Raw genomic sequence first — 70458 nt, 5'->3', positions numbered from 1 at the left:
TTGAAGTTGAGAGGAGAAGCGGGATGACAGGATGAGATGGTTGGATGGCATCACCGACTCAACGGACTTGAGTTTGAGTAAAGTCCAGGAGTTGGTGATGGACAGGGAGGTCTGATGTGCTGCAGTCCATGGGGTTGCAACGAGTCAGACACAACTGAGTGACTGAACTGAACTGAACACAAAACAAGAGATGTAAACTAGGATGTCAACGTTAAACATAGTAGAGGGAAAGTGAAACTGCAGGGGGTTTAGAATGCACTCAAAATTAAGAGATTATCAACTTAAAAATCACATATATGTGCATCCTCCTTAGTAATCGCCAGACAAAAATCTATAGTAGATATGCATACATAAAAAGAGAGAAAGACTCCAAACACTAAAGATAGTCACTACATCTTCAGGGGAGGGAAGAGAGTCAAAGAAGAAGAAAGGTACAAAAAAGAACTATAGAAACAAGAAAATGAGCAAGATGGTAGTAAGTATATAATTAATAATATCTTTAAACTTTATTAGTAATTACCTAATTAGTTTAAATGTAGATGGACTAAATGCGCCAATCAAAAGGCAGAGTGGCTAAATGAATGCAAAGGCAAGACCCACATATATGCTGCCTACAATAGACTCACTTCGTATCTCAAGATACACACACAGAGAGACTGAGAGTATGGGAAGAGGTGTCCCTGCAAATGGAAACAAAAAGAAAGCTGGTGTAGCAATACTTATATCAGACAACATAGACTTTAAGACAAAGACTGGGCAAGAGACCAAGAAAGACATTACATATTGATAAAAGGCTCAATTCAACAAGAAGATGTAATAATTTTAGGTGTATATGTATCCAACATAGGAGCACCTAAGTATATTTTTAAAAATCTCAAAAAAAGGAGAAATTGACAGCAGCGTAATAACACCCCACTTACATCAATGGAAATATCATCCAGACAGAAAATCAGTAAGGAAACACTGGTCTTAACTGACGCTTTAAACCAGGTGGGCTTAGCAGATGAACATAGGAATTACACCCAATAGCAGCAGCATACATTGTTCTCAAGTTCACATGGAACGTTCTCCAGGATAGATCACAAACTAGGCCAGCAAACAAGTTTCAGTAAATTTAAGAGGATGGAAATCATATCAAGCATCATTTCCAACCAAAACAGTAAGAAACTTGAAATTAACCACAAGGAAAAAATTGCATAAAACAAAAATAGATGGAGGCTAAACAGTATGCTACTAAACAACCAACGGATTGCTGAAAAAAACAATCAAGAAGGAAATTTAAAAATATCTGGAGACAAGTGAAAATATAAACACAATGATCCAAAATCTGTAAGACACAGCAGTAACAGTTCTAAAAGAGACTTACAGCTATACAAGCCTACCTCAGGAAACAAGAAAAATCCCAAATAAACAACTTAACCTCACAGCTAAAGGAACTAGAAAAAAGAACAAAGAACAACCAAAACCCAAGATTAGTAAAAAGGAAAGAAATTATAAAGATCAGAACATAAATAAATAAAACTGAAACTTTAAGAAAGATCAGTAAAACTAAGAGCTGGTTTTTTGAAAAGATAAATTGACAAACCTTTAGCTAGACTCATCAAGAAAAAAGAGGACCCAAGTAAATAAAAATAGAAATTAAAGAGAGTAAGTTACAAATGAGCTCCCAGAAATTAGAAGAATAACAGATTACTATGAACAAATATACATCCGTAAAGCAAATACTCTAGAAGAAATGGGCAAATTCCTAGAAATGTGTAATCTCCCAAGACTGAATCAGGAAGAAACAGAAAATATGAACAGACCAATTATGAGTAATAAAGCTGAATCAGTTATTTTAAAACTCCCAGCAAATAAAAGCCCAGGAAGAGACAACTTCACAGGTGAATTCTGTCAGACACCTTTAAAAGAGTTAACATCTATCTATTCTGTTCAAACCATTCCATAAAATTGAAGAGGATGGAACACTTCCAAACTCATTCTACAAAGCTTGAATACCCTGATACTGTAACAAGACCAAGACATAAAAAAAAAAAAAAAAAAAAAAACCAGAAAGAAAGAAAGAAAAGAAAATTGCAGGCCAATATTGCTGATGAACATGCATGCCAAATTTCTCAACAAAGTGTTAGCAACAGCAATATGAATTCAAGAGCACATTAAAAGGAGTATACGTGGTGATCAAGTGGGGTTTGTCCAGAAATGCAAGAATGTTCAGTATCCACTAATCAATCAATGTGATACACCATGTTAACAAACTGAAGACTAAAAATCATACGGTCATGTCAAAAGATGCATGAAATGTTTTGGACACATTTCAACATCCATTTAACAAAGTGGACAGATGGCCAGTTTCTTATAAAGTCAGACAAATAGTTACCATGTGACCAGGCAGCGCCACTCCTGTTTGTTTACACATGGGCGTTAAAATCATTTGTTCACACAAGGACCTGTCTGTACTCAGATGTTCAGACCAGTGTCCTCCCCTGGTGGCCCATCAGGGTTTTTTTTTAATCATTATGAACTCATTAATTTAAACGTATTTACTGCGTCTCAGATCACTGAAGTTCATATCTGCATTATTCTTAGGGAAGTTCGAATTCTGCATGTTTAGCCAGTGGTGGCCTCATCTCTTTGACTTGTGAGTCTTTTTCTAATGTCTTTTTTATTGGGTTGACTTATTTTGTGTGATAAAATAAACATAAAATTTACTACTTTATGATTTTTTATTGAAATGTGAATTGATTTACGCTGTTGTGTTAGTTTCAAGTGTACAGCAAAGTGATTCAGTTTTACATATATGTTGTTTTCAGATTCTTTTCCCTTATAGGTTACTGCAAAATACTGGGTATGGTTCTCTGTGCTATACAGGAGGTCCTTGTTGGATTTTGGCCATTTTAAGTGTACAGTTCAGCAGCATTAAGTACATTGACGTTGCACAATCTCATCACCATTCACATCCAGAACTTTTCCATCATCTTTTCCAAACAGGAATTCTGTCCTTGTTAAATACTGATGCCTCATCCCCTTCTCCCCCAACCCCCATACCCATCATTCTACTTTCTCTATAAATTTGCTCTCCTGTATACCTCACTGATGCTGAAACCGAAACTCCAATACCTTGGACACCTGATGCGAAAAACTGATTCATTGGAAAAGACTCTGTTGCTGGGAAGATTGAAGGCAAGAGGAGAAGGGGATGACAGAGGATGAGATGGTTGGATGGCATCACTGACTCAATGGACATGGGTTTGAGCAAGCTCCTGGGATTGGTGAAGGACAGGGAAGCCTGGCATGCTGCAGTCCATGAGGTGACAAAGAGTCAGACATGACTGAGTGACTCAACTAAACTGATACCTCACTTTGCCAACAAAGGTCCGTCTAGTCAAAGCTATGGTTTTTCTGGTAGCCATGCATGGATGTGAGAGGTGGACTATAAAGAAAGTTGAGCACCAAAGAATTGATGCTTTTGAACTGTGGTGTTGGAGAAGACTCTTGAGAGTCCCTTGGACAGCAAGGAGATCAAACCAGTCAATCCTAAAGGGAATTAGTGCTGAATATTCATTGGAAGGACTGATGCTAATGCCGAAGCTGAAGCTCCATAATTTGACCTCCTGATGTGAAGAACTGACTCACTGGAAAAGACCCTGATGCTGGAGAAGATTGAAGGTGGGAGGAGAAGGGGATGACAGAGGATGAGATGGTTGGGTGGAATCACTAACTCAATGGACATGAGTTTGAGAAAGCTCCAGGAGTTGGTGATGGACCAGGAAGCCTGGTGCACTGCAGTCCATGGGGTCACAGAGTCAGAAACAACTGAGCGACTGAGCTGAACTGATATACCTCACATACATGGGATTATATTACATTTGTCTTTTTGTGACTTCCTGTTTCACTTAGCATGTTATCCACAAGGTTCATCTATGAGGTAGCATGTGTCAGAATTTGGTTCCTTTTCATGGGTTGAATATTATTCAGTTATGTGAAGAGATCACACTTTGTTTACCCTTTCTTAGGCAGCCTCTGTGGGTGGAGCTTGCCTGGTGCACAGAAGGTGCCTAGCAAATATTTTGAGTGAAGGAATGACCAGGGTCAGGATACTGCCTCTGTCACTTCCTGTGTATCCCCTTGTTTACACACCTGCTTGTGTCTCCCATGTGACCCTGAGCCCCATGAAGGTGGGGACTAGTCTAATCTATTGTTTCTCAACTATATAACGTTGTGCCTGGCAACAGTGAGTGTTGGTGAGTGAGCGGACAGTGATGTAATGGTTACAAATGGGAGTTGGATGAGGCAACGGGTTTGGAAAAGCTGAAAGAACTGTGCTAGGATGGAAGTAGGGTAGACTTTTGGGAGGGGAGAGTCTGGTTAGCTGAGGAGCCTCACGCGCATGCAAGGGTATTTCAGCACCAGGGACAGCTCCTAACCCCGCACCATCCAGGACTCTCCCATCCGCCTCACCCACGGGTGGACGCCGTGGGCCCCAAAGGGCTGAGAGGGAAGACCCTCCTGGGGGTCCGTATGTCATGGTTTACTGGGTTTTCTGGATGTATCAGCAGTACACCCTTTCCTCGGAGGATGAGGAAGGGCAGTGCAGAGGGTGACGGTGAGGACACGTTCCTCACCTGATCACCAAGAATGGGTCAGCAGGACCAGACTCTCTCCTCCAGGCAGGGGCTCTGCCACCAGGAGAAGAACAGCAGTCTGGGGGCAGGACCCTAACCTGACCTTAGGAAGCCACATCATCACATCCGTGGAGCCAGAGCTTGGCTGGTGGATCTGGGAAATGGGCGCCCTCACACCCTCTCAACCTAGGGTATGTGTATGCATGCTCAGCCGCTTCAGTCATGTCTGATTCTTTGCGACCCCATGGACTGTAGCCGGCCAGGCTCCTCTCTCTGTCCGTGATTCTCCAGGCAAGGATACTGGAGTGGGTTGCCATTCCCTCCTCCAGGGAATCTTCCCGACCCAGGAATCGGACCCATATCTCCTGCGTCTCCTGCAATGCAGTCAGCTACTTTACCCACTGAGTCGCCTGGGAAGCCCCAGCTTAGGGAGCAGGGGCCTTGTTTTCTTCTGACAACCCAGCTCCAGAGGCAAACCAAGACTGAAGATGGGGGCCTTGACCCTTGACTCTGAGATGGTTTCCGGGAAACAAAACCTGTTTGGGGTGAGAAAAGAGAGCCTAAACTACAACAGGCTTGAGCAAGGAGGGAGATGGGATCAGGTCTCTCCTCTCACCAGCTCTGAGACTTCAGGATCGCTCAGTTACAAAAGGGCACGGTCGCACCCATGAGGGAGACACTGGTGGCCTCCATGCTTCACGCTCATGGGGCCACACTTTGGGGAGGACCCAGCAGAGAGCGCAGGGTCCTCTGCCCTTCCTTGACCTCCACGCTGGGGGCGGGACCCTGTCTGAGTGTCGGTGGGCAGAGGAGGTTGTGGCCTGGGCTATGTTCCCTTCCTCATCCCCTGACAGTCACAGGGTGCCTCTCTTCCAGAAAAGCTTCTAAATTTAGGCAAACATCTTTTCCTCTGATGAGAAAGGCGATGCCGGTAAGCAGACTAGCTCAGAGCAGGGCGGGAACTGCCCAGGTAGGCGCAGAACGGGGAAAGTCACCCTCAGATCAATCTCTGACAAGCTGTTCCTGGAACCATGCTTTAACACAAGGTCACCACCTCCCTTTCCTCTGAGTGTTGGCCACAGGCAGGGCGCATGTCTCTGCCCCTCCCCACACAGGAAGCACCCCTTCTTTTTTTTTTCTCTTTTGAATTTGGGTATAGTTGACTGTCTATAAAACCATCCCCAAGAAAAAGAAATGCAAAAAGGCAAAATGGGTGTCTGAGGAAATCTTATGAACAGCAGAGAAAAGAAGAGAAGCAAAAGGCAAAGGAGAAAAGGGAACATATAGCCGTCTGAATGCAAAGTTCCAAAGAATAGCAAGGAGAGATAAGAAAGCCTTCCTCAGTGATCAGTGCAAAGAAATAGAGGAAAACAATAGATTGGGTAAGACTAGAGATCTCTTAAGAAAATTAAAGATACCAAGGGAACATTTCATGCAAAGATGGGCACAATAAAGGACAGAAATGGTATGGACCTAACAGAAGCAGAAGATATTAAGAAGAGGTGGCAAGAATACACAGAAGAACTATCCCAAAAAGATTTTCATGACCCACGATGATAACCACGATGGTGTGATCACTCACCTAGAGCCAGACATCCTGAAATGCAAAGTCAAGTGGGCCTTACGAAGCATCACTATGAACAAAGCTAATGGAGGTGATGGAATTCCAGTTGAGCTATTTAAAATTCTAAAAGATGATGCTGTGAAAGTGCTGCACTCAATATGCCAGCAAATTTGGAAAACTCAGCAGTGGCCACAAGACTGGAAAAGGTCAGTTTTCATTCCAATCCCAAAGAAAGGCAATGCCAAAAAATATTCAAACTACTGCACAATTGAACTCATCTCGCACTCTAGTAAAGTAATGCTCAAAATTCTCCAAGCCAGGCTTCACCAGTATGTGAACCAAGAACTTCCAGATGTTCAAGCTGGATTTAGAAAAGCCAGAGGAAGCAGAGATCAAATTGCTAACATCCATTGGATCACTGCAAAAGCAAGAGAGTTCCAGAAAAGCATCTACTTCTGCTTTATTGACTACACTAAAGCCTTTGACTATGTGGATAAAAATACACTGTGGAAAATTCTTAAAGAGATAGGAATACCAGACCATCTTACCTGCCTCTTGAGAAATCTGTGTGCAGGTCAAGAAGCAGCAGTTAGAACTGGACATGGACCAACAGACTGGTTCCAAATCGGGAAATGAGTCCGTCAAGGCTGCATATTGTCACCCTGCTTATTTAACTTATATGCAGAGTACATCACGCAAGATGCCAGGCTGGATAAAGCACAAGCTGGAATCAAGATTGCCTGGAGAAATGTCAATAACCTCAGATACGCAGATGACACCACCCTTATGGTGTCACGGATGCAATGGACTTGAGTTTGAGTAGGCTCTGGGAGTTAGTGATGGACAAGGAGGCCTGTCGTGCTGCAGTCCATGGGGTCACAAAGAGTTGGACATGACTGAGTGACTGAACTGAATTGAACTTATGGCAGAAAATGAAGAACTAAAGAGCCTCTTGTTGAAAGTGAAAGAGGAGAGTCAAAAAGTTGGCTTACAGCTCAACATTCAGAAAACTAAGATCATAGCATCTGGTCCCATCACTTCATGGCAAATAGATGGGGAAACAATGGAAATGGTGACAGACGTTAATTTTCTGGGCTCCAAAATCACTGCAGATGGTGACCAAAGCCATGGAATTAAAAGACGCTTGCTCCTTGGAAGAAAAGTTATGACAAAAATAGACAGTGTATTCAAAAGCAGAGACGTTACTTTGCCCACAAAGGTCCTTATAGTCAAAACTATGGTTTTTCCAGTAGCCATGTATAGATGTGAGAGTTGGGTCATAACGAAGGCTGAGCACTGAGGAACTGATGCTTTTGAACTGTGGTGTTGGAGAAGACTCTTGAGAGTCCCTTGGACTGCAAGGAGATCCAACCAGTCCATCCTAAAGGTCAGTCCTGAGTGTTCATTGGAAGGACTGATGTTGATGCTAAAGCTCCAATACTTTACCTGTGTGATGCAATTAGAAAAGACCCTGATGCTGGGAAAGACTGAAGGTGGGAGGAGAAGGGGACGACAGAGGATGAGATGGTTGGATGTTATCACCGACTCAACAGACATGAGTTTGAGCAAGCTCCAGGAGATAGTGAAGGACAGAGGGGCCTGGCGTGCTGCAGTTCATGGGGTCCCAAGGAGTCAGGCACAACTGAGTGACTGAAGAGCAAGGATAGCTGATTAACAAACAATGCTGTGACGGTTTCAGGGGAACAGCGCAGGGACTCAGCCATACATATACATGCATCCAACCTCCCCCAAACCTCCCTCCCCTCCAGGCTGCCACATGACACTGAGCAGAGCTCCCTGCCCTGCACAGTAAGTCCCTGTTGGTCGCCCGACCTAAACGTGCAGTGTGTACACGGCCATCCCCAACTCTCCAACCGTCCCTTCCCCCATAACCATAAGCTCATTTTCTAAGTCTTGAGTCTCTTTCTGTTTTGTAAGCAAGTTCATTTGTATTATTTCTTTTAAGATTCCACATACAAGGGATGTCATATGATATTTGTCCTACCCTGCCTGGCTTGCTTCACTCAGGATGACGCCCGGTAGGTGCGTCCATATAGCTGCAAAGGGCATGGTTTCATTCTTCCTAATGGTTGAGTAATATTCCATCGCATCTACGCACCACATCTTTTATCTACTCCTCTGTCGATGGGGTTCTCAGGGCAAGAGTACTGAAGATATGACGGGGACGACAGAGGAGGAGATGGTTGGATGGCATCACCAACTCAAGGGACGTGAGTCTGAGTAAACTCCAGGAGTTGATGGTGGACAGGGAGGCCTGGCGTGCCGCAGTCCATGGGTTGCAGAGTTGAACACGACTGAGCGACTGAACTGGCTGTCAATGGACATTTAGGTGGCTTCCGTGTCTTGGCTACGTAAACAGTGCTGCCATGGACACTGCGGGGTGTGTATCTTTTCAGACCATGTTTTCCTCTGGATATATGCCCACGAGTGGGATTGCAGGGTCATATGATAGCTCTTTAACTGCTTATTTAACTTCTATGCAGAGAAACGCTGGGCTGGAAGAAACACAAGCTGGAATCAAGATTGCCGGGAGAAATATCAATAACCTCAGATATGCAGATGACACCACCCTTATGGCAGAAAGTGAAGAGGAGCTAAAAAGTCTCTTGATGAAAGTGAAAGAGGAGAGTGAAAAAGTTGGCTTAAAGTTCAACATTCAGAAAACGAAGATCATGGCATCTGGTCCCATCACTTCATGGGAAATAGATGAAGTGAAGTGAAGTCGCTCAGTCGTGTCCGACTCTTTGCAACCCCATGAACTGTAGCCCACCAGGCTCCTCTGCTCATGGAATTCTCCAGGCAAGAATACTGGAGTGGGGTGCCAGAAAGAGTGTCAGACTTTATTTTTGGGGGCTTCAAAATCACTGCAGATGGTGATTGCAGCCATGAAATTAAAAGACGCTTACTCCTTGGAAAGAAAGCTATGACAAACCTAGACAGCATATTAAAAAGCAGAGACATTACTTTCCCAACAAAGGTCCCTCTAGCCAAGGCTATGGTTTTTCCTGTGGTCATGTATGGGTGTGAGAGTTGGACTGTGAAGAAAGCTGAGCACCAAAGAATTGATGCTTTTGAACTGTGATGTTGGAGAAGACTCTTCAGAGTCCCTTGGACTGCAAGGAGATCCAAGCAGTCCATTCTGAAGGATGTCTGCCCTGGGATTTCTTTGGAAGGAATGATGCTAAAGCTGAAGCTCCAGTACTTTGGCCACCTCATATGAAGAGTTGACTCACTGGAAAAGACTCTGATGCTGGGAGGGATTGGTGGCAGGAGGAGAAGGGGACGACTGAGGATGAGATGGCTGGATGGCATCACTGACTCGATGGACGTGAGTCTGAGTGAGCTCCGGGAGTTGGTGATGGACAGGGAGGCCTGGCGTGCTGCGATTCATGGGGTCGCAGAGAGTCGGACGCGACTGAGTGACTGAACTGAACTGACGACAGCTCTACTTTTGCATTTTTAAAGCAGCCTCCATACTGTTCTCCACAGTGGCTGCACCAGCTTACACTCTCATCAACAGTGTAGGAGGGTTCCAGGAAGGGCCCCTTCTTTCTGAGGATTTGGTGGGAAAGTTGAGTCTGGCCCCCAGACATCAGAGACAGAGGCGTCTCTGCCTCTTAACACTCTGTCTAGGTTTGTCACAGCTTATCTTCCAAGGTGCGAGCGTCTTTTAATTTCATGGCTGCAGTCACTGTCCGCAGTGATTTTGGAGCCCTGAACCATTAGGGAAGCCCCCGCCGCAGCCCAGCCACTTTAGTCTTCTCCTTACTGGTCTCCCTGGTTTATAATGCCCCCTAGAGATTGTTCTTGAACCACCAGGTAGCACGATCCTTTTTCTCACCTCATTTCTCCTCTCCAAAGCCCCCAGAGAGTCCTCTACTCACTCAGAGTGAAAGCCAAACCCTTCTCAATGCCTTCAGTGGCAACTCTCTCTGGCCATTGTAACTTCTCCATCACTCACTCTGGACCAACCAGTCTCATCTTGCGGCTCCTGGAGCAGACAGACACAGCACACCCCAGGGCCTCTGCACCATCTGCCCTCCCCATTCAGAGCTCTCTTCTCTAGACAGCTGCCCAGCGCACTCCCTCAAGCCTGTGCGCAGTAAAGCCTGCCCTGGCCATGGGTGCTCAGAGTGCTAACCCCCAGCTCCACCCCACTCCCCTGAGCCCTGAGCCAAAGGTTCTTCACTCTGCTGGGAACACACAAAAACTTCTGTGACTCTCCTGAAGCCAGTCTCCCCAGGGAATCTTGTTCGAGCTGTCTTCCACAGACAAGTTCCCGGCACCTACGAGGTAGTAGAACCTGGGTGCTCCGAGGTCTGCAGACTGTCTAGAGAGGAGGCTGCAAAGGGGTCTGAGAAGAGGCCATGGGGATGCAGGTGGAAGTGAGACGGGGCTCCTCCTGCCCCATGTCAGACCGCACAGGCCCCCGGCAGCTGCTCTCCCGTGGTTCTCAGGATGCGCACACCTTTCTGAGAAACAGGGGCTGAGCGTTCCCTGAAACCGGTGGTAAACTTGGGCATGTGTCTGAATGACCTGGGGAGTGGGTGTGTGTTAGTCACTCAGCCTTGTCCAAGTCTTTGGGACCCCATGGACTGCAGCACATCAGGCCCCTCTGTCCTTCACTATCTCCTGGAGCTTGCTCAAACTCATGCCCACTGAGTCAGTGATGCCATCTAACCATCTCATCCTCTGTCGTCTCTTTTCCGCCTGCCCTCAGTCTTTCCCAGCATCAGGGTCTTCTCTAATAAGTCAGTTGTTTGCTTCAGATGGCCAAAGTATTTGAGATTCAGCTTCAGCATCAGTCCTTCCAATGACTATTCAGAACATATTTCCTTTAGGATGAACTGGTTGGATCTCCCTGCTGTCCACAGGACTCTCAAGAGTCTTCTCCAGCAGCACAGTTCAAAAGCATCAATTCTTCAGTGCTCAGACTTCTTGTTGGTCCAGCTCGCACATCCATCCATGACTACTGGAGACACCATAGCTTTGACTATATAGGTCTTTGTCAGCAAAGTGATGGGTCTGCTTTTTAGTAAGCTGTCTAGGCTAGTCACAGCTTTCCTTCCAAGGAGCAAGTGTCTTTTAATTTCACAGCTGCAGTCACCATCTGCAGTGATTTCGGAGCCCAAGAAAATAAAGCTTGTCATTGTTTCCATTGTTTCCCCATCTATTTGCCAGGAAGTGATGGGACTGGATGCCATGATCTTAGTTTTTTGAATGTTGAGTTTTAAGCCAGCTCTTTCACTCTCCTCTTTCTCCTTCATCAAGAGGCTCTTTAGTTCCTCTTCACTTTCTGCCATAAGGGTGGTGTCATCTGCACATCTGAGGCTGTCGATGTTTCTTCAGGCAGTCTTGCCTACTCACTCCTGGAACAGAAAGCATCACTGAGCTTGCACTGCACACTGGGCTCCCCATCCAGCAAGGGGACAGACAGAGCCACGAGACTCCCAAGTGTGGCCGAGGGTCACCCAGGCGGCAGCTTCCACTTTAATCAGAGGCTGTGGAAGCAGGGAGACGTGATCCGTGGTTACGCCACCTCAGCAAGACTCAGCAAGCGGGTTGCAGTGGGCGGCCCTTATCTGAACGGCGTGAAGACCTGCCAGCCTTCGCCTTGTGTAGCTACTGTGTAGTCAGTCACTCAGCCGTGTCCAACTGTTTGGGACCCCGTGGACTCTAGCCCACCAGGGTCCTCTGTCCATGGGATTCTCCAGGCAAGAATACTGGAGTGGCTTGCTATGCCCTCCTCCAGGGGATCTTCCAACCTTCGTGTTAGTTGGTGGCTAAGATGACTCTGGGTCACAACTGTGAAATTTACCGATATATCCTGGAAATGATCCCTACTGCTTGCAGCGAGGTCTCCCTGTAGGAAAGCGGTGAGTCGCCATAGGAGTTGGTGGAAGACGGGCCGCCGTCACAGTCCACGGCCGTCTGTGCCATTGCAAATTCAAATGGCCGTTTTCAAATTACAGTCTGGTTCTCGTTAGCCTTCCGAGTGCTTATGGTGATTTACAGACCCTCGTTAAGTGCGGCCATAACTGGATGGGCCTGAAGTCATTACCAACAATTAAGAAGCCGCCATTGATTTCCGCTAACCAGAAAATGAGCAGTTGAGGCACTTGAGATGGGTCCTCAAGGGGGATCATCTCCCTCATCCCCAAGGACCCGCATGGACCACCGTGGCGGGCCCACAGTGGACGGTGGTGTGGTAGCAAGGCGGGCGGGTGGAGACAGGCTCCGGGCCAGAGGGATTCAGAGGAATTCAGGTGCACACGCGGAGTGACCTTGAGCACACCCTCGGCCTCCCGGTCGCCCCTTCCGCAAGAAGGCGAGTCGGCGCCCCAGCGGCGGTTTTGGGTCAAGCGCGGTAATGTGTGTGCCTGGAACGTGGCGATCGCCTGATCAGCTGTGGCTCTTGCTATATTTAAACAGGTAATAGCTGGGAACTGGGCACTGGAAAGCAAGCTGCAGACACAGGGCTGCAGCTCGACATTACAGGATGGAAATCACGTTACATCGTTATCAGCACACATACAACCTGCTGCTGGATGAGGCAGCAGGGAGCCAGAGAAACGGGGCTCCTGCTCCTTGGACAAGGCAGCCCCAGTCGGCAGCCTGACGGAAGACAAAGCCCCACCGGCCTCCGTGCTGGGCCTTGGGGCCCAGCTCCAGGCTTAGTTAAACTGTTTTTATCTCCCATAAATCCTCGTAAGCTACTTTAAGGCTCATCAGACCCTTCAATTGCCATTTAAGTGTTTTCTCTGCGCTAACTGCTTCTTGTTAAATAGTTTGACATTTATGCGTCTAGACTTTGGCTGTTTCGATATTGATTTGGTCCAGAATCGTAATGGAGGAGAGAGGCAGCATTTGGTTTGCTGTCATTGGCAGCGGCCATATATCTCGGTTAAGTGGATTACGTTTTTATTTCTCCATGTTGGAACCCAAAGCAAAATGCACGCAGGGTTTGGGAGTAGTCACACCCTCCCAAGTGGCTCTCCGGCTCTTCAGAATAGGGGAGACGGTTCAGCATAGGGACTGGACGTGCAACTCCGGGTGAGGTTTCCTGGCAGGTCCTAGCCTGTTCTCGCTGGAGGTCACAGGTGCCAGGGTCTCAAGTGGGATGATGTGGGCACTTCAAGGGAGGGTGAAATTACCCCAGCTTGTTGGCAGCTGCCTGGGCTTGCCGAGCCCTGTCCTACCTCCACACCTTTGTCTATGCTGTTCCCTCGGACATGAGCACCTTTCTTTCAGCTTGTAAACTCCTATTCATCCCTCATGACCCCAAGCATATGCTCCCTTCTCAGTAGGTCCTCTTTGACTTTCCAATCATGGCTGTGGTCATGTGGCTGCCCTTCAGCCTCAGTATTGTTCTTTGAGGTCAGCCAGACCCTCCTTCACCGTCACCATGGGTAAGAAGGGGTGTGACCTGCCCGGGCCACTCAGCAAGTCTGAGGGGCAGCTGGGCTCTCAGGCTCCTGGCCTGACCCCTCTCCCACCTTGTTCTCTGCACACCTGGCCCGGCTTACCCCAGGTGTGGCAATTCTCATGACCCAAGCGGCTGCTGCAGACACCACCCGGGGAGCTTGTGGCCAGAGAGTGAATCTCCGATCAATACCCAGGAACCACATGGAGCCACCGGCTGGCGGCCAGGGTGAGTCATGCCTGCAGGAGGTAAGGGAAGCCCCTTCCTCTCTCCCCCACTTCCTCTCTCCCCACTCATGCCCTTCATCCTCCAGCATCTTTTTCAAAACAATTTTAAAACATAGAAAAGTGCCGAGGGAAAAAAAAAAAAAAACCCACTCACATTCCCAGCTCCCAGAATCCACAAATATTCACCTCTCATCGTTTTTATTTAGATTTATGGCCATAAAGGAAATCAAAGCCACAGATGCAGCTTCTGTCTCCTGCCCGTTCCGCTCCCCCCGTGCCCCTCCGCTGGTGAAGCCATACAGTTCTGGGCCATGGTTTCTCCTGGGGCTCACCTTCTCTCCTACGTAGATGGCCGCGTGGAAACGACGGATGGCGCGGCGCTGCGTGTTTAAAAATGCATGCAGAGCGTCCCAACTTTGTCGCAACTGTGCTGCTCTGTCTCATCCTATGAGTGCGAGCTGCTGCCATGTGCTTAGCCGCTCAGTCATGTCCGACTGTTTGCAACCCTTTGGACAGCAGCCCCTTAGGCGCCTCTGTACATGGGGTTCTCCAGGCAAGAGTACTGGAGTGGGTTGCCATGCCCTCCTCCAGGGGACCTTCCCCACCCAGGGATCGCACCCGCGTCTCCTGCATTGCAGGCAGATTCTCTACCACTGAGTCACCGGGAAGCCCCTCTTGTGAGTGCACCTGCGTTTTATTCATCCGTTCCACATGATGCGAATGTAGGCTATTTCCAGTAATTTTTTTTTTTTTTTTTTTTGCCAGGACCACCGAAGCTGCCGGCAGCCGCCGTGTGTGCCTGCCAAGGGCACGTGTCCCAGCCTCTGAGGGCGGATCCCCGGAAGGAAAGAGGTGGACAGCGAGCGACCCTTCTCCCGCCCTGGGCGCGCCAGCCTGACATCCTGAGCGTCTGCGTGTTCACATGCCCGCTGGACATTCAGGTTTCCTTCCTGTTTGTTTATAGCTGCTGTCTGCTTCCACGAGGCTGTCTGCCTCGTTGGCTGACAGGAGGGATGAACACACCCCGGGTATCAATCTTCCTTCAGACGAGTCGGCCTCAGCTCTCCTCTGTTGCTTGATGTTTATCTTTGTTTCTGGGTCTTTCATCTTGCAGACCATTTAAACTTTGATATAATCAAATCGATCACTCTTTCCTTTGTGAGTTATTATCTTTGTCTCTTGACTCAGAATTTTCCCTGACATTCTGAGCTCATCTTATGCATTTTCTTCTAATAGCTTTGTTTTCCACGTTCAGCTTTTATTTCTATGTTTATATTTTTTATTTATTTATTGCCATGCTGGGTCTTCGCTGCTGCACCCAGGCTTCTCACTGTAGCAGCCTCTCTCATCGCAGAACTCTGGGGCCTGTGATTTCAGCAGTTGTGGCGCTCGGGCTTAGTTGCCCTGTGGTATGTGGAGTCTTCCTGGACTGGGGATCGAACCCACGTCCCCTGTATTGGCAGGCAGATTCTTAGCTGCTTGAACCACCAGGGAAGTCCCACTTTAAGATTTTAGGCCCATCTAGAAGTTTTATGGAAGGCATGGATCTAGTTTTTGCTGAAATGACTTTATGTTGCTAGCATAAAGCTTGCTTTCTCATCATAATGGATTTTTAAAATAATCTGTTGGACTGAATTTGCTAATTCTTCATTTTAGGTTTTGTGTGAGTGTGTATACATTTAGCCCACGCTCACTTCTTGTACAAACCGTGGGCAGGCCTGGTGCCAGGGTGTATCCTCTCCTCAAGAGAGGCAGCGGCGTTCATTTTTATTCTCTGAAAGTTTGAATGAGGTTGACATTGCTAGTTGAAGGTGAGTGAAAACTCGCCTTTGAAATGGCCAGAGTTTGCTCGGTTATTTTCATGGTTGTAAGTTTTCTCGTGGACTTTAGCCTGCCAGTCGTGTCTGACTCTTGACAACCTCATGGACTGCGGCCTGCCAGGCTCCTCTATCCATGGAATTCTCCAGGCAAGCATACTGGAGTGGGTTGCCATTTCCTTCTCCAGGGGATCTTCCTGACCCAGGTTGAACCCAGGTCTCCTGCATTGCAGGCACACTCTTTACCATCTGAGCCACCAGGGAAGCCCAGGGAAGGTCTTCTATTTCTTCTCAAGTAAAATTTGATAACATGGTTTTCTGGGGGAAAAAAATCTATTCCTTCTAATTTTTCAAAATATTTGCCTAAAGTTGTTTATAACTGAGCAATTTACAACACGCTGCTTGTGGCTGTGTCTTCTGATTTCCATATTATTTACTTTTGCCCTGAGCTTCCCTGGTGGCTCAGATGGTAAAGAATCTACTGCAATGTGGGAGATCTGGGTTTAATCCCTGGGTCAGAAAGATCCCCTGGAGAAGGGAAAGGCAACCTACTCCAATATTCTTGCCTGGAGATCCCATGGACAGAGGAGCCTGGTGGGCTACAACCCATGGGGTCACAAAGAGTTGGACATGACTGAGAGACTTTCACTTTTTCTCCTAAGAAGTCTTGGTAAAGATTTGTTTGTTTAATATTTCAAAGAACCAAATTGTATATTTTGTTGGTATTTATACTACCCCTGGAGAAGACACTCCAGTACTCTTGCCTGGAAAATCCCATGGATGGAGGAGCCTGGTAGGCTGCAGTCCATGGGGTCGCTAAGAGTCAGACACGACTGAGCAGCTTCACTTTCACTTTTCACTTTCATGCATTGGAGAAGGAAACAGCAACCCACTCCAATGTTCTTGCCTGGAGAATCCCAGGGACGGGGGAGCCTGGTGGGCTGCCATCTATGGGGTTGCATAGAGTTGGACACGACTGAAGCGACTTAGCAGCAGCAGCATACTACCCTAGGTTTTTTTTTTTTAATGTGTGTATTTATTTACATGGCTGTGCAGGGTCTTAGCTGCAGCACGCAGGGTCTTCATTGCCTCACGTGGGAGCTTTGCTTGTGGCACCCAGAATCTCTAGCTGTGGTTGCGGACTCAGTAGTTGCTGTTCAAGGGCTTAGTTGCTCTGAGACATGTGGGACTTTAATTCCCTGACCAGGGATTGAACCCGTGTCCCCTGCATTGCAAGGCAGGTTCTTAACCACTGCACCACCAGGGAAGTCCCTACCTTAGGTTTCTAACTGTTTTATTCTTGCTTGTTGAAGGCAGAGCAGGGCGGTGATGGACACCCTGGTTCCTGGACTGAATCTGGCTGCCGCACCAGCTGCGTGACATCAGGCAAGTTACCCCACCTTTCGGGGCCTCGTCTATCAGGTGAAAAGAACAGCACCCACTCCGTGGGTTGTTGTGAGAAAGTTAACAGGGAAATGCACATAACGAGTCACAAGGGTTCTTTCGGCATCTAAAAGCCAGCTTGGCCAACCAAGACTGGAAGAGCACTTCCTCAGCCGATATTGAACACCCAACACATCTGTGCAGACAGCCTGCTTGAAGGTGAGCAATTCAAAACATTTTACATGTCTGGAACCAGGCAACAGAGCCTGCCTCAAGTCAGCACCACTTAGAGCACCCAGCCAGTGCAGCAAGGTGAGACAAAGAAAGGAAAGAACGAGTTTGGGGAAAGAAGCCAAGTTGTCATTGTTTTCGTATGACGTGACTGTTCTCTGCCAAAACCCAGATAATCTATAGACTAATTATCTGAATCACTAAGAGATTACCAAGGTTTCTGAAAACCATATCAGTATATTTTTTTTAAAATGTTACTTTGAGGGAAAAAGTTTTTAAAAATAAAATATGTTACTTTAGGGACTTCCCTGGTTGTCTAGTGGTTAAGACTCTACACTTCCACTGCAGCGGGCATGAGCTTGATCCCTGGTCAAGGAACTGAGATCCCACGGGCAGTATGGCCAAAAATAAAAATAAAAAATAAAAAAACGGTAGAGGAGAGAGAGATGCAAGCCCTTCTCCTTAAAAAACAGTAAATAAAATAAAATATATTACTTTAGGCTAGCAACAAACAGAAAATCTAATTTTTAAAATAGTCACAGCAATTATAGAACCCCTAGTAATAAATCTTTTAAAAAAGGATAGAAAGCAGCTCTGTGGAGAAAGTCGTTAAACATTATTGACAGATATTTTAGGAGACCTAATAAATGGAGAAATACATCATATTCAGAAAGACAAAGTCTCGTGAATTGCAAGATGTCAGTTCCCCCCAAGCCAACCAGATCTACAGATTCAGTACAATTCCAAACACGTTTCTCTGTGTGTGTATGTGTGTGTGTATGCATCTTAATGAGCCAATTCTAAAGTGTTTATGGAACAATAAACAGCCACAAAAGTGCAGACCCTCCAGAATAATACCAAGGAGAAAAGCTTACCCTCCAGATGTTAGAAAATTTCATGAGGTTACAGTTACCCAAATCGTGGTCCCAGAATTCCACTCCAAGGTATAGACCCCAGATAACTGAACACATGTTACATACAAAATGTTGTACGTGAATGATCAAGCAACCTTATTTGTAGGAGCCAAAAAGTGGGTCCAGCACGGATGAATGAATGAACAGTGGATGAGCGACATGGTTGGTCCGTACGGTGGACTATTTGACCATCAAAAGGAGAGAAACACGGACTCAGGCCACAGCTTGGCTGAACCTTGAAAACGTGTTGCTCAGTGAGAGAGGCCAGTCACAAAAGGCCGTGGACTGTATGGCTTGATTTATACGACATGTGCTGAACAGGCAAACCCAGAGAGACAGGAAGTAGACTAGGGAGGCCGAAGGTGGAACAGGGAAGGCTGGGAGTGACTGCCAGCGGGGGTGGGTTTCTTGGGCGGGGGGTGGTTACGGTGTCCTAAAATTGATTGCGATCATGGGTAGATTGCTGTTGTTCAGACGCTAAGCTGTGTCCAACTCTTTGATACCCCATGTACTATAGCACACCAGGCTTCCCTGTCCATCACCATCTCCTGGAGTTTGCTCAAACTCATGTCTATTGAGTCAGAGATGCCATCCAGCCATCTCATCCTCTGTCACCTGCTTCTCCTCCTGCCTTCAATCTTTCCCAGCATCAGAGTCTTTTCCAATGAGTCAGTTCTTCACATCAGGTGGCCAAAGTATTAGAGTTTCAGCTTCAGCATCAGTCCTTCCAGTGAAGATTTAGGACTGATTTCCTTTAGGATGGACTGGTTGGATCTCCTTGCAGTCCAAGGGACCCCCGAGAGTCTCCTCCAGCACCACAGTTAAAAAGCATCAATTCTTTGGTGCTCAGCCTTCTTTATAGTTCAACCCTCATATCCATACATGACTACTGGAAAAACCATAGCTTTGACTATATGGACTTGTGTCAGCAAAGTAATGTCTTTGCTTTTTGATATGCTTTCTGGGCTTGTCATAGCTTTTCTTCCAAGGAGCAAGCGTCTTTCAATTTCATGGCTTCAGTCACCATCCGCAGTGATTTTGGAGCTCAAGGGAAAAAAAAATCTTTCACCGCTTCCACTTTTTCCCCTTCTATTTGCCATGAAGTGATGGGACTGGATGCCATGATCTTCATTTTTCTGAATGTTGAGTTTTAAGCCAGCTTTCTCAATCTCTTCTTTCACCTTCATCAAGAGCTTCTTTAGTTCCTCCTTGCTTTCTGCCATAAAGGTAGCATCATCTGCCTATCTTAAGGTTCTTGATGTTTCTCCTGGCAATCTTGATTCCAGCTTGTGCTTCATCCAGCCCGGCATTTCACATGAAGTACTCTGTCTAGAATTAAAATAAGCAGAGTGACAATAGGCAGCTTTGATGTACTCCTTTCCCACTTTTGAACCAGTCCATTGTTCCATGTCCATTTCTAACTGTTGCTTCTTAACCTGCATCCAGGTTTCCCAGGAGGCAGTTTAGGTGGTCTGGTATTCCCATTTCTTGAAGAATTTTCCACAGTTTGTTGTGATTCATGCAGTCAAAGGCTTTAGCCTAGTCAATGAAGCAGAAGTAGATGTTTTTCTGGGATTCTCTTGCTTTCTCCATGATCCAACAGGTGCTGGCGATTTGATATCTAGTTCCTGTGATTACCCTGTGAATATCCTAAAAACCGTTGGATTGTGCACATTTTTGTAGACAAATTTTATGATATGTGAGTTTGAGCTGCACTTTTAGGAAAACGGGCTGGAGCGGGCTCAGGAGGGCAGTGCTGTGCTGGCTTGCTCCCCAGGCCCAGGCAGAGCACAGTGTCTGAGGCACGCAGACATGTGATGAAGGTTTGCTGACTGACTGTGCATGTTTGGTGCGTGAGCGGGTGATTGAGCAAGGCCCGAGCAGTTCAGTGTCTGCCCGGGTCAGCAGCTGGTGGGTGGGCGGAAGGGCTGGGAGCTGAGTTCTGGCATCCTGCCCTCCCTAGTCCGCCCCTCCTGACCCGTGGGAGGCGGAGAGGGCAGCGTGGGAGCTGGGGGTGCGAGGAAAGTCAGGAAGCAGGCTGCCAGCCCTGGGGCTGGAAAGGTGGTGAGCGGGGTCTGGGGTTTTCTGAACTCCCCGCTCTGTGCCAAGCCTGTCTGGGGTGGGTGGAGCTGGCTGGGAGGTGCCTGGGAGGGACTTCGGGGGCAACAAGGCTGGGGAGGGGAACCAGCGGTCAGCATGATGACCCCAGCAGTGCCCGAGCAGGGCCAGACCTCAGGCTGGGGTCCAGGGGGACACTGGGGATTAGAAGCGTGGATGCTGCCACATGGAATGACCTGTAGGAGCACGTGGCTGAACATTTCCCTAGGCGGACATGGGCCAGGTGGGGTGACCTCCCACCTGCACTGCTAGAGGCAAACCGGGGCCCGGGGTTTACTGAAGCCCCGACTCTGCGTCCCCCGCCAGACACCGGAGCATAGGCATTCAGGGCTCAGTGGCTTCCCTCGGCCAGGTCCCCTGATTTAGAAAACCTCAAGGTTGGCAAAGGAAACGGCAACCCTCTCCAGTATTCTTGCCTGGAAACGTCCAGGGACGGAGGAGCCTGGCGGGCTGCAGTCCGTGGGGTTCCAGGACTGAGCATGCGTGCTTGAGGGTGGAGGGACATGGGTTGGTAGCAATAAACTGGTAGAACTAAATAAAAGGAAGAAACCTCAGGTAAAGGTCCAGGGCGGTCTCTGGTTTCCCTTGTGGCGGCTGGGAGGGAGGGGCGTTCAGGAAGGCCCGCGGACGCCGGCAGGCAGTTGAGGTCTGTGCAACACTTACCCTCCCCGAAGACCGGCTATTTCTGGCAGGCGCCAGGAAAGGTGCGGGGAGCCCTGCTTCGTGATGAGCAGAGAGATCCCCTGGGGGCAGATGGCCTGGCTCTGTGGCTGGCCCTCAGGGGGCCCCGGGTCGATCTCTTGGTCCTCGTGTCTGGCTTTCCCCCGTGTTGGGTTCATCTCACCCTGACCCTTGCCCAGGGCTTCCACCACTGCCAGGCTCCGTCTGGGATGTGAGCAGAGCGTGTTCGTGAGCCATTGCCTGGCCAGGCTGGCTTGCTGAGACCCTGCCATGATTTCCGCATGCGTGTGCAGGGGGCTCGGGATGTGGCTGAGGTTGGGTTTGGCCCTGGAATGTCTAATCAAGGCAGGTGTGGTACCTGCCGAGCTCACCCTCGCCAACGCACCAGGACACCACGGTTGGAGAAGTAGCTGCGGGGCGGCCCTCCTGGCCTCTGCAGGTGGGAGTCCTCGCCGTGTTAGAACCACCCTCGGGACAGCGTCCCTGGGGGCCCCAATGGTAAAGAATCCGCCTGCAGTGCAGGAGACCTGGGTTTGATCCCTGGGTCGGGAAGATCCCCTGGAGGAGGGCACAGCAACCCATTCCAGTATTCTTACCTGGAGAATCCCTGGACAGAGGAGCCTGGTGGGCTACAGTCCATGGAGTCACAGAGAGTCAGACATGACTGAAGCGACGAAGCAGACAGCTCTCACGGTACAGCTCTCAGGACTCTGGACGAGCCTCCTCGTGTCGGGGCTAGACCCGGCCTGGTTCTGAGTGGTGCCAGCCTTGGGCCCCGTGGGTCCGCACAGCCTCCTCCAGCCGGCTCCTCCCACCCCCACCTCCCTCAGATCCCGGGCCCCCGATTCCCGCATCAGACCTCCCCCGACCCCACAGAGAACCCTCTGTTTCCCAGGGCTGAGTTGACGCGGAGGACTCTGGTCTATGCTGTTCACTGGATCATCAATAAATCTTCCCTGAGCTCCAATAAGTCTCTCCTCCAGAAATATTTATCACCACGAGCAGGCCCACGCAGGGGTCTCCCTTTGGAGGGATGCCTTCCTCTGATCAGTCACTTCAGCCAGGGTTCGTTCAGCAGTCAGACAGCTCATCAAGCAGCAGGCCCACCCCAGGGAGCGAAGAGAACACACGAGCATCAGCTTCCTCTGCCTTCTCCTGTGTGGGGGCGTGTGTGGGGAGGCTGCCCCTTGCTTGCAGAGCTGGCCCACAGCCCCATGAAACGCGCTCTGAATGCCGCCTGCATGCAACGAGGAAAGAGCTGTCAGTTTCACACCGAGAGCCTGGCCAGAGGTGGTGATGCTTCCGTGGGGCTTTGGAGGACGTGCAGGAGTTCATTAGAGGAAGCATATTCTAGGAACAAGAATGGCAGGAAAGCACACTGCATCTTGCCTTAATTCACTGCTATAACACACAAGCTGCTGTCACAGACCACCGCAAACTTGGCGGCTTACGTTTCTTCTGACAGCCCCGGAGGTGAGAAGTCTTCCAGGCCTAAAATCAAAGTGTCAGCAGGGCTGGTTCCCTCTAGAGACTCCAGGGGCGGAAGCAGTTCTTGTCTCTTCCAACTTCTAGAGGCTGCTGACCTTCCCCGGCTCCTGGCCACATCCCTCCAATCTCTGCTTCCACCGTCAGGCATCTTACCCGTGTGCGATAGTCAGGCCTCCTTCTCGTTGCTGTTTTTGTCACTCATCATGTCTGACTCTGGGATCCCACAAACGGCACCACGTCAGGCTTCTCTGTCCTTCAGGATCTCGCAGAGTTTGCTCAAACTCATGTCCACTGAGTCGTTGATGCCATCCAACCATCTCATCCTCTGTGTCCCCTTCTCCTCCTACCCTCAATCTTTCACACCATCAGGATTTTTATTAATGAGTCGACTCTTCCCATGTGGTGGCCAAAGTACTGGAGTTTCAGCTGCCAATGACTATTCAGGGTTGATTTCCTTTAGGAGTGACTGGTTTGATCTTCTTGCTGTCCAAGCGACTCTCAAGAGTCTTCTCTGCCCCCTCTTATAAGGACCCCTGTGATTGTTAGATTTAGGATTCACTCGGATAACCTAGAACAGGGGTCCCCAACACCCGGGCCCCAGACTGCTACCCACCCGTGGCCTGCTAGGAACCAGACCGCAGAGCAGGAGGCGAGCGCTGGGCCACGGAGCAAAGCTCCATCTGCAGTCACAGCCCCCGCCCATCACTGGCGTTGCCGCCGGAGCTCTGCTTCCTGTCAGATCAGCAGTGGCATTAGACTCACAGGAGCGCGAACCCTACTGAGAGCCGCCCTTGCGAGGGATCTAGGCTGGACACTCCCTTGAGAAGCTGAGGTCTGACGGTCTGATTCCGCATGACGGCGAGCTGTGTGATTCACTATGTATCACAAGGTAATAATATCAGAGCGCACAGTAAAGGCAATGCGCTTGAATCACCCCCGAACCATCTCCCCTCCTGCCCAGTTCCTGGAAAAATTGTCTCCCACAAAACTGGTTCCTGGTGCAAGAAAGGCTGGGGACCACTGCGCCAGGATCATCTCCAAATCTCAAGGTCTTCGACTCCACCTGGGAAGCCCTCTTCTCCACACGGGGTAACTCAGGTTTCAGGCACTGGGACCCGGCGTCTTTGATGGTCCTTATTCACCCCCCATGCCAATTCAGGGGAAAGGGTGGGAGGGGCTGGGGTGGGAGAGAAGCCTGGCCGGGATGGGGCTTGGTCAGGCTAAGCCTGCCCGAGGCTGGTGCTTCTACATGGCAGGGTCACAGCAGCCGCCTCCCCTCCGAACTTGGTGGGGGGTGGTTCTCACTTCACTAAAGCCCCCCAAGGTGACGAGCATCCTGGGACTCTTACCTCTTGTCGTGTCGAGAGTCTAGGGCTGGGGGTCCTTGCTCTGCCTGGGCCGGTGGCCCCAGACCCAGCAAGAAGCCAAGTCAACTTCCAGATACAGAGGAGTCTCACCTACTGCTCCCAGGGGTTCCAACCTGCACGAGTGAGCGGAGGAGGCTGGTCCTGCAAAAGGGGGACCATCCTACAGGGACCTCTGCTACCCACCACGCAGGAGCTGGTGCCAGGGACGAGTCCACCTCTCCGCTGCACACTGCTGGCAGGTCCACCCCAGGCAACTCTGCCCCTGTGATGTGTATGTCACTCCCAATCAGGACGATGATCCCAAGGGGGAGGAAAGGTCCCTGGTCCTCACTCTGCACCACTTCCAGCTTGTGTGCGTGACCTCGTTAGTACTCTCAGCACAGGTAGGGTCAGAAGCACAGGGAGCCCGAGCCCTCTCCTGAGGTCACCCAGGACTAACTTTTCTATTTGCCATGGTGAAGATAATGAACGCCCAGGTAGGGGCTGCAGCAGCCCCTCTGGGGCTCATCTTTCCACTCCAGATTTTTGGGAGCCACTTGTTAAATTGCCGCAAGGCTGTGTTGAGAGCGTTTACTCCATGAAAATCTGCAAGTATTGCCAATCAGAGTTGATTTGTTTCTGTTTTCCTTTCTGGGGAGGCAGGCAGGTTGTTAGGCGTCCCCATCACACCAGTGCACACACACAGACCGGCCAACCAGGCTCCCAGGGCCAGGCGCCCTCTTGGGGGCTGGCTTTGCATGTTGAGAATCATTCGTCCCTAGATCAGTACTTCCCAGCGTGTACCCGCATCACCCAGCCTGCTGCACAGAGCAGCTAAGTGTCTCTGCAGGCAGTGGACACAGCAGAACCCAGAGCTGTGCCTGGCGGTCAGACTGCAGAGGGCATGCTCTCAACCACCACCCACCTGCTCTTCAAGGCAGCCTGCGGACCCCTGAGACAGTGGAGACCATGACTGCTCGCTCCAGGGGGGTCTAGCCCATGTCCCAGCCAGCATGGCCTCAGCTCACGTCACTTGAGGTCCAAAGGCAGAGAGGACGGAAGTGAGAGGGCAGGAGGGCTGGCCTGCCTGCGGATATTCCCCGGCAGAGAACTAGCAAGTTGGGTGGTTCTGGAAGGCTGGCTCAGGGGCCTAGTTCCCCAGCCCTGAGTCAGTCCTGCGTCCCCAGCTCCAAGACTCCAGGGCTGCAGAGAGCATCAGTTCAGATCAGTTGCCCAACTGTGTCCGATTCTCTGAGACCCCATGGACTGCAGTATGCCAGGCCTCCCTGTCCATCACCAACTCCCGGAGCTTGCTCAGACTCATGTCCATAGAGTTGGTGATACCATCCAACCATCTCATCCTCTGTCGTTCCCTTCTTCTCCCCGCCTCAATCTTTTCCAGCATCAGCATCTTTCCCAGAGAGCATGGCGGGATGCAAAGCCCAGGTCCCATCTCTTCCTCAATGCATGACCGGTGGAAAGTGCACTCAGCTCCCTGGCCTTGCCCTCCCTGTCTGCGGGAGCCATATTATCCACCTGAAGGCCAAGCAGAGTCCTGATGCTGTGTGCCTGGCTCCCAGGAGACGCTGCTCGGCGCTGGATGGGGCTGAGACCTCCAGGCTGAGCCGAAGCGTTGGGGTCTACTGCCCCATGAGCCACGGGGACCTCAGTTCTCCTTGCAGACCAACATTCTCCCCGCCCGATGCCCCGGAAAGAATTAGGCGCCTCTATCTTCTCCGGGAGGCTGGGCTTTATTTGTCTCCTCTCGCCGAGAGCTGCCCTTTCGGGTTTTCATCCTGCGGGTCCAGACGTGCAGAGAAGTCTGCTTTCTATTTTGGCAGCGCAGGAGCGAGCTGGAGGCTGAGGAGCGTTCTGGTTAGTGGTCAGGAGGTGTTCGTGCTCGGCCGCTCACGGCCTGGTGGGCAGATGGCTTTGATGTATGCTGGGCTGGGCGGGGCAAGACGGAGCATCAAGGTAGAGAAAGCTGCTAGTCAGGCTTCCTGGCCTCGACCGTCCACCTCCCTGGGCCTGGCCCCTCTCCTTCCAGCCCCCGAGACCAAGAGCACTTGGCCAAGGTCTCAGCCTTTTCATACTGTTCATGAGGTTCTCAAGGCAAGAATGCTGAAGTGCTTTGCCATTCCTTTCTCCTGATGCTGGGAAAGATTGAAGGTGGGAGGAGAAGGGGATGACAGAGGGTGAGATGGTTGGATGGCATCACCGCCTCAGTGGACATGAATTTGAGCAAGCTCCGGGAGGTGGTGATGGACAGGAAAGCCTGGTGTATTGCAGTCCATGGGGTTGCAAAGAGTCGGACACAATTGAGTGACTGAACTGAACGGAAGGTCTCAGCACATCCCAGGCAGGCACTGAGGTCCGGACTCCAGGCTCTGTCCACCCCCTTTAACTCTCTCCATCCGCTGAGAGTCGGTCAAGGAGTAAGGGATGGATGGCTCAGCTGCTGGGCACCCCTGCCAGTATCCAAACCCCAGAGCCAGGCCCCAGCCTCTCCCTGTGAGGGGGGGTTAGAGGAGCCTTGACTGTCCCTGAGGCCGAGCACGCGCGTGTCTGTGCTCCCCATGGCTGGGGAGGTGATGCAGCCAGACTTGATTTCCTGCAGTTTCCGGGGGGTCGTGTGCAGAAGGAGGTCCTGCGGTCAAATGAGTCGGGGCCCTACTAGGCTAGAGTGAGCTGGTTTCCTTATGCAGGACTTCTCAGAGCCTTGCATGTGATAACGTGCACCAGGACTTCTCAGAGCCTTGCATGTGATAACATGCACCAGGAATCTGCAGGTTAAGCCCAGATTTACTGGACTGAGGGTCCCCCTCCCCAGGCCTGGGCTCCGGCTGACACAGTGGGGCCTGCACTCCACACCTCAGCAACTCCTCCACTTGCCCCCCGAAGAGCTCTGATTGTGCCTCTAAGATCCACTCTGGGCCTCTTCCTCTGGGAATCCCTCCCGGAATAGCCCACCCCACCTCAGACACACAGACTTGCTCCGTCTTTCGAGGGGGTGCACAGTGGACACAGAGGGCACAGAGTGGGGCAGAGCGGGGCAGAAAGTGCACAGCATGGAAGGTCCACTGAGGGAACCAGGAAGGGCCACGGTCAGGGTCGAGCTCACGGGCTTTTTCTCGGCAGGAGACCTGGATGCAGATTTCTTTGGGAGGATGCTGGAATGAGTATATGATTTAAAAGCCTTTCTGGGACTTCCCTCGTGGCCCAGTGGTTAGGACTCTGTGCTGCCACCGCAGGGAGTATGGATTTGATCCCCAGGGAACGAAACTAAGATCCCACATGCCGCACAGCGTGGCCAATAAATAAAAAAGAAAAGCCTTCCTTTGTCTTGCCCATGTCCATTCCAAGTTAGCCCGCGTCTCTTGGTCCAGCAGGCAGATCTGGGTGCTGACTTTTGTCTGTGGGGTATTTCAAGGCAGTTTTGAGCAAGACTGAGGATGGTTATAAGCAGCTGTTATTATACTAGTTATCCCCAAGGGTAAGACGCAAAGGTGAGGAACCAGGCTAATTTAAAATTTTATACAAATTGCAGGTTAAAAGGAGAGAATTCCGATGGGGGCCACGGTCGCCTGGAGAGGGGGCTCCCATCCCGCCCCACCTGTGCTCAAGGGCGAGCAAGCAGCGACCACGTCCCAGGGTAAATGGCTTTCCCAAGACATCAGCTATGACACCCCGAGTCCCACCCACATGGCTCTGACCCCACGTGGGAAACGGCCTCCTCAAAGGGGGAGCAGGAAGAACACAGGGTTGTCACAGGGTACCACCATTCCCCAAAACGCTCTGTGAGGTAGCGAGCTCCCTGTCACCAGGCTGGGGTTGGGGGCATCCTTCGGGACCTGGCCCCCCAGGACTCCACCTCCTGGCCCCTCCCCCTCCCCTGCCCCACCTCTTGGCCCCTCCCCTTCCTCTGAACATCTGGGCCGGAGCAGGAAGGGTGAGGGGCTGCGGGGCCCCCCGGGGGGCCAGGCGAGTAGCTGACACTGATGTGCTCGGGCAGCCGAGAGTCAGCCTCCCGGAGTAATGAGTCCGCTCCGGCCGCCCTGCCTCCAGCCGCAGCCTGGGAGCCGCCAGCCCGTGGTCAGCCTGTCTGGCTGCACACGTTTGACCCCGGTCCCCCCACAATCTTTTCTCACACCTAAAGAGCAGACCTCTGACCTGGGCCGGCAGAACTTGATCAGCGCCTCCAGGGTCTGTTTATCTTACGTATTAATTCTGGCAACGTGGGCTCGGCCCGGAGACGGCCTGACCCCTAATTCTGGGGGCAGCGGGGGGTGGGGGGGGAGACGGCAGACCCTGCTCTTTGACCGTCTCTCAACCCAGGAGCCTCCCTGGTCAACCCGGATGGGTCGGAACCAGCAGTTCTTTTCCTTCTTTCTACGGTTCACCACGAGTCCGAGGGGTGCCGGCTCTGGGCCAGCCCATGCTGGCGGCTTGTGGGAGAAATTCTGCACGTAGATGTCGAGGACTGAAGCCTCCAAAACCCGACCACTCTGTCTCATACATTCCATTCTTGACTTGAGCCGGATCAGAGCGGAGTGTTGGAATCCAGGTCAGGTCTGAGTCCCCTCCAGGATGACTTTTTTAGAGTCAGAAGCATTCGGATCAGAGAGAACCAGGAAGCCTCTCCCCTGGGTCGTGGGGGCTGGGGCCTCGTGCACAACCACTGGTGGGACGGAACCTCCTCCAGTTCTCCCACCTGCTGTGAGGCTTGGCGCAGGAGACACGTCACCTGTCAGGTAAGACTGGCGATCTCTGCCAGGTAGGATGGTTGCAAGGGTTAGAACAGCCAATGGACGTGAACAATACACAGACCACAGGGTCGCTCCCATCCACACACTGCACCCTGATAGCTCACAGCTGTATCCCCAATGCCGGGCACATCAGATGTCCTCGGTAAACATTTGCCCAATACAGTCATTAATTACCCACTTTCTCTTCAGCCAGTTTCTCTCAGACCCTGATACGAGGATGCTCTATCTCTCTCCTGAACAATTGACATTTTAAATCTTGCAGACACTGAACCGGGCGATGATCCTATTCCCGTCTTTGGTTCCAAGTCCAGGTTTGAATTTCCAACACCCCTCAGGTGCACGCAGGGGCTTCTGGCAACATTTTGTGTGTTATCCTTACCTCTTGCTTCTTATTCTTCGGTTCATATTTTCCCTTTGTCCAGATCCCCTCATTGACCAGTTCCACCCCGCTTTATGGCAGCATTTCTATCAACGACCCTAGACATCTGGGGAGATGCAACAGAAATCCTGTATACACATGGATACATCTTCATTGGGCAACTAGGTCTCAGTCATCAACTTGGATAAAGGGAAAAGAAACACGTAGCGGAGCGTCAGGCTCCTTCTCGGGCCCGCGCGGGGCAGTCATGCTCCTGGGGGCCTGGCACGTGGACAGCAGACAGTAGTTGCTAGATTTTGAGGGCCTGCTCTGAGTCATGCTCTTGGTGGCTTCACATCACTGAGTGGACACTATGCCCGTTTGATGGGTGAGGAACCTGAAACCCAGAGATCTTGAGCACCTTCTCCAGGTTACCCCAAAAGGGTGCAGAGGGGTCGGGATCTGAACCAGAATCTCTCTCCCTGAGTTCTCCTCCAGTGTCGTCAGCTCTCTGAGGAAGCCTGAAACCAGCGTGAGTCCCTAGCTCTGCAGGGGGACAGACTGACCCACCATCCTGCTCACAGCTCCCACTCAGAAACAGGCTATTTTCCACATGAACTTAAGATAAACTCGTCATTCCTCCTGATGTGAACTAGAGTACACGTCTACCATAGAGGAAGGCTGAACGCCAAAGAATTGATGCTTTTGAACTATGGTGCTGCAGGAGGCTCTTGAGAGTCCCTTGGACTGCAAGGAGATCCAACCAGTCCATCCTAAAGGAAATCAGTCCTGAACGTTCATTGGAAGGACTGATGCTGAAGCTCCAGTACTTTAGCCACCTGATTCAAAGAGCCAACTCATTGGCAAAGACCATGATGCTGGGAAAGATTGAGGGCAGGAGGAGAAGGGGACGACAGAGGATTAGATGGTTGGATGGCATCACCGACTCAATGGACGTGAGTTTGAGCAAACTGCGGGAGTTGGTGATGGACAGGGAAGCCTGGCGTGCTGCCGTCCACGGAGTTGCAAAGAATCACACTACTTAGCGACTGAACGACTGCCGTAGAAAACTGGGAACACGCTGGGAGCGGAGACGCACGCGGCGAGCCTCACGCTCCCAAGCAGCCCTGAGGAACGTGCGGGGGCCACACCACCACGGGCCTCCGCCTTCCGTCTGCGCGATTCACGTGTCCCCTCCATGCTCTGCTGTCTCCTGCAGAACAAGTGAAGAGGCTCTGCCTCGCATTTCTTCATGTGTTCCTTCTGGAAAACAGAGGAGCCCGCGTTTGATGGGCTCAGTGGCCAGCACGGAGGTGGGGCTGGATCAGAGCCACAAAGAGCCTGCCCCACGCCCACCCCTCCAGAAGGAGGATCGCGCTGCCCTGACCCGCCCCCTGCCGCTCACTCTCCTAGCCCTCTCCTGTTGACCGTGGCCTCCGGAGGTTTCCAAACCATTTCTGTTCTTTGAGAGCAGTGCCTGGTCCTTCCCCACGGCAGCGTCCTCTTGTATCACCTCCCGCAATGGTGTCTGTCTGCCTGGAGGCCAGAGCCCAGGTCAGGCCAGTGTGTGTGAATGCTCCTGTTGCTCTGGGGCCTTGTCTGTGGCCTCAGCATGCGCGTGCACACACACACACACACACACACACACACACACACATGCTTGGCTGGGCTCAGGCCCACGACCAAGAATGCAGCCGCTGCGGAGGAGAGCCCCCCCAGCGGGTGAGGGCCCCAAGGCTCACGCCACCTGCTGCCCCCTCGAGGGCTTACCTGGCGTGGCCTGCCACCACCCGCCCAGCCAGAGCCCGCCCGTCCCATCCTCTAATGAGACAGCGTCCCCCCACTGACGGCCCTTGTCTGCGTACAGATCAATTCGTCTCCACTGAGGGGAGAGAATTGCAAAGCAAACCAATTATGCGCATTCCACTGCGCTCGGGGCACGCAGACTGAGGGGTCAGAGGGATTTGCTTCCTCCCATCTCAGCGGGATGACTGCTGACCACTGACCGCCCCAGGGAGAAACGTGGTGCTCCAGGTCCTGGGGAAGAGCTGCCCAACTCCTCTTCCCTTGGATGGTCAGGTGGTCCCACTCGCAGATCCCGACAGAGGGCCAGCCATCGCTCAGAAAGTGTCTGCTTTATTTCCTGGGGCGGCCTTAACAGAGCACTGCGAACTGGACAGCAGAAAGGTCCAAGCAGTCCTCCCTAAAGGAAGCCAGCCCTGAACATCCACTGGAGGGACTGGTGCTGACGCGGGAGCTCCAACGCTCCGGCCGTCTGGCGCAAAGAACTAACTCAGTGGAAAAGGCCCTGAGGCTGGGCAAGACTGAAGGCAGGAGGGGAGGGGACAACAGAGGATGAGATGGCTGGATGGCATCACCGACTTGTTGGACATGAGTTTGAGCAAGCTCTGAGAGATGGTGACGGACAGGGAGGCCTGATGTGCTGAGGTCCACGGGGCCTCAAAGAAGCGGGATCGACCGAGCAACGGAACAATGAACAAACCGAAAGAGACTCCTCTCTCTCGGGCTGGAAGCCAGGCGCCTGAGGCCTGGGTGGAGGCAGGCTGGACCACCTCAGAGGCTGTGGGGAGAGGTCCTCCGAGGCCCCTCCAGCTCCGGGAGACCCCAGGGTCCCTCGGTTCGCGGCTACCTCCCTCCCTTCTCTGCCTCTCTTGTCACGTGGCCTCTCCCCGTGTGCCTGCGTCTCTCTTCTTAGAAGGACACCAGTCACTGGATTAGGGCCCAGCCAGTCCTGCACGACCCCTACACCTGCAAAGATCCTCGTTCCAGATAAGTACCCAGGGCCCGGATGTCAGCTAAATTCCATGGGCACACACTCCCACCACCCACGAGAGCCAGCACCCTCCACCCATGGACCCTCCAGGGAGGGAGGCCAGGTGAACATTGGGGCCTCTCAGGCATCACCTCCGCTGGGCTCTCCAGGAGGGCCGTGTGACCAGGGGCACAGCCAGGCGGGGCACTCGGGGCCACAGGGAGACCTGCATAGCTCACTCCGAGCCCTCAGATGCCTCCAGATACCTGACGTTGCCCTGCAGTCCCCGCTGCAACCGCTGCACGGGGCGGGGGCCCCTCAGGGCCTAGTAGCTGCCCATAGCACTCAGCTGGGAGCCTGACACGTGGGGGCTGCTGACAGCAGAGGTCGACACCAGAAGATGCCCAACTGGAGCTCAGCTGGACACTGCGATGGAGCCCAGGCCTCAGTCTCCCCCCACACACAGCCTGAGGGATGAGAAGGACCAGGTCTGAGGCCTCCTGCCATTGCCAGCTTAGGGGGCCCCAGGCCTGGGCGGGAGCTCAACGTGTCCCCCCACCCCTGCCGTGGGACTCCCACTGATGAGGGCTCAGGCTGCCTGGTGGCCAGCTCTGCCCAGGTCCTGCGAAAAAGACGTGCCCCTGACGCTCATGCACACAGAGGACCTCTGCCCTGAGGCCATGAGTCCACAGGGGGTTGGGGTGAGGAGGGAGGCTGTCTGAGCTTTTCTCCATTTCATCCCAGAACAGCCCATGAGGACAGTGTTATCATCATCCCATTTTCTGGATGAGTAGGCGGAGGTGGAGAGTCAGTTGAGTCACTTGCCCGGGGGCGCTCGTCAGGGAGGCCATGGAGCTGGCCCGACCCTGGCATCCGAGTCCAACCGGAAGGCTGCAGATGCGAGACTCAGCAGCCTCTTCCGCTGGTCTCAGAGTCTCTCCATCAGCAGGAAGCTGGGAGCCCTGCGGGCCGTTCCGCTCCAACACTGCACCGTGGCCTCAGCCGCGTCCCCGGAGATCCCCCTCCAGGCATGCTCATCCTCGGAACCTCCCATGGAGCCTCCTTCTGGGGCTGGAGGCAGCTGACAAGGGGCCTCCCTCTTTGCTGCAGATGCCCAGCACAGAATCAGGCAGGAAGACACCTCTGCCCCCAGCCCCTCTCGGAATGCACATCATCAGATAGTTAATCAGAGAAGTAAAACTGCGGGGTCAGCGGGGAAGGAGAAAGCCGCCCTGGCTAGGGTGGTGGTGAAGCCCCGGAAGGAGGCAGACTGCACCGGGTCAGGGTTTCAGAGGCCACCACCGCCCCCCCCCCCGCCCCACCCCGCAGCCCCATTACTATTGACTTCTTCAGGAGCCCTGACTGGGTGCAGTGCAGCCAGCCTCAGACCTCTCCTGGCTGTTACCTACATCGTCCTCCTCCCCGAATCCTCCACCCAGGGAAACCAGAGTATGTTGTAAGCACCAGCTGTGGAGGCTGAGCTCCAGACTCCCAACCTCCCATCCTTCACGCCTGCGGTTCGGTTCAGCACCGCCAACCAGGTGGCGGAGCGGGATCACAGGTCTCGGTGGTGCTGGAGGCCCACACCGCCTCATGGGCTGGGCAGAGCCTGGCCATCCCGGCACAGCTGCCATCTTGGTAAGACGTCATGGTTCCGGCTCAGCTGGCAGAGGCGCAGACTGGCTGAGACAGACTTTGATTCTCTTTATTGAATTGGGAGCCATGGGATTTATAAAACTCAACTTTCTGATGACAAAAAATATTATCTGTGTGTCCCAATAAAGACGAACGGAGCTCAGAGTTTGCTGCAAAGGCAATTTCGGCCACTCATCCAGCTCAGGGGCTGTTATCGCCCCCGGGGATGGTGTCATCTGCAGGGTTGGGATATAAAGTGCCCTTTTGGATTTTTCTTAAGCTCACATTAGAAAATCGTGGATAAATTTAATCTCGGCTAAAGGTAAAGATAGTCCACAGCCAAAGGGCAAGGCTGGAATCACACGGCAACTGCTGTGCTTCATAGCCAATCAGACACAAACTAAGAGGAGAAAATCGGGTTCTCCAGACTAATCAATTACATTTGAGTAATTGATCGTATATTATTATTGATGAAAGCCCGTAATATGTGAGTTAGAAGAAAGTAAGTTCTTGAAAGATTAGATTTGTATACGAAAATGGAAGGGAAAAAAATGACTCTCATAAAACCATTTGAGAGTGGTTTATGGTTTAATGCAGAGTGGGGAGTGGAGACTGGCCCCAGATTGCTCTCCCCTCTCCCCACGGACTGCTCACCTGGGAAGGAGTGAGCTAAACGCTTAGCAGAGGGGAGGGTGGTGAGCCCACAGGAGCGGCTGGGTGGTGGAAGCATCCTCATGGGAAGATGTGACCCAAGAAATGGGTCCCCTTAGAGAAAGTGCTTTTTCATCATGAAAACATTGAGACAGCGATGGCCTTCCTGTAAGGGGGTGACTGTCCCACCCCTCAAGGTGTTAAAGCAAACACTGGAAGGCTGGCCATCGGAGATGCTGGAGGGGAGGTTCTGCTTGGGCAGAGTTGTCTCTAGAAGACCCCCAAGATCGTTTCCAGTTGAGAGTCTAGGACTCTGTTTATGTGGCAGCCTGGATGGGAGGGGTGGTCTGGGGGAGAATGGATACACATGTGTGTATGGCTGAGTCCCTCCACTGCTCACCCGAAGCTACCACCACGCTGTTAATAGGCTATACTCCAGGACAAAACTAGAAGCTTTAAAAAGGGGTCTGGGATTTAGAGTGGGGAAGAAATGGCAGCCCACTCCAGTCTTCTTGCCTGGAGAATCCTATGGACAGAGGAGCCTGGTGGGCTGCTGTCCATAGGGCCGCACAGAGTTGGACATGACTGAAGCGACTTAGCATGCATTGGAGAAGGAAACGGCAACCCACTCCAGTGTTCTTGCCTGGAAGATCCCAGGGACAGAGGAACCTGGTAGGCTGCCATCTATAGGGTCGCACAGAGTCGGACACGACTGAAGTGACTTAGCAGCAGCAGCAGGATTTAGAGAGGGCCACCAACCTAAGCTGTGGGTGGGCTGCAAGGGGCCGTGAGCAGGCGCACACCCCTGGCATCAGTGAAGGCCCCCCACCCCCAGCCCTGAGCCTTGCTCAGCCCCTGCCCCTGTTCCCAAGGTGAGTCCCCCACACCCTCTCCTTCCCAGTGCCCGTCTCCCACTGACCCCACAGCTTCTCCTGCTTCACAAGGAAAATAGAGGCTCTGCTGTTCCCTGGGCTTGAGGCCGCCGCCCAACACACACACACTCCCCGAGCCTGGGCGGGACCAAGAGCCCTCAGCACCCGCTGCTCCGACACCTTGGCCCTGCCTTGTCCCCTCCTCCTCCCAGTCCCTAAGGCAGCAACCGACAGGCCACGAGGGCTCGGGAGACGCTTGGTGAGGAATCAGGCCATGTCTCCTCCTCCTCCGGGGAGACAAGGCCCCTCAGATGACCTCGCTCCATCCTCTGGCAAGCACCAGCATCCACCTAGGCGGCCCGGGAAAGCCTGGCCAGCGCCCCAGGGCACCCCCAGCCCTGCCCCAACCCCCGCCACTCCCCAGGCATGTCCAGCTTTCGTCCTGTTTCCCATTCACTCATCCCTTGTGCCACGAGCATCACGGATGCCCTGGCCTCTCCCAGGGGCCTGGGTCACAGAGCTCAGGGTCAGCAGGCACGAGAGGACATGTGACGGGCATCATACAACCAAGGATGGGGGTGCCCCAGGCCCCATCCCACGGGCCGTGAATCCCCTCAGCGCTCCACGTCCACCAGCGAGCACTGTCCACTGGCCGCCACTCCGTCCTCAGGGCTCCTTCCCACGAGCCTTCTCTCTGCCCTTCGTGAAAAACACAGGCAAAATTCAGATGCCGTCAAATTCACCATTTTAAAGTGTATGGTGGGTTTTGCTATGTTCCCAGAGTCATACAAGCATCACCACTGTCTGATTCCAGGACATTCGCCTCAGTCCTGAGAACGATGCTCCTTAGCAGACCCCCCACCTCCACCACCCCCCCAGCCCTTGGTACCTGTGTTTCCATCTGCTGTCTGGTATGTGATCTGTTCAAGTTATCACTTCTCCTTACGTTTTATCACTTATTTTATTTAATATGTTCAATTTATATGTTTTCCAGAACATCACCTCTTTCTCTCCAGGTCAGTTTATGGCCAACAAGTTACATGAACCTTCTGGTAAAAAAAAAAAAATATATATATATATATATATATATATATATATATATATATATAAATCTCTTCCAATTTTTTTTCTTTTTTTGAATAATTTATTTATTTATTTTTAAGATTTAAAATGTTTATTTTTTATTTTTTATTTTTTTTAATTTTAAAATCTTTAATTCTTACATGTTCCAAACATGAACCCCCTCCACCTCCTCCCATAACACTCTCTGGTTTTAGTTATTGTATTTTTCTCATTTTCAATCATGTCTCTCTTACTCTCTGTATTTCTTGATCAGGTTTGTGAGAAATTTATATGTTTTTGTTGGTCTTTTTAAAGAATCTGCTCTAAAAAAAAAAAAAAACAAGAATCCGTTCTGAGATTTGCGTATACTTTCTGCTCTTCTGATTTCTTCTTTATCTTTTTTCTCTATCATCTTCCTCTTCTTATATTGTTTTCTTTATTATACATTCTTCACGTGATAAATTAATCCCTGTATTTTTAGTCTTTCCTCTTCAAGGATCAATGTACCGAAAGCTTACATTTTTCTCAGCTCTGTGTCCCATTGATATGCTTTCCTTGTCCCCTCTCTTAGATGAGTTATTAATTTCAGTTTTCGTTTCCATTTTCCTCTAAGAATGTAGTACAGAGTCTAATAGTCTTCCAAAATCCTTTTTCTTTCTATGGTAACAGAGCTCTCCGTTTTTACCGGACACATCCCCACCCAGGATAAAAACTACAGCTCCCAGCATCCCCTAGGCTAGGCAGCCACGTGACTGGCTTCTGGCCAATGGAATGTGAGCGGAAGTGATGCGGAACATTGGGGACCAGGTGGTCGAGGGCAGCCCTTGGATGGTGGAGCGTCAGGACCGTGGGGCCCGAGATATCGTGGACTGTCCTGCTGTCTGACCACCATCCAGCCCAGACTTCCAAATGACTTTTCTGTTGGTTCTCTGCTGTGCAGCTAAATCTATTCCCTAAGATTAAGCATAATTTGAGTGTGCTGCTTACTTTCCAAGGAGAAAAGGGTTAGGGTTTGTGGGGGGAGGGTTGTCAAAATTTTATATATTATTTATAATTTTTCTAGAATATGGCTAGAGAAAATCTCAACTTTTCTAAAGGTTTACTCTGTGACTAAGTGCATTATCAGTTTTCATAAATGGTCAGCGGCTCTTGAAAACAAAATACAATCTCTACGTGAGGCATGAATGTTTTGTATACATCTATTATATTACATTGCGTTTGCTGATATGTGATTCCATTTCTCTAAAGCTTGGTTCCTTTATTTATTATCTGCTAGCTTGGTCTGATTCTGAAATGGTACATTGCGAGTCCTACTGGAATTCATTATGTTCCATATTTTTAAATACCTTGGCTTTATACGGTTAGCTGGTAAGCTGATGCGTGTAGAATACAGATTTGATTATTTTATATTACTCGTAAATTGTTCTTTTAATCCTTCAAAATGTCTCTTTCCCATTTAATGTTTTTGATTTTCAGTTCCACCTGCTCTAGACTAAAAATGATGCCCTTGCTCTCCTTTTGTCTGCATTTCTTGGAAGCCTTTCAACATCTCTTTAGTCTCAAATATTGTTTACCACTCACTTGAAAGATGCCTGTTTAACAGAATGTAAAAAAAACAAAGAATATATATCTGTACACATACGCTTGACACTGAATCACTCTTCTGTACGCCTGAAACTAACACAACATTTTAAAGCAACTATACTCCAATTTTAAAAAAATGAAAGAATAAACAAAATAAAATACATGCAGCCTTTCGACAGCCCGGATTGGTGGCCTCCGCTCTTTAGCAGGGAGCTCAGCCCAGGCGCAGCGCTGGGGCCTCACGCCGTTCGCGTCCTCTGTGCTGCTCTTTCCCTCGCTGTGGGACGTTTTGCCTCTTCCTCTCTCTGCTGCTGTCCACCCCATGTCCTCTTCCCACCAGGGGTCACCCTCCTTCTCCTGCCTCCACAGTGAACGCCTGGTTCTGCGTTAGCACACGAAATCGAGACCCGCCACCAGTGACCCCTTCTGCTGCCTTTGGAGCCTCTGCTGGGGTGCCAACCCCATGCAGGAGAGGCAGGAGCAGCCCTCACGGCCAGGAGCCACCCAGTTAGCCCTGCGACGACTTTCTCGGGTCTCCTTTCCCTCACTGAAATCCCAGGTCCCCATGGAGCTGACATGGGCTTCGGCCTCACAGTGACCAGGGCAAGAGGACCCCTGCCTTCAGTCTCCACTGTGCCGGGGCTCTGTCTCAAGTGGGTGACATATTCCCTTGATCCTCCCCAAATCGGGGAAGCTCTTTCTCTGTGTCCCATGAATTCTATCTGCAGAGAATGTAAAAGAGGGGCAAATAGCACGGACTCATCCCAAACCCTGGTTGTGTGACTGTGGGTAAGTTACTTAACCTCTCTGGGCCTATAAAACAGGGATGATTCTAATACACATCAGTGAGAGGTGACGAATTAAGCTCATACACGTAAAGCAGTTTGAGCCTCACCAGCAGGGAGGCTGTGGGCATCACTATTATGATCATTGATCACAAGTATCCATGTCATGTCATGTCACAAAGAGTAGGACATGACCGAGCACAATTATTCATTGTGGGAGAAATATCAAGATCGCTGGGAGAAATACCAACGACCTCAGGCATGCAGATGATACCCTCCTAACGGCAAAAAGTGAAGAGCAACTAAAGAGCCTCTTGGTGAAGATGAAAGAGGAGAGCAAAAAAGCTGGCTTAAAACTCAACATGCAAAAAATGAAGATCATCTGGTCCCATCACTTCATGGCAAATGGATGGGGAAACAATGGAAACAGTGACAGCCTTTATTTCCTTGGGCTCCAAAATCACCGCAGACGGTGACTGCAGCCATGAAATTAAAAGACGCTTTCTCCTCGGAAGAAAAACTGTGCCAAACCCAGACAGAGTATTAAAAAGCATAGACATTACTTTGCTGACAAAGGTCCATACAGTCAAAGCTTTGGTTTTTCCAGTAGTCATGTATGGGTGTGAGAGTTGGACCATAAAGAAGGCTGAGTGCCCAAGAACTGATGCTTTCGAACCGTGGTGTTGGAGAAGACTCTTGAGAGTCCATTGGACTGCAAGGAGATCCAACCAGTCCATCCTAAAGGAGATCAGTCCTGGGTGTTCATTGGAAGGACTGATGCTGAAGCTGAAATTCTAATACTTTGGCCACCTGATGTGAAGAACTGACTCACTGGAAAAGACCCTGATGCTGGGAAAGATTGAAGGTGGGAGGAGAAGGGGACGACAGACGATGAGATGGTTGGATGGCATCACTGATTCAATGGACATGAGTTTGAGCAAACTCTGGGAGATGGTGAAGGACAGGGAGGCCTGGCGTGCCGCAGTTCATGGGGTCACAGAGAGTCGGATATGACTGAGTGACTGAACAACCCTGGAGTATGGGAGTGCGAGTGGAGTCCTCGCCGCTGAGCTCTCTGCACACTGGCCCACCGTCTTCTGGTGTCTCAGAGTGACAGATGAGAAGTCCAAGGGCAATCTGATGCCTTTTCTAATTTATATAGCTGCACCGTTTTTTTTTTAATATGGCTTCGCTGGATCTTAGCTATAGCACGTGGGACCTTCGTTGCCACGTGTGGGGTCTAAGTTTCAGCATGCAGGATCTAACTCCCTGACCAGGAATTGAACCTAAGCCCCCTGCACTGGGGACACAGAGTCTTAATCACTGGACCACCAGGGAAATCCCTGCCTTTTAAGATTTTTTTTTTTCCCTCTATGGAAGCTCGCAAGACTTTCACTTTTCCCTGAGAGTTCAGACTTCATCTGACTGTATCTGGCGTGTTTTCTCCACCAGTCTTGCCTGGAGCCTATGAGCTCTTTCAATCTGCCATCACAAATCCATCGTTAGCTCCATTTTTTTCCTACTACTTGGATTTTTCCCCTAGTATTTGCACACGGGGCTGCTGGGTCTGTCCTCAACATCTTTTCCCTGCGGCTTTCTCTCAGTGATATATTTGTCCTTGGCCTTTCCAGACACTGATTCACAACCAAGGCCCCCGATCTCTCTCTCAGTTCAGCTGCAAGTTGTATTTTGGCTCACGAATCATGGTTTTAAGTTCCAAATACTTTGCCTGCCTCCTTGAGTCTCTGAGCCACGCCCTCCCCCCACCCCTCAACCGCTTCCCCGACATCCTTGGCTGAGTCTCCAGCAGACCAGTCTCCCGCCGTTTCGGAATCTGCCTGCCATTCTCTGCTGGCCCTCAGCTACATGGCCTCAGGATGAGTAAAAGCTAATAATCTGGCCTTGTATCCTTAACAGGTTATTTCCCAGCACAAAAGCAACAGAAAAAAAGGAAAATCTTAAACTGTTTTCCGTCATCACATGGCCAGTGGAGGGGTGGTGTTGTCTGAGGTTAGCGTGTATGCGTTTGGAATAAAGCAAATGATTGATTCTAACAAATACAGACTTGATCTCTCCCATCGTTGTGGAAACCCAGGGTTCTCGGGGTAGCACGCGGGGCCAAGTAATCCTGAACTTGGATTGGAGCCAAGCACATGAACGCATCCATACTCCCCCTACAAAGGAACCCTGTTTCCAGCTCTGTCCTCTTCAGGCTCTGGAAACTGTGATCCCCACTCCCCCCACCCCCATCGTGGAGAAGAGGGCAGTGAGGGCTTGGCTGCAGAGTTGACATTTTCCAAACAGCGTTTCCCATATTAGGAACCAGGAGACTTGAAACGATGGAAGGGACCCTGGCTCAGGGCGAGGCCAAGGACTCCCGGGCTCTCTGAAAGGACAGAGGAGCCACTGTGGGCAGACGGGGTGGGCACCAGTCGGGGGCTGGGGTGTCTCCTAGAGGTCAGCCTCCCTGCCCTTGTCCTCACCTCCAGTGCCTGAAGCGTGAACTGGGCTCCAGGCAGAGCTGTCTCCGCCTCTCAGACCGACCCGGGAGGTGGCGCGACCAGCGGAGCCGGTGAGAGACGGGGGGAGAGCAGGAACCCCACACGGGGTCCTGCAGGAGGGACTCAGCTGACACCACCCACACACCACCAGGTCCTGAACTCATCACACAAGCTCTCTGGGTGGCACCCGTATCTGTGCAACAAGGATGGGGTGCCCGGGACACAGTGGGACCAAATAAACGCTGCTCTTCAGGACTGCTGGCACGGGGGTGAATGTGGGGCAGAGGGACTCCAAGAGCCGCGGTGTCTGAGCAGAGCTCCGGGTCACCCCCAGGACGCACACGTGCCTTGGCTGCAAACCGTGAAGCGCTGTATGGGACCCAGACTGTGTGACGGGAGGAGGCCCGCGCCCCCTCCTGCACACCCCCCCAAGAAACATCACCGCCTGGCACCAGAAGCATGCTCGCTCCTGTCAGCTTTGGTCCAGGCTGGCAGGACACGATCCCATAATGCTGATGGGCAAGGGTGGGGGTTGGGGGCAGGCTGATATTCAGCTGAAGTGAAGCTACTGCTCTGGCAAGACACACCTCCACTTCTGTATGGGGTCAACCCTGCCCAGGCCTGGGACTAAGGATGCAAGGGACCTCTAAGAACACGGCCAGGAGCCAGCAAGGAAACCACCGAGCTGGGCTGGTCCTCCTCTTAGGGGTCGAATTGTGTTCCCCCACCCCGCCACCCCCCGCTCCCCAGAATTTATATGTTGGAGTCCTAAGCTTCAGTACCTGCAAACGCGACTGTATTTGGAGACAGCGGTGATCAAATCAAATGGGGCCCTCAGGGTGGGGCCCCATCCAATAAGACTTATATAAACAGAGGACATTGGGATAGAGAGACAGATAGGTGTGGAGGGAGCAGGATGGGAAGACACGGGGTCAGGACGGCCGTCTAGACACCAAGGACACAGGCCTGGAGCAGGAGGGGCCTGCCGACACCCTGACTCGGCCTCCCAGCCTCCAAGACCAGGAGACGAGTGCGCGTGGTCTGCGGGGCTTTGCTATGCACCCCTAGCTGACTAGCACACCCTCTCTTCTGTTAGGCTTCCTCGCTCCCCATCTGACAGATTCCAGGACGGACAGACGCACCGAACTTCAGAGGTGGACCAAGAGGGGGCCCTGAAGGGACCTGAGATGCTTTCATCACAGGATGAGGAGGGGGCTGGGGAGGGAGATCCTTCCTCCTGGAGTCAGGTGATTCTGAGGGTGACTGCTGGGCCATGCTTCTTGCCAGCTCACCTGCCCTGGAGACTATGATGACCTTGTCACCTGCTAGGGCCTCAGCCAACTCCCCGCCCCCCAACCAGGCTCCCCCTAGCTTCCCCCCACCTCCCACCTGCATCCACATCCTCCCAGACACACAGCAGTCAACCACAGGACCCGCAGTCTTAGCTCCCAGCTCCCAGCTCACCCTCTCCGGGTGGCCTCGGGGCACCACGCCCCCTGCTAAACCTCGGCTTTCCGTCTATAACATCAAGGCCCCTCTGGATTGAAGGCCTCCCTTTCCGGGAATGGGCTGTGCACAGAAGGGTTGGCAGGGCCGCCCTGGGACGGCCACCTGGGGGACAGAGGAGCCCGTGCCCGGGACCCCGGAGGCGGGCAGGACAGGCAGGCCTGTCTCCTCCAGCGGCCACGCTGGGCCGCACACACAGAGCCTCTCATCGCGGTGGGAGGGGCAGAGAAACACTTTAATGAGACGGAGACGGCTTCGTGGGACGCCTCTGGAAGACGGATCAAGAGCAGGAGACGACGTGGCCTGTGTGTCTGGCAGGGCCGGGGCGCCTAGTACTTGAGCAGCCAGCGCGGCTGGTGCTGGCCCAGCGACGTGAAGTAGGACCACCACCAGGGCTTGCTGCCACCGGTCGTGGGCTGTCTCCGGGCCCCCAGGGGCTCCTGGTCGGGCTCCTGGGGCTCCCCTCCGAGCCCACCCCTCCGGGACCCGGGAAGGAACTTCTGGGGTCCAGTCCTCAGCGGCTGGAGAATGAAGTCCACGCGGCCAGCCCTCTTCATCCGGGAGGGGATGATGACTTTCTTGATGACCCTGGAGTAGCCGGGGGCTTGAGCGATGACGATGTGGGCCCCGGGGGGCAGCAGTCTCCAGTAGTCACCATCTGGGGCTGCAGACACATGGAAGGAGAGCGGCTCTCGGAGCTGGGCTCACACAGCCTTGCGACGGTGGGCACTGGGGGTCAGGGAGCATCGCCTGCAGGGCAGCAGACTCCAAGGGTGTGCTCGCCTCTGTGTAGGCCTGGAACGCCCTTCCCACCGCCTCCCTCTGTCAGACTCCTATTCATCCCTCAAAGCCCTGCCTAGGCACACCTCCTCTCTGAAGCCTTCATAGTCCATCCCACCCCCACCCCACCCCCCTACACACACAATTAACAAGCCCTTCTTTCTCTGGACTGTTTCCTCCAGGAGCACACATCACAGGGTAAGGTATTTTTCAAACCAGCTGTGAAATCCCTGAGGGCACCCAGAGCCCACAAGGACACACAGCTGATCAGTGGGATAAAAGCTCTGGGGTGTGAACCAACAGGCTCCCTCCATAACGGTGGTGTTTGCCCAGCAGTCGCTTCTCGAGGAACACAGAATTCATGTCGATGGTCATTAGCAGTCAGAGCCTGCATGTGTCCACCCCCCCCGCCCCCGCTGGGCTCAACGCTGCAGGAGATACAGCTCGAGGGAGACACAGCCCCCCAGGGCTCCCCAGCCTCACCCTCCCCCCAGGCCAGCAGTGGGCGGATGGAGCAGCGTCACACTCTGAGCGGGAGTCCCCAGGAGATGCTCACCAGTGGTGATGGCGTGGCGAATGCCCTTGACTAAGATCCGGGCGTTCTTGACCGGCTTGCCAAATTTGTCCATCACCATGCCTTTGATGCCCCGGTGCACCTGAAGGGGCCAAGGACCAGGTGGGGATACGGTTCGTACCTGCCTGAGGGCTGACAGCCCACCCAGCCTGTCTCCAGAGAAACCCTCGTCTGTGAAGTGAGGGTGAGCAATGAGGAGCCCACCGCCAGGGTCCTCCTCCAGCAACAATCAACCCCATTCCGGGTTTGCAAACGGCCAACAGTGCCAGCTCGGGGGGTCTGGCCGACAACATCTCCTGAGCCCTGAGCGGCAGACCCCTCATGCCCACCTGTGAACACATCTGAGCCCCCTGCCTGGGTAACCAGGGCTGGTGGGGCCGGGGTCCCAAAGGCGTGGGGAGGCAGCAGGAAGACACGGCCTGAAGGTTGGGATCCTGGTGTCAGTCCCGGCCAGGCACCAACCTGCTCTCTGACCTCAGGCAAGCCACCGGGGCATCTTGGCCCCTCTCCCCATCTGTAACAGAGGGTCGCTGTGCCCACCTTGGGGAGTAAGAATTAGTACAGCCGAGCTGGAGGCAGGGTGGCCCCAGGCTCTCGGTGGGCTGGTCCTAAGCACAGGCAGTGTCTGAGCAGATGCCCCGCAGTTCACGCACACGTCACCGTCAGGCCAGGAAGCCTTACACTTGGCAAAGAAAGCAGCTCCTGGACCCTCTGCACAGTTCTCCTAAAATGACGTGCAACGCACAAGCTGAGCACCCTGGCTCCATCGGCTGGAAACAACCAGAGGTCGATCCTCCTCGTGTTAGAGGAGGCTGGGACGCCGGGTGGGAGGGGCAACTCATCTTGGGGGCTGCTCTGTCCCTGAAGGAGGCTGCTCTGTCCCTCCCTCCTCCAGGGCCACCCAGGACTGCCAGCCTCCACCCCGCCCTTCCTCTGCTCACAACGCCTGACCTATTCCTCTCCCCTTTCCAGACACAGCTCACACTCCTCTTCCTCCAGGAAGCCCTCCCTGATGACCGGTCACATCGGGGGCCTCCTTGGGAAACCCACAGTCCTGGTTTCCCTTCTTCCAGCTCTGACCTCACTGTGATGTCACCATCTGCCTTTTCCCTGCCCCCTAACCAGAGAGCAGAGGCCAGACACACAGAAGGACCTCCAGCGAGCTCTTGGTCCGTCCCTGCTCTCAGGCGGAGCTCTCAGACAGAGGAGGAAAGACGCCCCCCGCTGCCTCCTCAACCAGAGGGAGGTGGACGCCACCCCCTCAGGCCTGGTCAGGATCACTTGCGGAAAGGCCTCAGTGGACATGACAGACAGATCCCTATCAGGAGGCTCGGGCAGCTGTCCTGGGGACCGTCCTTGGGGGCAGCCAGGCTCGGCCACAGGCTGCCCGGCCATTCGCAGTATCGCGCTTGCTATTAAATCTTTATGCCCCGAACCTTCACATGCAATATCCATAGAGCGATCCCAGCCCCATTTAAGGCTCCTTAAAAGTCATTTCCACCAGACGGCCGTAAAGCGGGATGCGCGAGGGGGCCTGGCCGTGGGCCATTATTGATGCTGACCGGCCCCGGGCAGCACGGTCGCTGGCACAGCCGCCAAGAAGGACCCCACGCTGACAATGTCCAGTTGTCATCCAGGGCTTTGCTCCCTCCCTGCTGCTGCAGCTGCTGGCCCAGAGGCTGTGCTCGCTCCCCACGGGAGGAAGTTCCTGATCTTTCCAGAAGGGAGGGGCGCCGACACCGGAACCGGGGCTTGGGGCAGGCAGATCTGAGTTCGAGAGGCCGATGACATCGGACCAGTGCAGTCACTCTCTGACCCTCTCTGTCTCCTCCTCTGGCTATATCAGAGCCCCCGTGATCCCGGATGGGAGCCCATGGTCCCCCGACTGGCACGATCCTTCTCCAGCACCCTCGTTCTTCCGACTGAAAAACCCGGCAGCCCCGTCTCCCAGCCAGGCCTGGTGGCAGATTCGAGGCCGCATGGCTGGGGCTGGGGGCAGGAGCACCAGCTGTCTCCCTCTGGCAATCCTCCTCCTCTCTTTGGACCTGCTCCTCACTGGCAGCAACACGCCATTTTTATGATTCTTAAAGATGCTCGGGAAAAAGAAAAAAGCAGAGGCTTCTCAAAAAACTCCCGTTATCACGCTGTTTTGAGTTCCCGTGTCCCTCACATGAGCGTTACCCTATTCAGAACAGCATCCCCTGGGAGGGGTGGGGAGCACGCGGTGGAGCCTGAGGGCTGGGGCAGGGCTGGGAGGGGTGGCGGGACCTCGGCATTGGGTCCCCACACGGTCACTGGACCACCGGGAGTCTCAGTTCTCCAGGTCCGGTGAGGGGTGACTTTAGACACACTATCTGAGGCCCCGCACTCAAGGCACCCTTATTTCTGGAGGCTCTCAGCCCACGATGAGGGGGGTCACCCTTCAGTCCTGTTGGCCCACTCCCACCCCAGCAGCCCGTGTCCTCCCCTCGGAGCCTGAGGGGCAGATGTACTCAGGCCCTGCCTGACGACCCCGCACCCTGCTGCCAGCCATGCCCTGCAGGCGTGCTCCCAGCCAGGGCTCACCCGTTCCCACGGCCACGCCCCTCACTCTGGTCTAAACACCCCCACGCCACCCCCTCGGCCAGAGGGTCCCTGTCCCGTGGCATGACCTCCCCTACTTCCACTTCAAGACACATCCGGGGTGCCTCCTTCCTCCAAGAAGACACCTGGCCTCCAAGGCTGGGTCAGGGGCTCCCCTGGGCTGCACCGGCCCCTGTACTCCCCTCACAGAGACCCCTGCTGCACTGGGGACCCTGATGTATGCCCCCCTGACATCCCCAGCCACCCCGAGGCTGGGCCTAGGGGAGAAGAGGCATCTGGTGAGCCTTCACTCGTGAACGCAGATGGTAAATGAAGAAGTAAGTGCAGAATAACTACGTGACCGCGTGGACGCCGAGCCCCGCCACTCGGAGCCCGGCCCAGGCGGTCGCGCGCCGCAGGGCCCGGGCCTGGGGGCCCCTCCCCACGCCAGCTGCCAGGTGGGGCCGGGGCACAGCGCCCAGGGCTCACCATCTCCACGAAGTTCAGCAGCGGCTCCTTGTTGTGTTGCCAGATCGTGTAGAGGGCCTCCTCCGGGGGGAACTTCACGCAGCCCAGCTCCACCGTGATCTCAAAGCAGTTGCTGTGCAGGTAGTTGAAGTCGGACATGCCTGCAGCACGGTGGGGTGGGGGCAGCTGAGCGAGCGGCCCTCAACACCGGCTCCCGCGGGGCCCCGGGCTGGAAAACTGGGAGGGGCCGGTCCTATCCCGGCCTCCCAGCCGGACAGACGGAGGCAGACAGCTCCCACCCAAGGTCCCAGGGGAGGGGGACCTGGCGCCCCTGTCCACAGACTCCCCTACCACCTGTGTGGCCTTCTGGGGAGTAAGGAGCAAGTCCACCTCCAGCAGAGAAGCTGGGCTCACGCTAGGGGTCACGTGTGCCCCTGCCCCAGCGTGATCACTGATAGCAGCGTCCGTTTACCGGACAGTCCTGAGAACAATTTAGAGAGGAAGGTCCTACCACCTCCATCCCTGGGGGAGCTCAGCCCGGGGGGGCTGACGGCTGGCCTGGCAGGCCAAACAGCCTTTGGAGCAGGACTGGCTGACCATCGCCCCCTGAGGCTGCCCTCCACCCCAAGTGCTTGGGAGGTCTTGTCCAGCAGAAGCTTCTAGGCGGCTCTGGGGCCCAGACCGTCAGAGCTTCAGGGCCTCCTCCAGGCCCTGGCAGCCAGCAGCCACCCTTCATGAGTTACCGTTCAAGCCCGCAGTGAGGCCACACCCCACACACACAGATGGCCCCTCTGTCCCTGGCCATGGCCCCTAACCCTCCTGAACTCATGCCCTGTGGGTGGGGAGCCTGGCTCACCTCTCCCAGGCTCAGCACTTTACAGACCCCACCGAAGGGTCATGATGGAGACTCGAAGCCCTCCCCCCTAGCGTCAGGGGACCCATGTGTCTGGGTCCTGGCGAGAGAGAAGCTGCACTGCCCCCTCCGGGGAAGGACACACGTGCCACCGTGGGCAGCAGGGGTGCTGAGCAGAGGAGAACATGTCTTTGGAAAGGAGCTGAGGGGCCGCCCTGTCCACCTCCTGGGAGAATTCGGGGGACAGGCAGGGTGAGTCCCAGCTCTGCCACAGGCTGAGGCCCTCAAGCTGGCCCTTTCCTTGTGTGAGTCCAATTTCCTTATCTGTCAAGGGACATGAATACTCAGTGTCGTGCCACCGTGGAGGGGTGGCCAGCAGCACGTGGAGGCCTGTGGGCTCAGCCTCAGGCGCCCCCATGACACAGGGAGTCACCTGCTCCCGCATTTCAGAGAAATAATGAATACAGTTTTAGTGTAAGAATATCCCACATGTTTGGACTTAGTATTTATATAGTACTCAACATCCTTCCTCACTTCTCTAAAACTCCAGCCTCACTGACAATCCTGTACCTCATCAGGCAACCCTACAAAACCCCCCAAAGGCGAACTGGTCATGGGTAGGATCACGAGATGGTAAGCGGCCATTAAATAAACCGCAGAAAAGGCAACAGGAAGTCTAGCCCTTCCCGGATATAGGAACTTTCCCTCTCTGCAATGCCAGTCCAGCCCCGACCCAGAGCCTAGCCCTTCCCCAGCCCAGCTGAGCCCTTGCCCAGCCCCGGGCCCCCGCCCCGTCCCCACCCAGGCCCCGCCCCGTCCCACCCCAGGCCCCGCCCCGTCCCACCCCAGGCCCCGCCCCAGACTCTGGCCCGCCCGGTCCCCCCCATGCCCCGCCCAACCTCCAGCCCCGCCCCGGCCCACCCTGCTTCCAACCAAAGCCCTGCCCCAAGCCCATCCCCCACGCAAGGCCCCGCCCCCGCCCCGGGCTCCAGCCTGCCCCAGGCCCCGCCCCGGGCCCGTCCCCTCCCAACCCCCCCCACTGCCGGCCCGCGCACCTCCGGTGAAGCTGTACCAGTCCGCCCCATTGATGATGCTGCCCCTCTTCAGGAAGTTGCCCCCACACCTGTTCTCCGACCTGTCCATCATCATAGGGTGCACGTCGGCGTAGGCTCGGGCCAGCAACTTGAACATCTGGAAGGGAGACGGAGAGGTCACCGCGAGGGCTGTGGTGGGCGCCCTGCTGGACGCCCTCTGAGCTGGGGGCAGAGGGTGAGGCAGGAGGTGCCTCCTGTGGGCGGGGCTGCCGCAGGGAACGCCTGCAGCTCGGGTGGGAGTGGGGCAGTGTCCTTACAGCGGGTCCAGCAGGTGCAAAGGACCGGAGGTGGCTACACGGGCACGTCACGGAGCCCTGCACACCTGGCTAGGGAGCGTGGGCTTCCCCTCGGGAAGGGGGCGTTCCGGAGGTAGGTCGGCTTGAAGCATTTCTTGCTATTGTGCGGAGGGCAGGCCTTAGGGGGAAACAGGTGTGGGGGGGGTGGGGGCTGGGATGGTCCCATTTTTACCCCGTCACCACTCACGTGAACGTCTATTGTATTCACCACTTCATGTCCCCAGGGGACACCAGCCGCTGCAGGAGCCCACCCACCCTCATGACACCCCTCACCCTTGCAGGCCCCAGGTCCTCCTCCCAGACTGGACACAGCCACCTGTGTGTCCTAGAACCGGACACAGGTCTGACCCAGGGTGAAGGCTCCAAGCAAGGGCCAGATGGATGAGGGGTGCACCTGCCCTGGGCCTGTTCAGGGCCCCCAGGCCCCAGAAGGGTGTGTCCCTGTAGGAGGACCCTTCTTTAAGAAAAGGGGAGGTGGACTGGTGGGGTCAGCAATGAGCGGCTGCTCCAGGCCAGAGTGAGGTCTCTTCTGACGACTCAGACCCAGGGCCTGGGGTTTGGAGAAGGATGCGTCCAGTTTCTCTGGGTAAGGCTGCAGTTGCAACTTGGTCCCACAGACACAGCCCAAGTCCCCGAATACAAGCCCATGAGTGTCCTGCAGTCACCAAGGTCAGCAGTCAAGGACTGCTATCCTGCCAGCAGCCGCTACCACCTGTGGTCAGCATCAGCTGTTTCAGGCAGGCATCCAGGTGCTGACGGGGTTGTTTCTGGAACTCTGCCTGGGCCCCCACCTCTCTGGTACCTACTACCCATCTGAAGAGTGGGACCTAGGCTGGTTGGGCCTAGAAGGTTAGGACAGCCCCTCTCCAAGGTCTGCACCCCAAGATCCTCCCTCCTGGTCTCTCTCCATCCTGCCCTGGGGCCGCCTCCTGTCACCTGTCAGTCAGCCCCTCAGGAGAGCAGAGAAAGTCCCCACCACTCCAGGGTGCTTGAGCCCCAGGCTGGCTGGAATCAGGCCTGCCCTGGTGGCAGGAGCTCTGCCCAGGTGCCAAGTGTGGGTGGGTGGGGAAGACACAGGGATCATGACCACTCCCAGAGAAACAAGGTGGAGTGCAGTGGGCTGCTAGGAGGGGCAGACGTGGACTGGCTGCAGCCCAGGAGCACGGGCCAGGGTCAGAGAGAAGGACCAGCCGGCCAGGGACCTGCACAAACTAGCTCCTTCCCACTGAGGGATGGGCTGGGCCAGGGAGGGCCTGGACGACAGGACGGAGCTGGAGCCGAGCTGGGAGCAGGATTTTGGCAGAAGGGGCAGGTGTATAGGGGGACAGAGGGGCGAGGCAGGCAGCCCTGGCTGGCCTAGGAGCCTTGAATGCTGCCCTAGTCCACCGGGCACCATGGAAGTCTGGGGGTGTGGCTTGGACACCCTGCTCAGGCCCTCCTCCTGCTCCTAACTCCCCAAGCCTCTCCTGGGACCCTGGTTTCCACAGAGACCACCGCTGGCTGCAGGTCTGAAGGATGATCGATCGGTGATTGATGGCTGGTGGGGAAGGCGCTCAGTGTTCTGACTCTGTGGGGACTCGTTGAGGTGAACTTCCCCCCTCGAGGCATCTTCATGCATTGCCCCTGAGAGCCAGAGAGTCTGAGCCTGCTGCCCAGCGGCTCCTGCTGGTGGAGGACACGGCTTCACCCAGATGCTGACCCTGCCCTCTGCCGGCACAGCCGCACCGGGCGCAGGCCAGGCACAGGGGAGACACCCAGCCACTCCGGAAGCACTGGCAGAGCTCCAAGCATAGAAGCCAGCACCTCTCCAGGCCCTAGGGACGCGCTGGTGCAGGAGTGAGTGGGTGAGCGAGCCAGTGAGTGAGTGTATGAGTGAGTGAGTGAGTGAGTTACTGAATGAATGACTGAGTGAGAGAATCAGGGAGGGCGGGAGGAAATGAGTGAGAGGGTGGGTGAATTAATGAGTGGGTGAATTAATGAATGGGTGAGTGGGTGAGTGACTGGGTGGGTGGCTGAGTGAGTGGGGATGTGAGGTGTGATAGAGGCAGAGGGCACCAGAACGAACGAGGGCAGGGACAGTCACCGGGGACACACAGGTGACGTACAGATGGTGCAGCCCCCCCGGCGCTGCAGGAGGTGGGCTCAGCCCGAGCCCGCTGGGCCCCCCAGCTCCCACTGCCCACAGCCCTGAACCTCACTCCTGGGAGCCTGAGGGAGCCGCACCTGATCCTTCGGCTCCACGGGTTGGCTGGCCCTGGAGGACGCCCTTCTCAAAGTCCATCCTCAGGCTGCGGTCCACACACGCACACAGACACACACACACCCCATCCCCGCTTGTCCCCGGCCTCCCAGGCAGCCCCTGTCCTGGCCGAGGCCGCACCTCCTCGTCCTTGCCCGAGTCTGGCTCCGTCTCCCCCAGGAGACAAGGGCCCACAGCTCAGGGCCCCGTCCTCTTCACGGCGGTTGGGGGGAGACCTGCCGCACGCTCAGGGGGCTGGGTGAGACGGGGGGACCCCTGAGGGACCACAGCACAAGACCTTAGTGACCCAGTCAGACCTTCCGGAGCCTCCCGACGCTGGTCAGGGGAAGACCTGCAAGCTGCACCCTCCTGCGAGGGCAGGAAACTCCTGCTCCTGGGGGGCACAAACGGCTCTGGGGGCTGGGGGTCATCAGGGCAGAATGCGCAGCTCAGCTCCAGGGGTGACCCAGCAAAGCTCAGCCCGCCTCCCTGGCCTCGGTCTCCTCAGCTCCCATGCCCTTCCAGAAGGCCAGCTCTGGTGTCCGTCAGGGCAGGGGGTACCCCCGGAGAAGGGAAGAATGTGGCCAGAGAGGGGTCCGGCCAGCGTCCCAGGTCTCATCCCCTGCTGCTCTGACCAGTGGGGAAAATGGGCCTCCTACAGGCCCAGGTGACCAGAATTCCTAGTCAGACCCCACTGCTTCCCAGGGCACCTGAGAAGTGAAACAAGTCGCTCAGTTGTGTCCGACTCTTTGCGACCCTGAGGACTGTCCATAGGATTCTCCAGGCCAGAATACTGGAGTGGGGAGCCATTCCCTTCTCTAGGGGATCTTCCCAACCCAGGGATGGAACTGAGGTCTCCCACATTGCAGGCAGATTCTTTACCAGCTGAGTCACCAGGGAAGGGCCTGACTTTTAGCAAGCCTGCCCTGCCCACAATGGGGGAGGCGCCCTCCCCTGGGACATAACACACGGGGCGGCCTGTGTGGGGAGGGCATTCAGCCAGGGTCCCCACCCCAGCAGCTCCCAGAGGAGACACTGATGGAAGGTGGGGTGGCCAGAGAAGGGAGGGAAGGAGCTGGCTGGAAGGCTTCCTGGAGGAGGGGTTTTGGAGCTGGGTCTGGAAGGCTCCGAATTGTTCAGAAGGCTGGAAGGTTTCACTCGCTTCAGGACCCGAAGGACTTCAGGCCCCCCGAGGGCACCACCCACAGCAAACCCGCCCAGCCTCTCACCTTCTCGTCAGGCGTGGGAGAAAACATCTTCTCCTCCTGGGGATGCTTGGAGAAGTCGAAGGGATAGGACACCACCAGGTCACCCCCGTGGAGGCTGGCCGAGAGCACGAAGGGAATGGCTCGCATCCACTTCATTACCGCCTTCGTCTCAGGGGCCACCTATCCAGGGTGGGTCGGGGGGGAGGAGGAGACGGTCCTCAGGGCCAGGCGCGTCCCCGCCGATCACTCAGCCCCACGCCCAAGCTTTAGGATTCCTCCCCGGCCCCACCCCACCAGCTGCTCCCAAGTGCCCATCCTGGGCCTGGAACTCTCCTCCCCTGTCTCCTGTGGATGCCTCCTCCTCCAGGCAGCCCTCCCACACACCGCCACCAGGCACCTGCCAGGCTCTGGGAGCTTTCAGTAGGGGCAGGACCCCCCAAGGGTCCCGGAATAACCAGAGACCCTTGGGTGCGGCAGCGGGCTCCTACCTTACCCCACCAGTAGTGCTGGGGGATGGCGATGTGGTCGCTGCGCACGCCGCGGACCGAGGCCAGGCGGTAGTACTCGGATGTCAGGTCAGGGAAGTTGCGGTTCAGGTCCAGGTTTTGTGCGTTCTGCCTGCCGCTGGTCCACCCGTTGTAGCCGGCACCCTGAACCCCAGAACGGCCCCCAGCCAGGTGTCAGCACACCCACCCTAATCCCCCTGGAAGGAGGCGCAAGGCTGAGCTGAGAGTCATGGTGGGCAGCACCCTGAACCCCAGGACAGCCCCCAGCCAGGGGTCAGCACGCCCACCCTGATCCCCCTGGGAGGGAGGCCCAAGGCTGGGCTGAGAGTCACGGCGGGGGGCACCCTGAACCAGAGAACGGCCCCCAGCCAAGGGTCAGCACGCCCACCCTGATCCCCCTGGGGGGAGGTGCAAGGCTGGGCTGAGAGTCACGGTGGGGGGCACCCTGAACCCCGGGACAGCCCCCAGCCAGGGGTCAGCATGCCCACCCTGATCCACCTGGGGGGAGGTGCAAGGCTGGGCTGAGAGTCATGGTGGGCGGGGTTCTCTCTGGTTTCATGAGATGAACTCTGGAGCTCATCCGCCACCTCCCTGACCTCCGGGCTGACCCTCCAACCTCGGGCCCCGCGCTGGCCGGCTGTGCCCTGCCCGGGGTGCCTCGCTCAAGGATGCATGGCCTGCCGCCCACCCCCTGAAGGCCTTGCTCAGTCACATCCTCCAAGAGGCCCTCCACTCCTGGCCCCTCCCACCCACCCCTGTTTCATCCTGCTTCTACGGGGCATGTCACCTTTTAAGCCACCACAGAATTCCCAGCATCGGTCCCCACGCCAAGCAGGGCTTTGCCTGTTTGGATGCCCACTGACTCCCGATGACCCAGGACGGCAGGTACACAGACCCTCCACAGCCGCTAGCGGGTGAACGGGCGGGGCATGTGGAAAGCAGCGGCCGCAGGGCCGGCGTGGGGGCACTCACCTCTGCGGCCGCCACCTCGTAGCCATCGGGGTTCATGGAGGGCAGCAGATGGATGCGGGTGGTGTTGAGCAGGCGCTGGATTCGGGGGTTGCCCAGCAGGTACTCGGAGCATAGGTACTGGGCCAGGTAGATGAGCATCTCGCGGCCCGCCACCTCGTTCCCGTGGATGTTGCCAATGAGCTTCACCTCCGGCTCCACTGTGGGGAGGGGGATACAATGACCCTGGGGAGTCGTCTCCAGGGGTCCCCGGAAACTTGAGGGCCTGCGTGGCAAGGGCAGCCTGTTGTTCTGGAACCTAGTCACGCTTGTTCTGGCCCAAGGGTCTCTGTGATTAACGAGGTCTCATCAAGGCCACAACTTTCGCTGAGCTCATCGGTGACGTAGAGCCTTAAACACTAGCGTGATGGATCGATAACTGATTAATAACCCTACACACTGTCGTCGGTCTGTGTGAGTTTCATTCACGGCCACTCCTCATGCTTGTGCGGTGGAGGAGAGCGGACACTGGTGCTTAGACGGGAAGACAGGTGGCCCTCGAATGAAAGGGTGGATAGGTGGAGGGATGGGTAGGCTGGGTAGGTGGAAGGGAGGAAGGCAGATGGAAGGATGCATGGATGGGTGGAGGCCTGGATGGAGGGAGGATGGGTGGGTGGAAGGATCGCTAGGTGGAAGGAGGGAAGCAACGAAGGAAGAGAGAAGGATGGGAGAGAGGCAAGAAAGAAGAAATGAAGGTGGCTGGAGGATACATGGATGAAGAATGGGTGGCCACACGGATGCGTGGATGCGTGCAAGAGTGGACTGGGAGCCCAGCGGTCTTGCCAATATGGGCCCTGGGTGAGTCGCCTCTCCTCTCTGAGCCCCGCACTGCTCACATGGAAAACGGCATCTCCCTCCCAGGCTGTGTGCAGCCCCGTCCCTCCCACAGTCCCAGCGCACAGATGCCCCTGAGGCTGTCACAGCAGTCACCGCCCACGGCCCCTCACAGGGGACACCGCCCGCCCTGTTGTTCCACAGGTGCGCCCACTCAACCTGAAAGCGAGAGCCCCGCCTTCAGCCCAGAGCAGGCGGGGGAGCCGGGCAGGGTGGGCCTTGGAGGCAGGGGCGAGGCTCGATGACCTCCGACCCCCGATGGGAGATGGGGCTCTGAGGACATGAAGTTCATGCTGCAGAAGCCACCCGGATGGAAACCAGGCTGAGCGCAGCTGGACCAGCAAAGGGGGCCGGAGCCGCTTCGCCAAGACGAGGGCCGTATTTGACTACTCAGGAAGGACCAAGGCCAGATGGGAATATTTCCAGACCGATCCTGTCTGACTTGCAGGGTCTCGGGCACAAACGAGCTGAGGGGCCGAGGAGAAGGCCTGGGACCCTGTGCCCAGATGCTCTTGGTGCCCTGGAGCCGGGCTGGTATTCATCTTCACCTCGCCACCCAGGTAACAGGTTGTCCAGCCAGGGCGCCGAGTCTTTGCCAGAACAGCAGGGTTCTGGGGCCAGACCCCCACGCCCCACCCCGGAGCCCAGCGCCTTTTCCTTGACCTGCCCCTGACATTGCTTCACAGTCATTTTTTCCAGCATCTGCGCTGCAGGCCGGAAGGGCCTTCCCCGTCACAGCAGGTGAACCAGGACTGGGGCAGGGCCTGACCGCCGCTGAGCCCTGCAAGAGCGCGGCTGCAGGGACAGTGAGATCCAGCGCTTCCCACGTGGGGCCCCAGCTCGAAACAGGACGTAGCCTCCTAGGAGCTGAAATGGACTTGGGTTTTAAATAAATGGGAAGACGCTCTATGAATGTGGACCGAGCCACTCAGAGGAGGAGCTGTCAGGGGCCAGGGCCAGCGCCCACATACCCGCCTGGCATCCGGTGCAGCAGCGCAAGGTTGCAGAGACAACAAAACGCAGTTAAGTTTTTCCACTAGAGACGCACAAGGCCTGACGGGCCTGCGGTCACTGTACACCCCTCACCTCAAGGCCCAGACGTCTGCAGCCCCCGGGGCCGTGACCCTCCTGGCCGCCTCCTCCCCAACCCCCAGCGTGGCTGAGACAGTGGGCGCACACGCCTGGTGGGATGTGGCCAGCACCCCAGTGCCCCCAGCACGCCCCAAATCCCCACCCACCCCGTCCCCCAAACATGGGTGGCTTTGATTAGGACCGAGGACCTGCTCGTGTGCCCCAAGGCCAAGCAGGCCGGTGCCTTTTCCCAGCCCAGACCGCTCACCCCCCGCCGCCCGACGGCGGCAGCAGCTTACTCAGCTCGTGCTGGCCAGGCCGGCTCGAGAACTCAATGACCAGCAGGTCCCGGCCGTCGAAGCTGCGCCCGATGCTGTAGGTCTTGGAGATGTGAGCGCAGCGGGCTGCCGTCCGCCTCAGCACGCGCACCATCTGGGCGTAGGAGTGATGGGTGAACTGAATGAAGGTGGGCGGGTAGCCCGAGGGCAGCGCCTCCTCGATGTCCAGGCCTCCTGGGGGCGGGGTGGGGGTGAACACGGGCACCAGGGGTCAGCTCGGGGCTGCCACTGCCCTCACCCCCAGCCCCGGCCCCGCCCTGGGGAGCCCGGGATGTCGGGACCCACACGGACCCCTCGGACGTCTCCCCAGACATGACTGCGTTTGTAATTAAAGCTCCCTTTGTGAAACCTGACGTGGAGAGCTAATCACACCCCCCGACAGGCATGCACAGCAACGCAGCTCCTGGCGTCAGTGAAGAACAGGCGTGTGGGGTTGGTTTGGAAATTCCGTAACATGCGGAGCAGCAGAATACAGGACAGGCTCACGCACAGGATCCTCAAAGAAAACCGCGGCCTGGCTGCCCTCTGACTTCGGGTGACTCTGTCCCCGCGCGTCGGCAGTGACGGGGGAGGAGGGGGAGGGACGGGGGCTGCAGAAGGTGTGCTTTGCCCCTACATTCACAAAGCTTCCTCAGGAGACAGTCTGGGCTTCCAGGTGTAGGCCGGCTGTCTATCATGGCCATCCCCAGACCAGCTGGTGGGCCCCTCCTGCGCACAGGAGCACCCCAAGGCCAGCCCAGGGGCTCCCAGACGCCCTCCTGTGGGGTCTCTGCACGGGGAGACGCAGGTCCCAGCGGGCTGGTAGGGCAGGGGCACTAACAGTGGACGCTTTTCCCAAGCGTCTCACTTGCCTTGTGGTTTCGTTTCTGCTCAAAATGGTTTCTGAGGGAGAAGAAAGCAGACGGAACCAGCAATTTGGTGGCGGACTGGCCCAAAATAAACTCCCTCCAGCCCACTCTGCGGGCTTCCCTGGGGCCGGCAGGCCTGGCCCCACAGAGATGTTGGGTTTCTTTCCTCTGTCTCTTGGCCCCCACCCAGCCACGCTTCCTGCCTCTTCCCCGGCGGATGGCTCCCGTCTGCCTGCAAAGTGCAGCCCATGGGCCACTGAGTCACAAAGAAGCTGCAGGTAGATGGCACCCTCATCTCCCTCCCAGATTCAGCTCCAGGATCAGCCCTGAGCTCTGCACAGCCAGTGACTGGCGGAGCGGGAAGCCAGGGCTGGCTGGGGGCCAGCCCAAGGTGCCCCTGGTTGCCACCCCCCACCTCCTTGGTTCCCAGCTGGGAGCCATGGACACAGCGGGCATCTGAGAGCCATCAGGCGCGTGGACTGATCGACCCACCCGTCAGTGGCCGGCCTGGCTCACACCAGCCCCCTCCCTGCTGCTGGTGGCCTTCCCAGAGCCTCCATTCTGTCACCTGTGAAATGGCTGCACTCGTATTCAGGGTCATTGTGGGGTCTTAACGAGACAACATGTGTGTGACACTTGACCCCAGATCACGCGGACTTCCCTGTGAGCTTTGTGACGTCACTACATGAGACGCCGGAAGCCACCATGCCGCACTGACCGATGTCACACACACTGGCCATGGGTGGCTATTTGCATTTAGGCTCAAATTCATCACAGTCAAGGAAAATCAAAACTTAAATCCCCAGTCACCTGAGCCACGTTCCCAGCTCTCAGGAGCCGCGTGTAATGCGGGGGCTGCAGTCTAGGCCAGCACAGGGGGCTCTCCTCACGGGCCACCAAGGGCCCCACTGCCACTGGGGTCATCCGTCTCACTCCCTCTGGAAGCCCAGCTGGGGGTCAGGGAGGCCTGCAGAGGCACTCGTCACCCATCGCCCCACATCACAGCCACGTGGCCCCCAGAAGCCCTTTGCACACCCCCTGAGATGGGGGGCTCACTGCCACCCGGGCCCCACTGCCACTGGGGTCATCCATCTCACTCACTCTGGAAGCCCAGCTGGGGGTCAGGAGGCCTGCAGAGGCACTCGCCACCCATTGCCCCACATCACAGCCACGTGGCCCCCAGAAGCCCTTTGCACACCCCCTGAGACGGGGGCCTCACTACCACCCGGGGCTGCCCATTCCAGCTCCACTCATTTGTCTGTTTGAGAAACCAAAGCCCGTCTCCGCAGCCCCTCTGGGTGGCTTCCCTGAGCCCACAGGGTTCCACGGTCCCCACTCTGAGGCATCTGGCTGCCGCTCCAGTCAATATCCCACGTGTGATCTTTCAGGAACAGCCACAGGTGATCACAGGATTTGCCAGGCAGGCCTCAAGAGAGACAGGCTCCCCACGCCAGCACCCTGCAGTTCTCTGATGGGCGGGAGGAGTGCCATCCAGGACTCAGGCCCCCACCCTCTGCCCTCCCAGCCTGGCCCCTGCACCCAGGGCCTCCGCCTTGGCCGAGGCACTGCCCTCCTGACGCATGTCCTGTTCATCTACCCGGTCATCCAGCCACTCACCACTGTGGGGCCCCCCCAGAACCCACCTCGCAGCTTCTCCAGAGGGTCGTAGCAGCCCTCCTCCGGGCCCGAAAAGTAGCGGCCGCAGTCGAGGAAGTAGGGCCAGGCCATGTCGATGGCGTCGAAGGCGGGCTGGCAGGCCTCACGCAGCGCCCCGCAGACGTGGCGGCAAGGTCTCCGTACACGGCCGCCCTCACAGCGTGGGGCCAGCACGGCGCAGCCCAGCAGGCGCAGGTCGGGGTTGCACTGGCCCTCCAGGAGGTGGTGCAGAACGCTCAGTAGGATGTACTCGGAGCTGGACTCCACGGCCGCCCGGGTCCGGTGCTGCAGCAGCGTGGGGAAGGCCGTCCGGTTGTAGGTGACGTCGCTGCAGGTCTGCAGCTGCAGGTCCACACACGTGGCTGCGGGGGGGCGGGGGGGGGGATGGACGGCGGGGTCACCAGGGCACTCCCTCCCATGATGACCCCCCCAGGACGTGCTGCCTACTAAGCGCTGCTCTGACCAAGCTGACCCCACTCAGGACCAGAGCCCGCAGGAATGGGGGGCACGGAGAGGCCTGGACAAGGCCCATGGTGGAGGGAGCCAGGGCCTTTGGGAGGACCAGAGATGGCCCCCGGGCTGACCTGTGAGAGGGCCTGGCAGGCTGCCCTGGGTCTCAGCTTCCACATCCGCAGACTGGGCCCAGGAAAGCCAGCCCAGCCAAGGGGTTGCCTCGTTAAGGCATTTGATTGACTTCTGTTTGGCGAAAATATTGTCTTACTTAAAAAGAAAAAAATAATTCTTTACCAGCTTCCCTTGTGGCACAGCTGGCAAAGAACCCGCCTGCAATGCTGGAGACCTGGGTTCTATTTCTGGGTTGGGAAGAGTCCCTGGAGAAGGGAAAGGCTACTCACTCCAGTATTCAGGCCTGGAGAATTCCAGGGACTGTATAGTCCATGGGGTCGCAGAGAGTCGGACATAACTGAGCGACTTTCACTTAAAAAAAAAATCCAGTCCTTCTGCTCAGAATACCCCAATGCCCAAATCTGGTAGGAGGAGCCTGGAAGAAATGCCTGCTCTGAGCACCTCTGATACGCCAGATCCACGTCCTCTCCAGCATCAACCCAGGAGTTCAGTGCTCCCTTCCTCACTTTAGAGACAGGAACTCGGGGCCAGGCGGGGAGGGGCTTGTCCCAGCCCCGGACTCAGCAGGTGCCGAGAACACCCAGGGTGCAGAGCCAGCCAGCGCGGCACACACGCACGTCAAGTCAGACCGCAGACCTCCTCAAGCCCGCCTGGGGGGCCGCGGGGAGGGAGGGATGGAAGAGACCCCCGAAGGAGCCCAGGGCAAAGCCAGGGCTGGGAGCCCAGCTGCACAGAGGGAGGGGCCTCCCGCTCTTGTTTTGCCTGATTTCTAGCTCTTTTAATTAGGTCTGGATTTGATCGATGGGCCCTCCTACTCACCACCCACTGCAGAACCCCGGGTTCCTCCCCCTAAAAGGCTTTGACAGTGTGGAGGCCCTGCGTTCACTCCCACAAAACAAAGCCGGGCGGTCCAGGTACTTACCGCTGTCTGCGGCTACAGACCTGGAGCATGCACCTGCAGACAGGGAGGGCGACATCGTCAGGGGTGGGGACCCCTGCCCGTCCCCAGATCCCGCTGCTCCTCACAGGGCCGGGCGCCCAGCCCCTCCCGCCCTCCCCGCCACAGCCGCCCTCTGACGTCCACGTGGCCCGGAAGGGAAGACTGAGTCTCAGGTCTCAGAGCTTCCCTAACAGGAGGCGCCCCAGAGCACTGGCCAGGAGTGCTGGCCGATCGCCACGGTGTGAACACCTCTGCTGTGGCCGACGCTGGGGGATGGAAGCACAGGAAACAAGAAATCAGGAAGTGGGTGCTGGGCGGGGGCGGGGGGGAGACAGGCAGAGCGGAACGAGCTGGGACCAGAGGGGAAATGTCCTAACCCCAGATCTCCATCAGGAACCCAGGCCTGGACCACGGTCCGACAAGGATGGAGGCTGCTTCTAGGGATTCACCTTACAGCCCAGGGTCACGGAAGCCTACCTGAGCACACGTGAGCCCCCCAGCGGGGGGATACGAGTGGGGGGTCCTGTTAGGCTACCTGAGCAGCTGTACACACAGTACCCCCACCAAGGACAGGGAAGCCACAGCCCCTGACCCCCGCGGACCAGCTCCCTAAGCTGTCACAGGAAGGAGACATTCAAGGTGCCCTCTCGCCAAGGACTCCAGGTGTCTCAGCTGGCCGGGACCACTCGGGCAACGTAAGGGGCAGGAGGGTAATTTTCCTGAAGCATCCAGGCAACAGGCCTGCCCCTCAGCATAACAGAGAGGGCTGCAGCTGCCCGCCACCCCGCCCTGCGCATTGGCAATTTCCAAGAGCATGCCGACTCCCATCACCTGACCCCATCACCCGACTCCGAGCCTTTCCGGTCTGAGCCATTGACAGGCTGTGCCCACTGCCCTCTGCAGCATGAGGAGGTGTGATGATGAACCAAAATGCGCAACTAAAGGAAGGGCGGGGAACCGCGCCAGTTTCTGCTTGGACGCTGCACTAACTGCCCATCTGCGTTCGGAGAAAAGACGAACGGATCCAGTCGGAGCAGGACCTCCCCGCCAGGAGCATCCGTGCCCAGCGCTCACACTCAGAATTCACACTCACCGACCCGTGCAACACCACACCTGTCAGCTCAGGAGCTCAGTGGCTCACGCCAAGGCCACTTCCTCCCCACACCTGTGTCCCAGTGCCAAGCCTGTGCCTGCCACGTGCTGGCCCAGAACTGAGCAGGGCAGAGCAGAGCTGAAAACGCACTCAGACTTGGTGAGTAAAACTCCCACTGGCCCTGGGGCCTCGGCTGGCCTCAGGAAAATGCGGGCGGAGGAGGCCGGAACACAGCAGTTACCCCCAAGCCAGCTCCTTCTGAGCATCAGACCCACTCAGCTGCCTGGACTTGAGTGGATTTGACAAGCGTTTCCCTCCTGGTTGCACGTGGCTCCAAGCCTCCCCAAGTCACAGATGAGAAAGCTGAGGGTCTGGGCCTCGGTTTCCCTGTCTGTAAAATGGGGCACTAGCGCCCACTGCTGCTCCCAGGTGGCGCTAGTGGTAAAGAATCCGCTCGCCAGTGCGGAGCCATGAGAGACGCGGGTCCCGCCCCTGGGTCAGGCAGATCCCCCGGAGGAGGAAACGGCAACCCACTCCAGGATTCTTGCCTGGAGAATCCCATGGACAGAGGAGCCTGGAGGGCTACAGTCCATGGGGTCACAAAGAGATGGACATGACTGGGCGACTTAGCACCATTGTTGTTGGAGGGCCCCACAAGCTGGAGCTGATGGCAGGGTCTAGGGAGGGCCCAACACAGAGTGGCTCGGGGGCGCACAGGAAGAAGGGGGCCTGGCCCCTGTGACTCGCCCACAAGACTGCAGTGCCCGTTGCGATGGACAGGAGGGCAGCATCTACGGATGTGCACCAGTGCTGCCAGCGTGGCTACCAGGAGCAAGAGAGAGATGGTGGGCTCACCTCCTGGGACGGCTGTAACGAAGACCCACAGGTTGGTCGAACAGGCCTTGATTCTCTCCCGGTTCTGAAGGCCAGACGCCCAAAGTCAAGCTGCTGGCAGGCCACACCCCTCCGCAGGCTCGGGGAAGAGTCCTCCTGGGCCCCCAGCAACCCTCAGCTGTGGCCACGTCACCCCAATCCCTGCCTCCGTGACCCCGTGTTCCCTCCAGTGTGCTGTGCCCAAATTCCCACCCTCTTCCAAGGACACCACTCACGGGATTCCGAGCCCAGCCTAAGCCAGCGCGCCTTCCTCCTAACGCAGCCAAACCTGCAAAGGCCCCGGGTCCCGATCAAGCCACAGGCAGAGGCGTTGGGGAGGGCGCCTAGGACTCCAACATATCTTTGGGGGACACAAAACAACAAGCCAGCCCCAGTGGGGGCCTTCGGGGAGCTCGGGCTGGGGTGGGGTCGAGAGGACACACCGTCCAGGGTGGTGCCCACCAGCCACGCACAGGCGCCGAGCACCTGAAAGGCTGCGACTCGAAACGGACGTGTGCTTCAGGTGTAAAGTACCAACTTGCAGCTAAGCTGCTAAGTCACCTCAGTCGTGACCGACTCTCTGCAGCCCCAGGGGCTGCAGCCCGCCAGGCTCCTCTGTGCATGGGATTCTCCAGGCGAGAACACTGGAGTGGGTTGCCGTGCCCTCCTCCAGGGGACCTTGTGGACCCAGGGATTGAACCCATGTCTCTTGTATCTCCTGCCTTGGCAGACGGGTTCTTTACCACTAGTACCAACTGCGAAGCCCCAATATTGTGTATATATCAGGTTAAATAAGATTTGCTCTTAAGTTTAATTTCACCTGTTTCTCACTATCTCTTTCGAGTAGCTTCTGGGAAATGTTAGGCGATGTTTTGGGGGTTGGCATTAGCATGTTGGACAGCGCTGGTCCAAAGGTTGCTCTTGAGCAGTCCACACGTGACCGTTACACCTCTTGACCACAAGGTGTCAGCGTGTCTTCAACCAAGGGAGCAAAACTGCCAGGGGGTCATGGTATCTTAAGATGGGGAACAATAACAGAATGAGGTCAGAGAGGTCAGCCCATCTACCCAGGGACACACAGTCGTCCAGGGAATACAGGATTTGAACCCAGACCTGCATGGCCCCTCAAAGCATGGAAACTGCCTCAAATTCCAGGCTGCTGATAAGAAGGCAAGGGACAGGCCGGGGGTGGGGTTGGGGGGGCGGTGGTGGTGTCTAGGCCTGCTTGCTCTGAGCCCCAGGACAGTGAGACAGGAAGGACAAGGACAGTCCTGGACATAGCAGCCCAGAGTCAAGCTGCCCAGAGGCCCTGCCCTCATCACTGTGTGGTCTGGGAAAGGCACTGGGCTTCCACGGACCACACATGCTCACAAGGAGATCCCACCGGAAAAAGGAATTATTCTACAAAGAGGCACTAATGCCACACAGAGGGGAAGACAGAGACCCTCCCTGCCCAAGCCTCCAGGTGAGGAAGGGGCAGCCTTGGTCCAGAGGAGGGTCTGCACTTCTCCCTGGGAAAAGGGCAGGTCAGGGAGAGCTTCCTGGAGGAGGGGGTCTGTGCTCCCTGACAAGCCTATAATAGTGGACACTTCCTGGGGTCTTGGGGGAGGCTCCATCTGTGGCACCCTCTGCATGACCTTCTGCATCCCACGTGTGCACACAGGTGTGGGCACACACTCAGACACCCAGACACACTGCCCGGCCCCGGGCCTTTCTGTAGAAAGTGGGGGAGGAGAGAGGGGAAGGTGGGGCAGAGGTGGAGAGAAAATTCAGCCTGAGCTGAGAGAGGAGAGGGAGAGATGGGCTCGGCCAACTGCAGGGGCCCTTTGCTCCCGGCACAACCCACTTGGCTGGTGCCAGCAAGTTCTCAGGTGTCCACAAACCTCCGGCGCTTGGGAGACTCAGAATCCGACACGCCCAGACCCCAGTGTGGGAGGGAACCCCCACCCCCACCGCGGTCCGGGTCACAGGTGTCTGCTGCTAAGGACCCTGAGGGCGGCGGACCAGACGCACCCTCACCGTTCAATGTGAAGGGAAACTGAGGCCCACCCAGAAGGTGTGGGGAGGACCACAGCCCAGGCCCCAGCTGGCCCCCCTTCTCAGATGCCTCCCATCACCCTCCCAGGCGCGCAGCCCCTGGACACTCCCTGAGTCCCGCCGTCCCCTGCCCCCAGAATCCTCCAGGAGCACCCCCTTTCCCAGGCAGGGGCCGCACCCGCTTCCGGAGACACTGTTGTCCACATTACGGAGTTGGGAGGGAGGGCTCAAGAGTCTGCAACGGGGTCCAGAGGCCGCCCCCTTCCTGGAAGGACCAGGGACCTCAGATGCCCTCTCTTCCTGCAAAGTCCTGGCACCTGCTCCTTAGGACCCCACCTGCAGGGCACCCCCCTGCCCCGGGCTGGCGGTTCCCAGATCGAGAAGCAGCCCCTGCTGGATGGAGCCCTGGGTGCTGAGAGCTGGGCACCTCTGCTGACCCCCAACCTGCCTGGGCACTCCACCCCGGGGTCGCAGCCTGGATGCGCTCAGCGAGTCAGGCGCCCCCTCCGGTGCAGACCCCCAGGTCCAGGGTTCACAGGGTGCCCATTTGGGGGACGTTCTCTGGAGCCCCGGTCACGCGGGGGAAAGTTGGCGGTTCCGGAGTTGCCCAGTTCCACCCCCAGGGCCTGGCGGTCCCGCCTTACCCTCGGGGTCCCAGGCGGGCTCGCACCCGGGCCGGGCGGCGGCGAGGACCAGCATGGTGAGGAGCAGCGGCGGCGGGGGCCGCATGGTGGGCGGCGGGCAGGGCGGCCGGGCGAGTGATGTGGCACTCGGGCCGGGGCGCAGCGCCGCTCGGCTCCCGCCCCCCGCGGGCGCGGAGTCGGGTTACAGCGGCCGGGCCAGGAACCGCGCGGAGCCGGGAGCGCGCCTGCTTCCGGAGGCCGCCGCTCCGCCCCCGGGGGTAAGAGCCCCCCTTGGGGCTGGGTTCCGCCTCCCACCTGACCTCCGGGTCCCCCGCTGATGCTGCCTGCTAGCCCCGATTCCTGGACCGAGGGGGAGCCGGGGAGGCGGGGGCCCGGCCTGCCTTGGACCCGACTGGCGCGGGGTGAGGGTAGGGGGGAAAGGCCGGCTACCCCCAGCTGCGGGCCTGGGTCCCAGCAGAGGAGTGATGGAGTGTGCACTCCTCCCACCCTGTCACCCTGTCGCAGGCTGGAGGATGCACCTGAAGGGTCTCTTCCATGACCTTGGGCGCCCCCTGCCCCACCTCTGAGCCTGCACCCTGCGGAGAAGTCCTCTCCCCGAAGGACCTCAGTGGGGGGTCTGACACCCCATTTTCAGGGTGTCAAACGGTCTGCGATGAAACGTGGCAGTCCCAACTGGGCGCCTTAAAGCAGCCAGTGGACATCCAGGTGGTGGCATACAGGTTCCCCAGGGTGTCTCCACCAGCCACACGCCCCCCAGATGCAGGGAGCCCAGCACAGACACCCCAACTCCAGGGTGTTGGAGTGCAAACGCCTGTCTGCACCTGGGGCTGTGAGACAGCCCCTTCCCACTCCCCTCCCCTCCCACCGTCTCCTGCCTGCATCACCCAAGCCGGCTGGGCAGGAGGCCTGAGGGGCCTGGGAGGAGGGGGCCCCAGGGCCTCAGCCCTCAGGTGAGAAAAAAGGTGATCGCTAGAGCCCCTCTCTGCTCCCAGGGTCGGGATGGCTCTGAGGTTCAGCCAACACCTTTGAAACCGCGCCCTCCACGGAGCTGGACAGGTGCTCTCTGCTTTCCAGATGGGCACGCATCTGCCCGCCAGCCGCTTCACACAGCCCCACTGCTGTGGTCCAGCCAGCATGTGCATCGTGTACTGGTGCCTGAGCGCTGGGGCCAGACGCAGAGGTCCTCAGACCAGCACTGTCCCCGGGCCACGTTCCTCCCGAGCTGGGCCACTGGCTCAGGCCACCTTGGGAGCCAGGAGTCCCTATGGGTCTCCTTTACCAACCGTCCTGGTAGGCAGGGAGGCCAGACCCTGGAGTCACATGACACTCAGTCCTGAGGCTTGGGACAAGCAGCTTAGCCCAGAAGCTGGGCTGGCAGCGCGGTGCATGTGGGCAGAAGGCGTCGCTCCATCCTGAGCTCAGAGAAGGAGCCGCTCACTCCAAGCATGCCAGCACCTCCGGAGTCTGGGAGTCTCCACGCTGCCCTTGATCCACCAGGACTGTAGCCTCGTCCTTCCAGAACCCCCTGGCCTTGCCCTGCCAGTCTCTGGACACTTTCCTTTGACTTCTCCTCTGAGGTTTGTGGCCCTGGGTGAATGCTGGACCCCAGGCTTCCTGGGTGCCAGCTGGTGGTGCCTGTTCCCGAGGAGGTGTGCTCCCTCCCCGCCATTCCCCTCTCCCACCCCCATGTGCCAACGTGGGCACAGATGAGCCCCCTGGCTGTCCCCTCCTGCAGGTGGGTTCACTTCTAGTCCTGAGCCGTGAGCTTCACACCTCCGATTACAGCCTTCTCGTCCGGTTGGTCCTTCCATCTGAGTGGTGCATAAAAATAGCAACACAGCTTTAAACCAGAAGCATTTCAGACTGGACGAGAAAGATCAGTGCTAGCTGTTGTTTTCAAAGACCCAGGGAGAGAATTTGGTAATCCCCTCTAGGATCACCCTCCTTCCTCCCCAGCGAAGTTGAAAGGGACAACCTCTTGCAAAATCTTTTTAACCAAGAGAGTCTGAGCCCCCAGACGGAGCACTGGGGACAAGTCAGAGGCAAGGTTAAGCCTTTCCAAGGGCCAAATCCTCCCCACCCACTGAATCCCAGCCAGCCAACCCAGCACACTGGACAGTGGGCCAGAGGCGGGAGACCCGTGATTCCGAATGGGACAGGTGAACCAGAGGAGGCCATGGGGCCTGAGTCTGCACGGGCCCGGCTGCCCGAGCCACGGGACCAGCCGACGTGGCTGCCTGTGGAATAAGACGCCGTCTGGTGAGAAGCCACACAGGGCCTTGGAAAAGAACAGAGCCTCTGTTCTCGATGGCAGCGAGCCGTCACTCACCCGCCGCTTCACCAACTCTCCACCGACCCCAGCAAGGGGCTCTCGGTGACCAGGCAGGGTTGACCCAACAGCCAGGAGTCTATGGGTGACTGGGGGCCGCTCCCTGGTCAGTCCGGAGATCCTTTCCTGAGCGGCCCCTCTTTCAGTGCCCAGCTGAAGCATTAAGGTCTAGGGGAACCACCATGACCCCACTCGACCAACAGCCCCTCCCCATGCTGTGTCTGGGACAGCAGTGAAACTTACCATGTTTAATTCAAGCAAGAGGGTTCTCCAAATACAGGCTCGGGGCCACCCCTTCGGGGCCCAGAGAGACAACCCCACTCCCACGCAACCCTCTGCCTGGAGTTGCTGGCGGGGAAGCAGGAAGCCTCCCCCTGTGCAGGGGCGCATGGTTCCTGCCCTGTGGCTCTCAGGTCCTCTGGACATCGGAGAACTGAGTGCCCCTCCCTGCACACGAGGCGCAGGGTCCGCTCAGGGTCATCCCAGAGGCCCAGCCGGGGACCTGTGCTCTAGCCCATGGGCAGCTGGCTTCAATCTACGGCAAAGGCAGCGTCTTCTCCTTCCCAGAGAAGTGAGAGACCCTTTGAATCAAGTGTTTATTAGTTCACAAAGTTCTTGGGAAAGGACGCCGTTTTGCAATACGTTTAAATGCACGTGGAAAGGATCTTTAAAAACAAAACAAAAAAAGCCACATCAGCTGACAGAGCGAATGTTCTAGAGTGCCAGGCACAGACACGGCTAACAGCACTCCTCCGGGAGGGGCCTGTGCCTGAGCGGCCTTCTAGACAATTCCGCGGGGACTCCGGGGAAGGCAGAAGACGGAGAGGAAGACCCGCCCCCTCCAGTAAGTGCTGTCTCTTTCCAGCTGTGGCATTTTCCACGGGACACAATACACACGTGTCCTCAAATGGATTTAAGGCTGTAAGAGCAGATTGTAACCTGGCAGAACTGTGCCCAAGTGGCACGGGGTCCAAGCGCCACCAGCTGGCATGCTTCTCCCACCCCAGAGAAGTTCCAGGAAGAAGAGAGGGTTTAACCTGTAGGTTCACAGCCTGGCCGTAAAGTCACAGACAAGGGGACTGCACTCTCCTTTGCAAGCATTGGGAGTTCCCCAGGAGGCCCCCAAGGGACTCTAGGTCAATGCGCCTACTATGAACCAGGGCTGTGACCAGCAGTCACCACCTCTCACACCTGCAGCCACACACCCCCCAACCCAGCCCAGGGCTGGAATTATTATGGCTTTCATTGAACCTCCTGGGTGGTATATTTTTTAACTGCTCCCTGACCCTCCTTATATGTAGTTATTATTCCCTCAAATAATTTGCTTTATTTGAATTGCATCTTATAATTTACACAGCACTTAAATATATCCTGCTGTGGGGAGGTGCTGGAGAAGCCAGCCGCCAAGGACACCCAGTGAGTTGGAAACGAACTGCAACTAACTAAGAGCCTGGCTCCACTAGGCTCTCAACTCTTACTAACGCCTGAAGTGGCCAAGAGCGCTGACTGTCGAGTGTGCGTGAGGGAGGGATGAGCGCCTCTCCCTGGCCAGCGCTGCAGGCTGTGCAGGGGCCACGGATGAGGCAAACCGCTGCCCTCCATCACACCTCCCACCCTTTTCTGCAGGGGAGGCGTGGGGCTGGGAGGAAGGAAACAGCAGGGATTGAGGAGGGACTCCAGCCCATCCTCTCACTCACTCGCTCACTCGCCTGGTAGAACCGCATCCTCCGAGGACCTACTTCTGTCTGGGCACCCTTCTCTCCTGGCCCCGCGAAACATGATAGACGGGCACTCAGCTCCTGGACACCATGCCTTGGGTCCAGCTGGAAACGATGACACAGTGGGTGGCTTCACCGGGGATGGCCCCCTGGACCACTGGGCCGAGGACGAGGCCGCCACTCAAACAAAGTCCCACCCTCGCCGGGCTTCGGGGCTGAGCCAAGGGGCTGCAGTCGGGAAGGGAGGCCTCAGCTCCCCCCGCTACCCCCCAGCTGCTGCCCTGGATGCCTGCGCTCTACCCACTGCCGAAACTCTCCTGACCACCTCGCGACCATCACTGAAACAGGGGCCTTGAGAGGTGGGGATGGGGCCCACATGCTCTTATATCCTCATAAGAAAAGACTGGGACCCAGGATCTTTTTATGTCCTTCCCCAGTCAAGCCTGGAGAAGGAAATGGCAACCTACTCCAAGATTCTTGCCTGGAGAATCCCATGGACAGAGGAGCCTGGGGCGGGGCGGGGCTATAGTCCGCGGGGTTGCAAAGAGTCAGACACGACTGAAACGACCACCAGTCAAGATGCTGATCCTTTGTAGGAAACAGACCCCAAAGGAGGCAGACAGGATGCAGGTGTGACCAGCGAGTCCAGCGCCCACGCGCCACGAGGAATAGAATGGGAGCACAGGGGACCCCACCCCTGCCCTCGCTGGAGCCTCCCACCATGACGTGAGGCATGGGAGCCCCGATCTAGTCTCCCTGGAACTAGCTCCTGCCCCTGGGCGATGTTAATGACTAGGCTGGAAACAGCAGGCAGCTCTCCTGGGCTGGAGCAGGGGTGTCGCCCTACCCGTGACGGCAGCTCTCACTTTACAGGGGGCCTGCCACGCACTGGGTGCCACACAGGCTGCCTGCCGACCCCCCACCTTGAAGGCAGCACGACAGCCTCCAAGAGGAGGCGGGGAAACAGGCTCAGAGAGGGCAAGTCACTGCCCCGGGGCTGCCCTGCAGCCGTGAGCCCAGCCCGCGTCATCACCTCCATCCCGCAGCTGCCACCCCCCACGACCTCCACCCCAAGCCAAGCAGCCGTTTTGGGCTCCGAGCAGTGTTCCTGTGGCAGGACCTGAGTCCTGTGTGCTGGGCTCCACGGAGGCCTGCCGGGCCCTCAGTCTGCGTCCAGAGAGCTGCTGTGGGTGGATGCTGGCATTGGGGATCTCCACAGCAGCCCGTTGGGTATGCAGCCAGGACCTAGGGGGACTTGAAGCAGAGCGGGAGGTCCACAGAGGGGGTCGCCACCTCGGAACTCGGGCACTTGCCCAGGATGTCACAGTGGGCACCAACGATGGCAAAGCTTAAGAACTGATGTTGACAAAGAACACGAGCTCTGCTGGCCTGCTGGGCCGCTGAGTGGGTAGTGTGGCAGTGGTGCCCACCTTCAGACACTCACACCTAGAGGTTTGGAAGCTTCTAGAACCACAGACGAGTACAAATGGCAGACCGGACAGTTGCTGGGTGAGTGGCTCTGGGCCCCAGCACGGGTGTCCAGGGAGTGGCCGCGAGGGACTGAGTCTGGGAGAAC

General features: G+C 55.9%; 1 protein-coding gene across 1 annotated transcript; it reads right to left on the bottom strand.

The window, feature by feature from the left end:
• On the bottom strand, positions 42543–64996 carry CPZ (carboxypeptidase Z). Its single transcript, XM_018049796.1, has 11 exons — positions 64836–64996; positions 60171–60203; positions 58651–59025; positions 56121–56333; positions 53881–54077; positions 52891–53052; positions 52424–52582; positions 48621–48756; positions 46734–46873; positions 43665–43764; positions 42543–42992 (listed from the first exon to the last, which is right to left on the bottom strand). Exons 1-11 carry the CDS (start codon positions 64918–64920, stop codon positions 42658–42660), a joined length of 1935 nt encoding a protein of 644 aa, XP_017905285.1. The 5' UTR covers positions 64921–64996; the 3' UTR covers positions 42543–42657.

The sequence above is a fragment of the Capra hircus genome, chromosome 6 (genome assembly GCF_001704415.2).
Source record: "Capra hircus breed San Clemente chromosome 6, ASM170441v1, whole genome shotgun sequence".
Taxonomy (NCBI): domain Eukaryota; kingdom Metazoa; phylum Chordata; class Mammalia; order Artiodactyla; family Bovidae; genus Capra; species Capra hircus.
Note: the sequence above shows the minus strand (reverse complement) of the source record. Positions and strands in the feature narration are given on the sequence as shown.

What these genes read in the sequence shown, in the direction of transcription:
- CPZ (XM_018049796.1), bottom strand. Translation starts at nt 64,920, where the DNA reads ATGCGGCCCCCGCCGCCGCTGCTCCTCACCATGCTGGTCCTCGCCGCC. An exon ending in CCCTCTGGAGAAGCTGCGAG is followed by an intron (nt 56,334 to 58,650) that starts GTGGGTTCTGGG and finishes CCCCGCCCCCAG; the next exon opens with GAGGCCTGGACATCGAGGAG. An exon ending in AGCACTACTGGTGGGGTAAG is followed by an intron (nt 52,583 to 52,890) that starts GTAGGAGCCCGC and finishes CACCCTGGATAG; the next exon opens with GTGGCCCCTGAGACGAAGGC.